At 37.7% G+C, this 72089-nt stretch overlaps 1 protein-coding gene across 2 annotated transcripts; it reads right to left on the reverse strand.

The window, feature by feature from the left end:
- Window positions 1-15198: 15198 nt before the first annotated feature.
- On the reverse strand, window positions 15199-47061 carry LOC113094066 (neurotrophin-7-like). 2 transcript variants are annotated; one of them, XM_026259715.1, is made up of 3 exons: window positions 46816-47061; window positions 20302-20414; window positions 15199-16605 (listed from the first exon to the last, which is right to left on the reverse strand). In XM_026259715.1, the coding sequence occupies exon 3, from the start codon at window positions 16592-16594 to the stop codon at window positions 15905-15907; it is 690 nt and encodes a 229-aa protein (XP_026115500.1). In that variant the 5' UTR covers window positions 16595-16605; window positions 20302-20414; window positions 46816-47061; the 3' UTR covers window positions 15199-15904. The 2 variants fall into 2 exon arrangements, with proteins under 2 accessions (XP_026115500.1, XP_026115499.1); XM_026259714.1 differs by having other exon boundaries at window positions 15199-16608.
- Window positions 47062-72089: the final 25028 nt, after the last annotated feature.

Raw genomic sequence — 72089 nt, forward strand, 5'->3', positions numbered from 1 at the left:
GGGATCTCCACCTTTCCAGCACACTTGATTCATTATGGCACCGTCTTCCCAATCTCCGGTTCCTGCATCATCTTCCTCACCTCACCTCCAGACGAATCGGGTTGTCCTCAACGGTCCTGTGCTTCCAAGGGCTCACACTAGAGTTCATGCTTCCTACATCTGATCTTCTCTCAGTAAAGACACATTATATTTGCTATTGAATCCTTGAATTTATCATTAAAGAACGATCTGACCAACATGGATTCAGCAAACACCACAGATTTAAACAAGTTTTTTGTCACGAAGCTTTTACAGAATGGATCATCAAGGAGAACCTAGCCGTTACGGGACAAGCAGTGCAAGTCTTGGTAGAACAGGTGTCCGAGCTCACCCAACAGCTTCAACATCTAGCTGAAGATCCGAGGAGAGAGAGCATTGCAAGGCAAGGGGGATTTTTATCTTTTGTACCACCCTGGTTCTAAGGACCTCAAACCTGATTCCTTATCTTGTATTTTTCATCCATCTGAACGCCCAGTTACTCCTGAATGCATTTTTTACCCGAGAAAGTAGTCATCTCCCCACTCATATGGGAGGTCGAATCGAAGGTCAAGATTGCCTTAGAAGGGGTAACACCTCCGCCCGGTTGCCCATCAAATCGATTATTTTTACCGGAGGAGTTACGGTTCGAGGTTATACAATGGGATCATTGCTCCAACATGGCCTGTCATCCAGGAGTTAACTGCACCAGCAGTTTAGTAAAGCAACAATTCTGGTGGCCATTAATGGCTCGCAACATTCACAGTTTTGTCTTGGCTTGCTCGGTTTGCGCCATTGGTAAGATGTCTAACCGACCTCCTGATGGGTTACTCCAACCGCTGTCTGTCCCTTCGTGATCCTGGTCCCACATAGCACTATATTTTGTCACTGCCCTCCCATCCTCTAATGGCATAATGGTTGTTTTGACTGTAGTGGACTAGTTCCCGAAGTCGACGCCATCGAATACATCGCCGGTCAAAAAGTTTGGCTTTCTACCAAGAACATTCCTCTCCATTCCACCTTTAATAAGTTAGCTCCCAAATTCATTGGCCCGTTCACTGTGACCAAGATTCTTAGTCCGGTGGCAGTCCGACTCAAACTACCTCTGGCGTACAGGAGATGCTTTGAATCCAAGATGGCGGCGCTTCCACACGCAGCGGCTTCTCTCTGTCCAGACAGAACGGTGTTTTCGTGTTTTTTGTCTTGTGAGTCACAGTGTCTACCTGTCTGTAAGTGCAAATACAGTCACGAGTTTCTGCTCAATGTCGGCAGAACCAAATTTTTACAGTTAAACTCCGCACACGCAGAACAGCTGCGGGATCTCTGTCTGCTACGGAGGCCTTCACCATCACCGACCCCCACTACTGCATCTCGCCCACAGCGGAGGTGCCACAAGCAGTGTGAGAGGAAGCAGAAGAGGGACCAAATGATAAGCATTACGTAAGTCCAGTTTTGTGAATATTGATGCTCCCTGCAGCCTCTCGAAGGCTGAAGACATCAATGGCAAAGGATAGGTATTCTTCACCGTGATGTTATTCAGCCCTCGGTAATCAATGCAAGGTCGCAGAGATCCATCCTTCTTACCCACAAAAAAGAACCCCGCCCCCGCTGGAGAAGAGGAAGGGCGGATGAACTCGGAAGCCAGTGAATCAGAAATATATTTCTCTATGGCCTCCCTTTCAGGAGTAGAAAGTGAATATAACTTGCCTTTAGGTGGAGTAGTACTTGGCATTAGATCTATGACGAAAGTCATAGGGACAATGGGGAGGAAGAGAAGCAGCCCGGGACTTACTAAACACTTCCTTCAGATAGAGGTATTCCTTGTGCACTTTAGACAAATCCACCGGCTCCTCCTGAAACACAGAACAAGACACAGACAAATGAGCAGACACAAGACAAGAGGCATGGCACTGATTACTCCAGGTGGAAACAGAGCCTTGACCCCAGTCAACCCTAGGGTTGTGTTTGATCAACCAGGGGTGCCCGAGAACGATGGGGCTGAGTGACAAGTGATAAAAAATTCCAGTGTCTCAGTGTGGTTACCTAATACCATCATTGCGATGGGATCCTAGGTGTCCGTGATGGTGGGTAATGTCTGACCATTGAGAGCGTGAACTGCAATGGGTTTGTGGAGTGAAGTAATGGGGATGCGGAGGTGACTGGCCAAAGAAAAATCCATGAAATTACCCTCCTCTCCAGAATCCACCAGGGCCTGGCAATCGTAAGAGATGGTTGCCCATTGCAATCTTCCTGGAAGGAGAGTAGCGGACGAGGATTTCCCCAATGCTGCTCCACCCGACAGTAGCCTCCTCCCTACTGCCGGGCTTGATCTTTTAGTGGACAGAGATTGATGAAATGCTCCACTGTGCCGCAGTAAAGACACAGTTCCTCCGTTCGTCGACGCTCTCTCTCCTGCTGGGAAAGCCGAGCTCTACCCACCTGCATGGGCTCGGGATCGCTGGGTGGGCTGACTGTGTCTTCAGCGAGGAAGCCCAATGGCTCGAGTTGTCTCCTGGCCTGGGAGCGCTGTTCCACCTGAGAGCGCTGTTCCAACATCGAGTCGACCCGTAAAGCTAGCTCCATCAGTCCGTTTAAGTTCTTGGGAAGATCCAATGTATAAATTTCACATTGGACATGGTCAGCCAGCCCATTCAGGAATCTGTCCTAATGCGTCTCCTCGTTCCAGTGGCACTCGGCAGCCAGGGAGCGAAATTGTATCATGTAGTCAGAAACAGAATGCATTCCTTGGTGGAGATCAGAGAGTTTGCCTTGCAGCCCACAACCGCACGGTCAAACACCTGTCTCATCTCCTCCTGGAGTGCCTGGAACGAGGAACAGCAAGGATCGTTATTCTCCCAAACCGCCGTCCCCCAAAGAGTCGCACGGCCCGACAGCAGGTTTAAAACCATTTAGTCAGGTAAGCTCGACACAGCTCAGGCTCACCTGCATATCTCTCAGGCGTTGGTATCCTGGGCTTGTCCTGGTTGCTGACGTTGGTAGTGTTGAGGGGAACAGGCCGTGGGGTGGGCGCCTGTTCCAGGAATCTGGAACGAAGAGCCAAGACCAGGACACACATGGACATAGTAGCCTATAGTAGTTAAGGTCGGTGATGTTTCTTGCCTTATCTAAACTCTTCAGCTGCTGATTGCCCGTAAACAAGACTCATATCTTCATTATCGCTCTGCTCCTTGCCCTTTTGTCGGGGTCGTGGTGCTGTCCGAGCGAGCTTAATTTGTCTCGGATTTAGTCTGAATGATTTTGGTTTCAAACGCTGGTAATATGAAGGTGTTGCTTTTCTGCACGGTAATCTTCATGCTTGGACTATGGGATTTACCGACAAAAACGGAAGAAAAAGCGATTCATTTGTCGCCTCTCCATATGCTTCTGCCATCCAAATGTACGGACATTATTTTTATATTCCAGTCTGTTAGTAATTCCGTGTTAATGGACACAAGGACAAAGAACTCACTCATCTTTACTCTCATCCCTAAGATCTCTCTATCGGACTCTCGAAATGATCAATGTAGTACAACATCAAAAAATGTAAGGCAGCGATATCTGATAATGTTGCTGCTTTTGTTGGCCGGTATTAATCCAAATCCTGGTCCAGTGGGAGTTGTTTTAACTCCTTTAGATTTTTCAAATAGAACAGGCCTTGGCATTGTACATCTAAATGTTCGTAGCCTGTTGCCAAAATTAGATCAAGTACTAATATGGGCCAAGACGACTAAAGCAGATGTTTTGGTTATCTCTGAGACGTGGCTTAAAAAATCAATCTCAAGCCATGATATAGCTTTAGATGGGTATAATGTGTTTCGAGTTGATCGTAAAAGTAAAGGGGGTGGAGTTGCAATGTACATAAAATCAAACTATCATGCAACTGTTCTTAAATCAGTCTCTCTCCCTAAACAGTTTGACTTATTGGCTATCGACCTGGAATATGGAAAGGATTGTCATCTATGTATAGTAGTTTGTTATAGACCACCAGCAGCTATCAGCAACTGTCAGCTGTCCTAACTGACCTACTTTCTAAATATCTTTTATTATTGGGTGACTTGAATTGGAACTGGCTGACCTCAAATTCAGATCAGTTCAAAGCATATTGTGATTCTGTGAACTTTACTCAACTCATTGATTCACCAACATGGCCAAATCATAAGAACTCAAGCAAGTCCACTTTATTAGATCTTATACTAACAAATAAACCCCATAAATACACCTATTCAGGGGTTTTCCCTGATGATGTCAGTGATCATTGCACTATAGCGGTTATAAGAAATTGTAAATTTCCCAAAGTAAAACCTAGAATTATTATAAAAAGGAACTTTAAATTGTTTGATATTCAGGGGTTTCTGCATGAGTTGTTTACATCTGACTGGGACAGACTGTTTTAATTACCCGATGTGTCCATTGCATGGCAGTATTTTCACACTTTGTTCTTGAAGATTGTGAATAGACGTGCACCTGTTAGAATTTTTAGAGTAAAAGGCCGCGAAAATCCATGGTTTTCAAATGAATTATCTGAACTCCTTCATGAAAGAAATTTGGCTTGGGCCATTGCGAGGAATTCAGATACAGAAAGAGACTGGGTAGCATTTAGAGTATAGACGGTTTCAACGGCAACAACATAAACAAACGTTACTGCACATGAGCGCTTTTGCGGACCTAACTTAACTTCCGGTAGACTCTAAATAGAATCAATAACAACAGCCAAGTCCCTCTAGAGTAGATATTTTTGTTAACAAACAAAATATGTTTGCTGCTTGGATCAGGCGGACTCAATGAAAATGCAAATTAATTATTTGCCAACAGGAGATGTTTTAAAGCATAGACATAAAGCGCGAGAAATAGAGGTTTCCCCAGTAACAGCTGTAAACAAAGCAGAGCTGGTACGCTCATATGCTGCTATCAGGCATATAACATGCAAGTCTTCCTTCAGAAATACAGCGATATAAAAACACCTGTGCCTCGTTTTGATATTTAAACATATAAATGTTAGAAATTATTATTATTAAACGTGCAGTAAGTAACATTACTCATGTTTATTCAATGAAGCCTTTTTGAAAAAAGATCAGTTTAAAAATTGTGGTGAGTCTCCAAAAATAAATAAATGTATGGTAAACACATTCCACAGCACAACCACCTGAGACCAACTTCAGTCTACTCATCACCTTGCCTTTAACTGCGTTTGTAGAAGGCACCGCAGCCAGACCGATATACACAACACAGACCGGAAGTTAACTTAGGTCCAGGCGCGTGCGCCCGATGAAACCGTCACCGTGCACAGCTCTTGTATGCAGATCTAAATCTAACTATTATCTAAAAGAATCCTCACAAAATCTGAATAATCCTATAAAATTTTGTAAACCCATCAAATCACTTTCTCCCTCCACGTTATCGAATGATTTTCCGAACCAAATTTTAGTAAAAGATAGTCTCATTAATAATAAGATGGATATGGTAATTATTTTTAATAAGCACTTTATTTCTTAAAGTTCTATTTTCAAAGAAATCCCTATGAGCGTTATACCAAATCCATCTTTTCTGAGAGAAGATAGTCCGACCTTTAATTTTTCTCCAATTTCAAGAAGTGAGGTTTTAAAAGGTCTAATAAATTTAGACATCAAGAAGTCTGCAGGGCCTGATGAAATTGAGCCATATTTTTTTAATTAGCTGCCGAGATCATTGCTGGCCCATTAGCTTATATTTTTATTTTATCGTTGGAACAGAATATTATTCCTTATGTTTGGAAATCTGCTTTGGTTGTACCCCTGTTGAAAGGTGGTGATCCAACCATTTTAAATAATTATAGACCGTTTTCGAAGCTATCAGCTGTGGCTAAAATTTTAGAATCTATTGTTACCGAACAGCTAAAGGAATTTTTTATTAACAATAGCATTTTATCTAGGTTTCAGTCCGGTTTCAGAAAAAATCATAGTACAGTAACTGCTACTATGAAAGTTTTAAATGACATTACCTGCGCCCTAGATACTGGAAGATCTTGTACTGCAATGGTTATTGATTTAACCAAAGCTTTTGATACGGTCAATCATGGTATTCTTTTGTCGCGTTTACATTGTATCGGTCTTTCTGAAACGCATTAGGTTGGATTAGGAACTATTTAAAGAATAGGTGTCAAAGAGTGCAAATTAAGGGGTCTCTTTCTGATAAGCTCACCATTGAATCTGGTGTGCTACAGGGGTTCATTTTGGGTCCCCTGTTGTTAACATTAAATATTAACAATCTTGGTGATAATCTATCAGACGCAAGTATTCATTTATATGCCGACGATAACATTATTTACTGTTTTGCATCTTCTATTGACAATTGCATTTTAAAGTTGCAGAAAGCATTTGAATTAGTTCAGCATAACCTATTTTCTTTAAAATTAGTCCTGAATGATAAGAAAACTAAATACATGGTCTTTTCTAGGTAACACAAGTCTGATTCTTCTCCCACACCTCTTTACACTCTGCAAAGTAACATTATAGAACTAGTCTCCTCTTACAAATATCTAGGGTTTGTGTTGGAAGAGGACTTATCCTATATAGGACTTATTAAGTTACATGTTAAACAACTGTTATTTAAGTTAAGGTTGCAGCTGGGGTTTTATTTTCGGAATAGTGCATGTTTTTCACAGTCAGCCAGGAGAAAGTTGGTGGAATCTACCTTCTTACCTATCTTAGATTATGGAGATGTTTTTTTTTTACAGAAATACCACTAAAGCTCTCTTACAATCATTAGATTCTGTTTATCACTCTGCTCTAAGATTTATAACTTGCACAAAATATCACACTCATCATTGTGCACTGTATGAAATGGTAGGTTGGCCTTCACTTCATATAAGAAGGTACAAGCACTGGCTCATACTTGTGTATAAGGCACTAGTTGGCCAGCTTCCTCAATATATGAATAGTCTATTAACTTTTAATAGTCAAGGGTATAATCTAAGTTCAAGTAGATATATTCTTTTAAATGTTCCTTTAATGAAGACAGAGTTTGGAAAAACTGTTTTTATTTATAGCGCATCAGCTGCTTGGAATGAGATCCAAAGATCATTGAAACTTGATGTACTTATTTCAATTACTGAGTTCAAGTTATATCTCAATCAAACATTCAAATCTGTCTGTACTTACTCTTAACGTTTAATCGTGCTTTATTGCTCCAATTTCATTTATTGCTTAACTTGTTTTATGTAGTTATGTATATTGTGTGCTGCTACCTTGGCCAGGGCTCACTTGTAAATGAGATATATTTATCTCCATGTGATTATTTCCCTGGTTAAATAAAGGTTTAATAAAAAATACTGCATCAATCTGACAACAAGGCTGGGTGAAACACAGGTTTAAATAGCCCCAGTGATGAGTGCAGCAGGTGGCAGTGATCAGAGTGATAGGTAATCATTAACTGCGCCTCCAACACAACCACACACACAGAGAAGGTGAGACAGTGAATTCATGAACCGTGACACAGAAGAAATTTAAAAGCAATCCAAAAGCATGATTATATATTATATATTACAGATTATATAGACTTAAATATGTGATATAATGGTTTATATTGCTACATTAATGATTTCATTTAGATTATTTTAAAGAGCAAAGTATTAAAAACCTAAATGTGTAAATGAAGCTCTATAAAACTTTACCCATTCAGTAATCCTCATTCCCCATGAACACAAACAGTTTGAATTTGCCAACATTTAGTTTAAAATGCTTATTTTTTCTTATAGGGGCATTTTCCCAGACCGAGATTAAGTCTAGTCCCAGACTAAAATGGCAATTTAAATCAGATTAACAGAAATGTGTTTTCTCTGTCATGGTTTTAAAATGTCTAAGACTTAGTCTAGTCCAGAATTTAATAGGCTAATTTCCTGGAGGAAGACAAGAGCAACTCCAGGACTAAACTGAGGCTTAAATTAAACCTTCCAGGAGGCAGCTTTAACTTCATATTAATTTAATCTGGAAGACACATATATTACTTGGACTATATCAATGATGATCAGTGCTTTCCACCAGCCAGGCAAATTCTTGTAGACAGAAGTGACCCATTGCAACATTTTGATGAAATAAGTTTTCGAGATAATTTCTGCATGCATAAAGTAAATGCAGTGGAGATAATTTCACTCTTAGAACCCAGGCTTTCACCTGTGACCCAAAGAGGACAGCCTATTCCAGTTTGTCTCCAGGTGTAGTGTACTACTCCCATCATGGCTTGTGTTAGCACTGCTTAATCTACTGATTTCTATAAAGTGAAGCATCAGCTACAGTTTTTCCCCCGTTGTTTACCCCAGCGTTTACCCTCACGTGACTAGCTCCGCCCTTGTGCCATAGCTCATGACTGCAAGAGAAGATTACTCGTTATGAGGGGGAGGGGAGATTAACGTTTTTAATTAAAGATTACTAGGCCACATTCATTTAAAAAAAAAACAATTCGAATATAATAAACACTACAGTTTTCCATTAAAAAATAATTCTGATAATTTAGATTTCATGGTGACTTTAAATATTATAGAGAAATATAGAAAGAAAATAACAATAGGCCTAGATGCTTTACTTGTGTATCGATGTGTACGAATAGACTTTTATTATGTGTTTTTTTTTCTTTTTTTTTTGTCGTGTTGTCATTTATATTAAGATTATGTTTATTGCAGGCCAATAACAAATTCTAAATACATAATTTTATTAAAATATAAATATATAAAAAATTAATAAAACTAACTATAAATAATAATTTTGTTTGCTTTTATCCCACCGTAATGTCACCTTGCGTTTTTTTCTTTTTTTATATATATATTTATAGGCCTATTGTAACTATTATTAAATTGTTGTAAGATATGTTGTTTATAGAAAAAAAGCGAACACCAATGATGCTTCAGATTCTGCAAATTCTCAGCACTGACCAACAAAAAAACTGCTTGGTTTTAAAGTGACTTTGTGCGAGGTATGCTTCACGGCACGCATCGCTACACTACTGTAAAGACAATGGTGCCATTTCTGTCCCCGAAATTTCGCCAAAATGTTCACAGTCCTGCTAAACAAAGGACCACAACTCACTGACTGCTTTATTAATATGTAAGTTCATTTAGAGTCCCCAGGAATCTGAAGGTCAGTGTGACTAAAGAATATAAACATTCAGTAGGCTACATTTTAAAAACACATGATATCTCCCAAAAACATTGAGCACTCAAGGACCCACTGTTAAACCCTCACAGTCTTTCTATAGGTCCCACAGAAGTCTGCTTACTTCCTTTGAGAGCAATTATCCCAGAGGATGATGGGGCTGTATCCGGGCAACAGAAAAGCCTTATCCATATCCTGGCAACCGCAGTGAGAGAGAGAGAAAGAGAGAGAGAGAGGGGGAAGATGGAGGGCAAGAGTTGAGCTCCGTCCTTTGAGAGTCACGCCTTTATTTCTGTAACAGAAGAGTCTAGAATACACCGGGTGTAAATAGAGGTCAAGACATTTTGACCAATTCGCTGACTGATTACATAATCTCTATGTGCTACTTTGTGCAAGATAAAGTGAATTTGAATCCAGAATAGTTATATATTTTCTATGTTGCCTCTCCCTCTGAAAAAGAACGTTTGCAAGTGTCTCTAAAGAGGAGCTTGTCTCATGTGGGACAACAGAACGATGTGAGCAGATGTGCTATTAACCTCTAGAGACTGGATATAAGATAATCACATAATGATGTCCTGCTGTGTGTGTGTGTGTGTGTGTGATTTTGTGCCATCCTTTTTGAAGACAACATTTCTCCTGGGTGGCCCTCAGGGGTCCAATGTCTGTCTGCTACTGCTCCCTTCAGCATTAGTTTTAAACCAAATCGATCACAGCAGCAAATTTTAATTCCTAACATTTTGGTAATGGAAGCTAAACCTAATTTCAGTAACAAATCAGTAACATTATCTGTCCTGTATTACCAGTGAACTCTCATTAGGGGCCAACCAGCTTGAAAGTGAAGACCTTTATTTTGAGGATCAGATCAACAGATACAAGAAAATTCTGACTGGACAATTTTTAACAAACACTTCTCGCCTTTACAAGGAGAGTTCATCCACAAATACTGAAAATATTTACACATGAAAGTTAGACTGGAAGAATATAATCCCTACTATTATATAATTATATGAATGTAAATCATCTGTAAAGTAGATGAAGTGTCTGAAAACAGGTTCTGATGTTAATTTATCATTATGGGTCGATAGTTTCTTTTATTAACAGAGATGAACAAAAAAACACCCCAGTGACTGTTGAGATGGGCTATAGTTAAGTACTCTCAAAATAGTAAAGTTAAATGGACAGTATTTATGCCCAAATTAATTACGTTTCATTAGCTGGCATATTAGAGAAATTGGTACAAAGAAAGATTAATTTGTTGTATCAGGAATATGTTGTTTTTCACGAGCGGTCAATATGGTTTTCTGATCTATTTTTAAGTGTTATTACTATCAAATAACCAAATTAAAATTGTAATTGTTAACATTTAATAAATAATTAAATATTTTATTGTTTTAATTATACAAAAAATATGCTTAATAGATCTGAAAATGATGAGCAAAAAGGCTTTTTTTGTCTTTTTTGTTAAATATATATATATATATATTTTATTTTTTTAAATGGTTGGAAGTAATGTAATGCTGTGAGATTGATCTGCTGTTTCACATTTAGAGACTTCATATGTTTGACCACAAGATGGTGATCTTACACTATTAACATGCAATCATAGCCCAAACTCTGATCAACGAACACTGAGCAGCGAAATCAGTTTGCTTTCCTCATGATAAGCACTGTTAAACATTTCACGTCTAAACTGTTTCCGCTGGCATTCAAGACAATGGCACTTCTGATGATGGAAAGCTATAGGATATAGTCACGTATTATTATGTAACCAATTGTTTACCCAAACCTGTACACGACAGTAACAATCTAGTTAAAGTTACCAACGCTTGAGGCATCAAAAGATATTCTCATAGCAAAGACAAGTCTTGGCATGACATAATTCTAGTTTCACAATATTCACAGGAAAAGAAAATGAGACTGGCACATGTGTTTTCGGCAGTCTTTATGTTATCTAATACCTGCTATTGTTGTGCGTGACACTGAATCTCTGACACAGGGCCTCTCTCCGCGGCCTCTGCAGCTGCAACAGTCTTTCCAGTTCAGCCACCCACTATGTTTCTGCACCTTCCGCTTTATTTTGAACTCGCACGGTACGTTATCAATTACATCTGAGCTGCACTTCAGTGAATTTTCTTTTAATGGCTGTAATCCAGTTATAGTGACATTGACACCATAATTACTACATAAGAAACAGGAAAGGTACTTTGATTGTTCTTACAGTATACAGTACTTGTGTGCAAGAGGACTTTGTGCCAGCATGCCCTTAAGTTCAGAAGCTTTCTGTTTCACATGCAAATACTTATTCTTGGAAAAACACATTTTATAAATTGATAAAACTTATTGGTAACACTTTACAATAAGGTTCTTTCAGTTAATAAGGTGGGGTGATAATAAAAGCCTTTTGAAGTGAAGTGATGCATTTGTGTAAAAACAATATTCATATCTAAAACTTTATAAACTGTTAACTCTAGCTTTCACTGTCATATGTGGCGTTCCAGCCGATGAAGTATTTTAAAAATACATTTATTCAGTAAGAACACATTCATTTGATCAAACTGAAACTGAATGATCAAAGAAGTCTGCAAATAAATAAATAAATAAACAGCATATCAGATTTCTGAAGGATCATGGGAAATTGACGACTGGAGTAATGATGCTGAAAATTCAGCTTTACATCACAGAAATAAATTACATAGTTTAAAATATATTCATATAAGAATTGTTATTTTAAATTGTACAAAAAAAAATCACAATAGTAATGTGCTTTACTGTATTTTTAATAAATAAATGCAGCATTTGTGAGCAAATGTAATATACAGTATATATATATACATATCATGCCAACCCCAAACATTTGGACTATATAATTAAAAAGCATTGAATGATGAATAAATAACGTTTAACATTGAATAACATCAGTTCATTAATTAACTAACAATGTTGAATCAATTGATTGTGTTAATAAAGCATCGCTATTGCTTCACTTAACATAACTTACAGTTAGATGTCAGTGACGTAAGAAATGCAACAGCAGAAAAATTATGGAAAAACATTATGCTATGTACTGTATAAACCTTTTGGCATTTCAAGATTATATCTGAGACATTTAATCAAGCTCACTATTGGACTTTCCCACAATGCAGGTGATTTCATTTTTTTTTTTATAACCATTAGGGGACATTTGGTCACCCGCCCCCCACACACATATTCTCTCCCATGGTCTTCTGTCTTCGTCTGAACTCTTTAACCAGAATACATAAACACATTCTTGCACGGACAGAGGTTCAGTCAGGACACTTTCTCAGGAACCGCTGCCAGGAACTTCATTAATTCATGATGCCAGTACAAGATCCCAGATGCCGTGCAGCGTGCACCTCACCACCGGCAACACAGCTGCTTTGCTTTACACATGGTCTCCTTCATGGCTTTAGTTGCAGTTACTAATGCCGATCTGTCTTTCCCATTGTTTATCTTCTGGAGGCGATCCGAGAACCCAGAGCGAGATTCTAGTCTGAAATGTCTGCTAGATGTTCCAGGTCACCTCACACAGCTGATTGCACTATGAGTGCAAGTTTTGTTTCATTTATTTGAGATCTTTTATATGATCCAACATGGACTGGAAAGGAAAGAACACAAGGGATCACAACTAGTCCCTTAGTACCCGGTTCCAAACAACATATTCATCACTGAGCGGGAAACAGACAGGGAGATGCTTTTTGTTGATTGCCAACTGTACGTCAGTGGATGAACTTATGATGCACATCTGTTGACACTGAACAAGAAAAAAAGTTGTTGCTGTGCATTATAATGGCAACTCTCTTTCATTTTCATTGGATCAAATTCTGCAATAGATGAGATGTGTGTTTGTCTTGCTAGGTCAGCTTTAGAAAATGACTTTGCCAAAAGCTGAAATGCTTACATGGCATCTGTAATAGTTTTCCAAATGAAACATTAAACAGGGCTGCCAACTTTTGAGTTCAGTTTAGAGTGAGATTTTTTTGTTGTTGTGGTGTTTGGCTTTGTTATGGGGGAGGGTCTTATGGAGGGGCGTGGCTTGGTGTGGAAAAAAAAACACAAAATCCTTGCATTAGCAGAAGTGTATTAAGTATATATTGATTGTCAAAATATTTGGTATCTGTACAGAATTTCTTGGGAGATTTACATTACATTTAACTCTGCCAGATCATCTTAAATGCATTCCGACATTAGCCACCTTAAAAAAAAAAAGAACAATTATAATTGTGGTTATTTTAGGAACAATGTTGTTCTCATATTTAGTCTTTTGACTTTGCCCTTTCTATATACTTTTATTCATTTTTTATTATTTTCCATTGTATTACATTTTTATCCTTTTTCTTTCCCGTTCTTTTATTAATGTTGATGTTGATGTAAAACTGTATTTTTGTTGTACTAAAAAGCCCTACTAGGGACACGTGTTGTAAATTAGCTTTAGCTAAAAACATTATCATACATGCATCAGATGATTGTCAAAGTTTATCTATGTTATTTTTATCTGTCCCTGTCTAAATAAACGTAATAATAATAATAATAATAATAATTTTCACAAACATTTTACAGAAATAGGATTAACGTGATTAACATGTTCACAGATTAACATGTGCTCTATTGTAAGTGCTGGTGGCTTTTTATGATAAAGTTATGTAAAACAACTGCTCAGTGCTGCAAAACAAACAGCTCTGCTAATGAGAATACGGGGTTGTGGTGTGAGAGCGTGAGATTTAGGTCAATTTTGTGAGTCTCACGCTGAATGCTTGAGAGTTGGCAGCCTTGCATTAAATATTTCATTTTCCATACTCCATTAGTAGATTTGCATTACCAGTACTTCTGAAATGAATAGCGTTAACATTTTAGCACACCTGTTTAAACTTAACTGGGGTTTAAAGTAGAAGGCATTCTAGCATTCTTATTCATCTGAACTGTTTCTTAGCTAGCACAAACAGTTCTGTGTGACTTGGATTATGCTATCATTGCAATGCAACCAATTAGCTTTGGTAGGGACTAACGGCTAAAGCTAACAACAAAAGTGCATTGCAAGAATGTAGAGGAGACAATAATTTCTGTAATTGAATTCCTGGTTCAAACTAGACCCTTGTGAAAATGTATATTTTTAGTTGAACTTGAGTGTGTGTGTGTGTGTGTGTGTTCATGAGCATGCATTTGTGTGTTTGTGTTTTTCTTGAAACCCTATTAAATAGGACTTAAATACATCTTTATATGCAATTTCATATGTCTTTGAAATATGGTTAACATGAACTTTTATATGTGAGGTGTTGTAACCATAGTATAAGCAGAATAATTGACAACGGGGCCATTGTATTATTAGAAAATAATGTACACCTAAGGTAGTGATGTAGCTACAAAGTGAAGTACATTCTGACAGTGTTCCTGTAGCTTGAGCTAGCAATGGATCTAATTTGCATCGATAAAAGCATCAACTCTTACAACATCTTAAAAAATGTGTCCTACTTGTAAAACACTCCATCAGGGTGTGATTTTCAAACTTTGATCTTAAAAAGGTATAAAGTTTATGAAAACTAAAAATAAATAGCGGACTTGTCTCTGGAGCAATACCTCAAGGTACGAAAGCTATAAGGTACATCTTTGTATATTTATTTAACCCTAAATGCTACTTATACCTCAGATATCCCTTACTAAAGGAAAATATATTTACCAATATATTTCTTAAAATATATTGTGATATATTGTAATATATTATTTGCCCTTTTTATTTTCTAATATTTTATATATTTGAATACATTTAATTATATATTGATGATACATATAATATATTGCAAAATATACAAATGATTGCCACTTTCAATATATTGCAATATATTAGAAAAAATAAATATATATAAGAATATATGCCTAATATATTACATGATATTTTCCAACATATTGCAATATATTTTTGTTTCATAAGGGATAAGTACCTCAAATGTACATTTTGTTACTTTAAAGTATTTATATGTAACTAAAGTTTACATATTGGTAATTTTTTAAAGTGGGAGAGAAAGTGACTGAGAAATCATCCACAAAATGAAGATTAAATGCAGCTCTGTATGCAGTTCCAACACAGTCTCATAGTTGTTCGTAACTGGTAATTTGTTCACAACACAATCTCATTTCTACATCTTTGTACGATCTGTTTACTCCCCACTGATGGTTATGTTTATAGTTGGACCTTCATTCTTGCTTTTGTCGTATGAATGAATACAAAATAAAAACATAAAATAGTGATGTTTCCCATGATATCGGGTTGGTTATTCGCACTAAATTAACTGCTTTTGTGAAAAGTAAGTTTTAATGAGAATACTGAATGAAATTACAACAGATGCAGTCTTGCATTGACATACTGAAGTGAGGGGTTTAATAAATAAGAGGATCAACAACACAACAAAAGCTTGCTTTATGTATACTGTATATACACTCACACACACACACACACACACACACACACACACACACATATATTTATATATATATATATATATATATATAAATTTATATTCTGAATGTATAAACTATATAAATATGTCATGCAGTCCTCATAACTTAAACGACCAATAATTTACAGAGTGAGGTAGGGTAGGAGGGGACTGGGTTGCAATGTCATAAAGAGATCAGAAAAGGGGCGGAGTCTCAGATTACCGACTTTGGCAGTACGGTTATTATTATTGATGGGTGGGAGGGGCTTACGACAGGAGGCTGCAGTGGATTGGCTGAGACACCAGTCAATAAGTCAGTCAATGCCTCCATGAGTTGCGGCTAAGGACGCACACGCAGGCAGAGTTGATTCGGATGAACCTCCAGGCGATCTGGTTTTTATAGGTCGTTAGCGCCCGCACGTAGGTGTGCGTGTTGGTGCAATAAGAGTTCCAGTGCTTGTTGTCGATCCCACGACAGCGAGAGGTTCCAGCTTTAATGCCACTGGCTCCTTGACCTGTCCTGGGGGCACTGACTGGCTTCGACACGCGGCACGTGGTCTCGTAGAACAGCTGCTTCTTTACAATGTTGTTGATGCGAAAATGCGGCAGCACGGTGACTTCATTGCCCGCTAAGTCTGTGGCTTGGGTCAGGTTGCCAACCCAGTGCTCTTCGCTGTCACACACTGAGTACTCACCACGATTCAAGTGATCGTTGGCCTTCCGCCGGACACGTGGGCGCCTGGGGCTCCCTGTATCATTTTCTGTAGGTACCACGTCGCTGAATAGCACACGAGGTGAACGGTAACGGCGCTTGTTGAAGAGTTTGGGGTCCACATTGGGGATTGGGTCATCGTGGTGTGAGTCCTGCTTGAATTGGCCGCGAGGCCTGGGTGAGTGATGCGCTGCTGCATGCTGATTGGCTGGCCCCTGCGCCTGGGTGTGGCCTCCCATGATGAGTGCAGCCTGGACGCTGATCAGGATGAGGAGGACCAGCGTCAACGACCTCATGGGCACTCGTCCTGCTAGCAAAGAGACATTTAAGACAATCAACAACATGGAAATGTGCATCTTTCAAATTTTTTTAAACAGTTTGCTTTCTGTCAGTAAGGTGGCCTGGCTGTTTAAAATCACAGCAGGAATAGAGAACTGCTCATATGGAAGATATTACTGAGATATGCATGAAGAATCTGACATCTGTATGAGTTTCATGAAAGCTTTCGAAAACCTGTCCAGGACATATTTTACCCAAACATCTTAAGGGAAAAAAATACAAAGAAATTTAATAAAGATAATTAAAGGCATATTTCACCCAAAAATGAAGATGTGATGTTTATCTGCTTACCCCCAAGGCATCCAAGATGTAGGTGACTTTGTTTCCTCAGGAGAACACAAGTCAAACCGTTGCAGTCTATCACTCTTACAATGTAAGTGGATGGGAATCACAGCTAAAACATACACAAACAAAACTAAATTAAACCCTGCGGCTCGTGACAATACACTCATGTGTAAAGACACAAAACGATCGGTCTGTGCAAGAAACTGAACAGTATTTATAATGTTTTTTTTTTACCTCTGATTCATGCAATGTCCAAACTGTTAGAACTTTCCTGGGCACATTCTCAGCAGAGAACTGTTAGAACTCTTAACTGAGATTGTAGATAGATTGTCAATGGTCCATTTGAGAGATAAGTGGTGGTAATGCATGTATATGTCTGCGATCCGCCATAAAGCAAGAAGAAGAAGAAGCCTCGCTGCTGAGAATGTGCACAACAGGACGCGCTCAGGAGAGTTCTAACAGTTTGGACAATGCATGAATCAGAGGTAAAAAATAATATAAATACTGTTCAGTTTCTTGCACAGACCAATCGTTTTGTGTCTTTATACATCAATGTTTTATCACAAGCCGCAGAGTTTAATTTGTGTTTGTTTGTGTATTTTTTATTTTATTGTATGTTTTAGCCATGATTCCCATCCACTTACATTATAATAGTGATAGACTGCATTAGTTTGTGTTCTACTGAGGAAACAGAGTTACCTACATCTTGGATGCCCTGTGGGTAAGCAGATAAACATCACATATTCATTTTTGGTTGAACCATCCTTTTAAGCATTTTTTTTAAAACTTTGCAGCGAGAAGCCACCATTTTCTCAGAGTGCGAGAAGCAAGTGAAAGACATTATGGTTAGTAAAGATTAAAAATATAAAGTTATCATTCATTGTTTATGTCCGGGAGTATTTTGAGGTTCCATGAAAGGCGGAAATAAAAGAGCTTACATTGAAAATACGCGGACGCGCTTTTCGCCTCAGTCTTAACGGCCTCTTTTACTGAATGGAAGAAGTACTTTTAATATAACGTCCGTGAATGTCTTATAAGATTTTAAAATATCTGCACTTTTTGAGGTGATAATAGACGGTTTTGGTTACGGTTACACTCATGTTCATTTGTTATCTTATTTTTTTGCGGTTAAACTGAATGCAAGTTAGTTTCCTAAAGGAAACAGCGTTATGTAATAAAGAGTTGCATAATTATTTTGAGGCTGTTGAAGTGGTAATTATTAAAATTAATGTTTTGAATGTAATATTTCAGACTTGTTGAGCTTGTATCTTCATTGTGCCCACACCAGGAGTTAACTAACATTACACAGAGGCTAGTCTCGCGTAGCCAGATCTTCAGTCTGAAGGTCTGAAATTCATGGCAGCTTTCATTGGCCAAGGCCCGTCCATGAGGCCGTTTGACCGACATGTCAAACAACCAATCACAGTTTTGTTCACCGTCACGTTTTAAGGCATGGAAATGTCGCCACAATAACAGACCGCTGTGTAAAACTCTCTGACTTATTTTAAAGATTCTATGCCGCAAACTTTAAATATTTCAAATACTTTTGAAAATCCAGCGTTTAGCTGATCCTAATAAGTGCTTGCCGTCACAGTTGTAAACACGATGGCTTTCTTCTTTCGTGAGGGGTTTGGTGCCACAGTATATTTGTTTCAAGGCAGAACGTTAAAGAACGCAACACACACATCTCGTGGAAATCCTGTAGAATTCAACCAATCCGATGACGACTTCGATATTCTTGAAGTGTTTCCACTTTGTGTTCCATATGCATCAGATGTTTAGCCAACGGCTAAATAAGTATTTTATTATTATTATTATTATTTTTTACTAAGACTAAAATAATGTTTGTTTTGTAGATGTTGAAAGCCAGAGACAAGATACCTTACTTCTTTTGAGACCGATGTGAGTAATTTTTTTTAGAAAATAAATATTTCTGTTGTTACCTATCTGTTTACTTCACATTTTGATGCAACAACAGTGTGATTATATGTTCATATTTTATTGAAATCATTGATGCCCCTTTTTTCTTTGCAGAACTCAAACTAACTTTGGAGTTTAGGATACAGAAGCCTGCTTGAGTGAGGAGAAGGATATCTTCTTTGGAAGAGAGGGAAAGACAGTTTAAGGCAAGTGAACTTCATAATTTCATGGTATTTTTATTTTATATATATATATATATATATATATATATATATATATATATATATATATATATATATATATATATATATATATATTTTTTTTTTTTTACTGAGAGTAAAATAATGTTTGATTTGTAGATGTTGAAAGCCAGAGACATTGGCGAGCATCATTCTTTTGAGATTTATGTAAGTTATTTTTAGAGAATAAATGTTTCTGTTGTCTCCTGCCTGTTTAATTCACATTTTGATGAAACAACAGTGTGATTACGTGCTCATATTTCATGAAAACCATTGATGTCTGTGTTGTTCATTGCAGAACTCAAACCAACTTTGGAGTTGTCTGTTTTGAAGAGTCATCATTCTTGGTCTTCCCTCTTAAAAGGCATAGTTCAAGCAATGTCATTCCACCCAGCAGCTTTTAGAGTGTAATATATTCATATGATGGCAAAGCTGAATTTTCAGCATCATTACACCAGTCTTCAGTGTCACATGATCTTTCAGAAATCACTCTAATATACCGATTTGTTACTCAATAAATGTCTTATGATCAACACCTAAGCTTGGACAAAATTTATTTAAAACAGATGTTTCTAAGAATATAAGAGTCCAAACTAATTCCATGGGAAAAAGTAACTATTTTACAAAGTCAATTTTGTATAAATTTTTATGATTTGAATCATACGAACACATATGATTTATAGGGGCTCGTTGCACAACACTGTTTTGAGCAAATTATATTTTGTTTTATGTTACATCTGTGTGTAAATGACAAAAATGCAAATTTGTGTGAAAAAATGGTGACAACAGTGTGTTTTGTGTTCAGTCTATAGGCGTGTAGTGTGATATCCCCAACTACTGGGCCTGGCTTGAATCATACAGCACTTTAGTCATTTTTGTTGATCCTTGTGAATGGGAATCACTTCGACAACATTATTGGCTGTATTGTATAGTATGTCATGTAAACATATTTTTATAAGGAATGTCTACCATTAAACATAACCATCAATGGGGCAGATCATACAAAAACATATGATTTCTATAAACTCATATATTTTGCCAAAACATAAAATAGTGAAAAATATAAATTGTCTTGAAAGGTCTCTGCTGCTGTCAGTTTTGATCAATTTAATGCATGCTTGGTGAATAATATTATTTATTTAATAATAAAAGATACTGACTCAGGCATGTATTCCAGACCAGTGTGTGAGTGTATACAGTACACATCTCTGCTGACTGACCTGTGAAATGTTAAGAGTTGAAGTGAGGGCCCAGTGGGCTGCTAGAGCCAGAGTCCAGTGCAGGCTGACCCCCAAGCGCCTGCCATCAGGACTGGCCTGTGTGTCTGCTACTTCTGTAAAACACACACACATACCATGGCACTTTAGCTGCAACAACATTCAAGTATATGCATTCAATGGACTGAATGCAAATCTGCAGACACAAAAATAATAGACTCATAATAGACTCAACGTGTGATATTTGACACTTCATAATGAGACTTCTGCCCCCTCTAAACCACACACTAGAAAGTGTTTCATAAGAAACCATCCATCAGGCTGAGCTTTCTGATTTGTATAAAAAATGCCACATATTGAAGCTTTAATATAATTGGAAATAAACAAGGAATTCATTTAAAAGAGAGCCCTGTAACCAACAGACCTTATTATTGCATCACCAACAATAAATAAGATCTAAATTTGTTATGCAAACTAAACTGGATTATGATTTATATTACCTGCGCAGCTTATAAGCAAAACATCCTTTCCAAAAGCAATCCAAAGCAATTTCGTTCTAGTCCCTGCAAACAACCGCCTCTTCCATATTTACACCACAAATAAGAAACATTCGTACAAAATGTATTATGTCAAAAGGAGCCAAGTAAAGTCAGTATTTGTAAAAAAAAAATATTTAGAGACAGTCGCAGCACGATCCTGCTCACCCAGTGCCTATGATCACGTTTACTGTAAAATCCAGTATATTGTGAAACAGAAAGACAAGCCTGTTTCCAAACACTGCCACTCTATTTATAAGGTAGAGCCAATGCACAGGCGTAATGCCAAGTCTGTGCTGGCACAGTCTCAAAGGCCTCCTTGTAGGCAAATTAATAATGTTTATTGTGCAATAATAGTGGTATTGATCAAAATGCACTACTCTATGTCTATGCTCTCATGCAGTGTTCATAAGGGTGTGATGGTTGGACATGAAATGCAGTTTTCACAGTTTTACGCGTGGTCTTCAAATGCAACCCTTAACTTTCAGAGAATAGTGAGCAGATGGTCTGCAATCTGTACGCCGTGGCTTTCAGCTGATCACACATGATGTGTACTTAAAAAACTAAAACAGGCCATTTACTATTTTTTTTTTTAATAAAAAATAATTAAATAAAATAACCAATTAAATAAATAAATAAAAATAATAAATAATTATGCTAGTTTTTTATCCATAAAAATACCCAAGCATCTTCCAAAAATATAATATAATATAATATAATATAATATAATATAATATAATATAATATAATATAATATAATATAATATAATATAATATAATATAATGCCAAAAGCAATGTACTTTAAAATATTATTACAATTTAAAATGTTTTCTATTGTAAAATATAATTTATTGCTGTGATGGATTTTTTTTTTAAATGTTGAGATTATTTGTACTATTACAAAACCAAAATAATTGATATATTTAAATCAATACATTTTTAGGTTGAAATAAATTCAAATTTGAATTACATTTACATTACTGTTAAAAAAAAATCCTATTTGACTATATTTTTAAATGTAATTTATTCATATGATGTCAAAGTTGAATTTTCAGCATCATTCCTCACAGTGTCACATGGTCTACAGAAATCATTCTGATATGTTGACTTGCTACTCAAGAAACTTTTTTGTGTATTATTCTTATTATCAGTGCTGAAAATGTTTTGCATTTGTTTTTATATATATATATATATATATATATATATATATATATATATATATATATATATATATATATATTTTGTGGAAATTTCTTTCATGATTCTTTGATGAATAATACACATTTCTAAGTGTGCTATTCCCATTTCTCCTGACATAAAACAAACAAACAAACAAACAAACAAACAAAAACTGGCCCCAGACAGTCAAAGGGGGTTTGGGTCAAAAATAAAAAGGGATTGTATATAAAAAAAAAGAATATTGTCAGAGATATTAAAAAATAAATAAATAAATAAACATTCAATGACATTGCAAGACAATTTAAGTATCACAGTGCAGCCCCAAAAACTCATTAATTGTCATTTTAAATCTTTAACAATCTTTGACACTATCCTTCAAAACCACTAGGTTTTACCGGTTTGTCAGCAATATGTTTTTAATGAATTACAATATAATACATTTTTGTATGATAATTTATTATTTTATACAGCCTATTTGAATAAATACAGGTCAGAATAAGAATGTCATTACATTTGTACATAAATAAACATATCTGTTAAGCTGAATAATGATGGAGTATTATTTCACCTATATTTAGACATTTTCACAAAAGTTATTGAAAAATTAAGACAGTTTTATTGTGTGTTCTGATAACTCTTATTTTATCATGAACTTTCCCCCCCCTTGAAGATGTAATTGAAACTGTAAATAAAGCACAGATAGAAAAAGTGCTTTATTTGCATTCATCACTAGAGGGCAAACCTGCATGAACATTTTATCCTCACATCTGGGAGTAAATCCAAGCATTCATTGTCACAGCTCTGCACATGGAAGCAAATCATAGACTAAACTGCATGAATCTTGCTGTGTATATGTTTGGCTGCATATGTTTTGAAGCAGAGGATAAGATCTAAAACCGATGCCACACCCATTGTTGCCGTATGGAGCAGCTCTCACACGCATGAAACTGCACAGATACCACCTAACCCTAACCTAACCGTAACCCTAACCCTAACCCTAACCCTAACATAACATAACATAACATAACATACCATACCATACCATACCATACCATACCATACCATACAATAACCAAACCTAACCTAACCTAACACTGTGCTTTCACTTACACATTTGTCAGACACGCCTCCAATAATGTGTTGCCTGGCATCTGGATTACACCGTGAATGAACGCCAGCATTTTCATATCTATCTAAATCGTAAAACAAGACAATATCATGCAGTTTATAGTGTTGGGATAACCTTAACAATAATATAAGAGAGATAAGAGAAATCACTGCAAGGTTTTTACATCACACCTGTTAAGGAGTAATCCAGGTTCATTACAAGTGAAGCTCAACCAACAACATGTTGACTACCACAAAATTCATTTCTATTGGTTCCCCGTTTTTTTTTTTTTTTTTTTTTCTGGGTCATAGTGAGGCACTTAAAGTGAAGTGAAAAAGAAGTGTGCTTAAGTGTACTCAATGTGCAATGTGAACTTCAAATCTTAAAAGTGTATTCAAAAACTGTACTTGCAAATAATGTAACATTAATAAAATAAAAGGGCCACTAAATGCACTTATTTGCAAATTCATCATTAAAAATGATTACATACGATTAAAAAACTATTTAAATGACATATTGTAAAATTTAAATAAAAGATGACAGAAATGACAATAAAGTATATTTAGTACACGTTAACCACATTTTAGACAATATAAGTAATTATGAAATTACATATACATATCAAGCGAGTCGATTATGAATGAACTAATTGCATTCAACAAATGTGAAGTATAATACATTTTCATTTAATTGTAAATAACATGCAGTTGAGTGTCTGAAAACATTCAGTTCAGTAAATTATATTATTTTAAAGTATTATTTCCATAATTAGTGCTATATTTAAAAGTATGCTTAAGTGTAGTTAATGGGACCAGTCATTAATGTTAAAATATTGGAAAGCTATGGAGCTGCTGCTCTCTTGGACAGAAATCTCCATGAAGGGCCACAGCACTCCTCACCAGCACATGTGCGGCATGTATAAACACACACTCATCAAACTGATACACAAGCACTAGCCCTCTAGTCCTGTGGCTCTGAGTACACTTTGTTCACTTCTGAATGCTACATAAATTAGCTCCGAACTCCCTTTGGTGAAACCTTTATAAACACACAGTGCAGCGCAGCCACTGAGGGTCAAAATGGTTTACTGAAGACCTCCATCCTGCGCAGCACTTTTTCTTCACTCACAGACTTTTATAACATCTAACATTTATCACATGACTGTGAAACACAGGCTCGGATACAGGCTGGTACCTGAAACAGTCTCTGGCAGAAATTGATGATGACAAGAGGGTTTTTCTGAGAGACTACAGTGGTTTGAGGTTTGTGGTTGTAACCATTGTTTATTTTAATGGAAAAGAAACACAAGACATCATGGTCTACTTTCCAGAAGAGAGAGAGAGAAAAAAAGTGAAATCTGAGAGGGAAGCTGATCCGCAGATGGAAAAGTAGATATTTACTTTATTTTTACTGTAAATAAACCACACACACACAAGCACAAAAATAAAAATAAATACTCAAAATCCAAGCACATGTGGTTCTTTTTTATGCATGCTGTTTTAATAACCTCATAATTTATTAAGCAACTTCTTTGAATATTTGTATTGACTGTGAAGGCAAACTAAAGCTAATAGAAAAAAAAAAGAGAAATGTTAACTATTACTTTTAACTGTTAATGTCACTCTACACAGGAGCGAGGGACTAAGAGCAAGGAGATGCTGGAGAATTACCATCTAAGGCATGTCCTCACGCCACCTAACATCCAATGGGTGGGGGGTTGGGCACTCTGGAGGTCCCTCAGGACAGACACGAGATGGTGGGGCCCCCAGAGACCTCCACCATGGCAGATGCAAGGACTCGGGTGGTCCTGGTGGAGGAGGTAACTCGGACAGATTCCAAGGCCAAATCCCCATCCTCCACCTCGGCCTCTATGGCTGAAGCCCTAATACCCCCCCCCAAAAAATTACATGGGAAAATTGAAGATTTACAGCGCAGTACTCAGGGCCTGGAGCCCTCCCTGGGCTTAACGTAGAAACAGGATAGTGCTTGCATGGTGCTGACACTGGAGGAGCAGGTACAGCAAAGTGCTTTCGAGGAGCTGGAACTGGAGTGAGTTTTGGGCTGGAGGACACTTACAAGGGAAGTACACTAGGGCTGGAACTGAAACTTGGGCATCATGAACGCTTGGCTGGCTTGCCATATTAATGTTCGTCGGGCTTGCCATATGAACAGCCATTGAACTAAAGTGGGCCACGGATGGCAGACTTAAACTAGTGGCAGCCCGCAAACTTGACAGGGTTACGGCCGGTGGACTCAATGGCCGGATGGTTCTGGCTCAGGACCGGACACTCCCCAGACCCCTTCTCCCCAACATAGTCCGGTGAAGTCTGGGAGGTCCATGGGTCCGATGGTAGTTATGAAACTACATCCAACACTGTCACTGCAGAGAGTTTGTAGAACTCCCTGGCGTACTCGTAGAAGGGGAGGTCTAGGTGGGATAGGGCAAGGAAATGAGCAGCGATCTTCTTATGGTGGGGGGGGGGAAAGAAAAATGAGGAGAAGGGGTGATGCTTAATTTTTTCAGGTCGGCTGTTATGTTACTTTTCCCTTGGGGGCGAGGAAGGAACAAGGAGACGCTGGAAAATTACCATAAAAAGGAAACCTTTATTTCGCAGATGTCGAATCACACAACATACAAGAAGAGATGACATATATAACAGCCAGCAGAAAAAACTGGGAAACAGGTTTTAAATGCACTGAAACTAATGAGACACACCTGGGAACAATATGAACGAAACGGGAAACACGTGGACTCAAATAGAAACAATCAGGGAGCAGGAACAGGAAGATAACCAGATAAGGGCATGGGGACATAAATGTGGAGCACGTGGGGGGAAGAAAACACACACAGACACAGAACTAAATCTGACAGTTAAAGGGCCTAAAATATCCACTTTCCATGTCAAGTCGCCTTTAACATGAATTCCTGATTTCTTTCCCTCTCACTTAACTACATAATGGCATGTTTTCATATGAGTTAATTTATGACCAATGGCATGGGGAAAGCCATAAATGAGCCTCATAAAACAAGGCTCTAAAATCTATTTTGCGTAAATCAATCTCCATTAATGAGCAGCAATGCTGAAGCAGACGACACCAGCAACTAAAGCAAAGTCTGAGGTGTTGAAAAGTGTTGACCATGTTTATAATGAGAATAATGAGTGAATAATGACGCACCATCAGTGAGCGCAGGAGCGCGCTGAAGACATATACAGTGGATTCAATCGTTTTCCTCCAAAAAACATGTAGCCCTAGCCCAATCTCTGTGGGTAATGGTTTTTTAAATGATAACTATATATTCATTGAGTCTTAAATGCATAATGTGGACAGAGTATTTACGCTAATGTTGGCATTATTCTTTTATTAGCCTAAATTTCAGCTGCTAGTGTGAAGCAAATCCGGCGGAGGCTTTATCTTAATTTCATCATTGCCAAATACCCATCCTAATTTAAAATGTATTTTAATTTAATTTGTTAAAAATGACTTGTTTTTATTGGTGCGTTGGTCTATTTATAGGCTAAAGGAGCCAATGTCTATTTAGAGTGCTGAGATTTTAAGATGTCACAGAGGACTTATTTTATTTCTTTATTCCAACTTCCAAGTGGTCTAGTCTACGTTAGTTATGAATAAATTATGTTAAAACATGTATGAATGACTCATTCTTGACAAAAGGCAAAAAAGCTGTGTGCATGCGCACATTTAAATAATGTCGGGCTGTAAACGGGTTCAGGCTTTTAAAAAGCTGTCAATCAAAATGTACTTGTCGGGATCGGGCCGAAACCTTTCAGGCCTAACTTTTATGGCCTGATTACAGATCTACTTCAGTTCATTTGTTTCTACAAGTTTTTCTACGAGTTTGTGCTAATTAATTAAGTATTTTGACATCATACTTCTCACAATAATGTGTAAGTTACTATAAAACAAGATGATGCTGTTAGATAACAAGGCATTTAAAATGTATTTAGTTTAAAAACCTATAATACTGAGTTAATACATATTAAAAACATAAACCTACACATTATTACCTGTGAAAGTATATCCAGATTCTTCAAGAATTTAAATGTAAGTGTTTTTTATAACCATTTTTATAACAGCTGTGGAATCTACCTAATCCACTCTAATAGTTATTACTCATAACCCTTTGTGCGTTAGATGAGGATTTGATTAGTACAATCTACCATCAAACTACAATCATGGATAAAAAGAGTTAAAAAACTTCAAACATGGTGGATATGCGAGAGAAGGGGTTTGAGTGATAAATAGATCAAAATAACCTGATCAAAAAATATTTATTTAATTTTATCCATTTTATATTTCATGTGCAGCAACATTGTGAATTTTTTTCGTAAAATATGTAATTATGATGATGTCTCAAAGCTTGCATACTATTCTGCTACTTGCTCAAAAGTATGTACATTTTCTTAAAAAAAAAAAAAAAAAAGAGTACATACTTTTAGGGCAAAGTATAAGTAGGTGAATTGTTTGAATTGTGTGTTAATAGCATACAATATCCCACAATGCAATGCGCTCAACTTAATCTTCAATTTGCAGTGTGATGAATGAAATGCAACATAAATCCGCTACAATGTTATTTGTTTATTTATTAATTGTTTGAATTGATTGTATTGAAACTAACTTCATATCACACATTACATACATGTAATAAAATATTTCCAATATGATAACTGGGCACCATTATTTAAAGTGGTAAGGTCTTGTGACAAAAATTGAGATGTGTAGCATTTCATAATGTTTCCTTTTTCGCCTAATGATGATTATGATGATAATAACGATAAGGTAATTGTGACTTTATCTCACAATTCAGAATTATGACTCACAAATCTGACGTTTTTGTATGCATAAAATTTAAGTTAAAGCAAATGTTTTTAAAAATGACATAAAACATTCTACACTATTTGCACTCTGACATGAATTATGTAACATAGCATCTAGGGTAGAACAGATGCACTTTTTTTCTTACTGAATACATGTCAGTAGGTTTAGAAACCTGTTAAAATATTTGGTTGTGAGTGTCAACATTGTATTTTGGGTTATTTTGAGGTGCTGACAACACATCAGAGATAATGAAGCAGTGCTAAAGACAGATGGCCTCTTTTTATCAACAGATGACAAAAGGAGAGAGAGGAAGACAGAGGGATAATGGGGTGAATGAGAGAGAAAGAGAATGAGAAATGGCTGAGCATTTGTCTGACAGAACTCCTGTTGGCACAGAATATTGCCTCTCTCCTAACTGAATGCTGCTAGTGTGTGTAGCAACAGCAATATGTATTTTGCAATGCATATACAGTTTCACAAATACAATAAATGCATCTTACTCCTAAACTATGATAATGAACGTAAAATCGTCTGATTGGTGATATATAATTCTCTCTATCTTTTATAATCATCACAGCTGTTTTGAACTCAGTTTTCTCCTAGAACAGAGACTGATACACACCAGAATGACTTTTAGTTCACACAATAATCAAACTTCTGTCATTATTTACACACATTTATGTCGTTAATTCCTTTCTTTTGTGAAAAGAGAGAGATAAAAAGTAATAGATTTCTTTGTATAATGTAAGAGAATGGGGAGACAAAGACCAGCTGCGAAATATATTTGTAATACATTTTTATTCCAATTTTTTTCAAATGCCTGTTTTTCAACAGGTTAAGAATGAGTAAATACTAAAATGTGTGTGTGTGTGTGTGTGTGTGTGTTGCGTGTGCATAATAAAAAGCATCTGTGGACACACATAAATACTACAGAAACGTTGTGCCCTGACCTGTGTCTGCACCATGATTTGAGCCATCGATCACACATGGCACGAAGTAAATCTTTCACGGTTATCTTCGGGGAAGACACATGAAAATGAGACTTCCGCACACAGAGCTCTGGAGAAATGTGTCCAAAAGCTGCACTGAATTTGAGGAGTGATTGTATTTACTTCTGTTGAAGAGTTGAAGAATAACATTACAGCCTCCAGATGGAATACCAACATTATTATGTTAATGACGAGTTGCACAAACACATATGGCCACAGATACATACAGTACATACACATGGATGTCTGTGCGTCATAAATTTGGCGGAAGACAAAACCACCATTGGGACAGCTGTGAAATTGTATTTTAAACACAGCTGCTGTTTTGTAGACAGTACAACAGTGGACAGGAAGTAGCGTGACATCTGTTTAAGATGTGCGAGCATAGTGGTAACAATTAACCTTTCTACTCTATCAAAATTTACCTGCAAAATCTATACACATTGACTAACAAAAATTATGAAGTTGCCTTTTATTTATTATTTTGACAGGGAAATGAAAGAAATTCCTAAATTAAAACATGGAATCAAAGTGAATGTTTGTTATTTTAAGCTAATTTTAAAAGTGATATTGGCAGATTTTGTATGCGGCACATTCTTTGGCTCGGTTACATGATGTGATGGTTGTACAGGCTGTTATCTTTGTCAGCGCTCTCAGGCATGAGAAATCACTTGAGGTGAGCTCGCCAATAGCTCACAGGGCAGCCAAATGTTTCCCAAACAAACCTGAAGACTTCCTGGATAGGCTGACAGCTAAGATCATTTAGAGCCTTTCCTCCAAACAATTTAAACAGATGGAGGCGAGTGGACAAGGGCTGTAAGTGAGCATTGTACAACATTTGTGTCCCCTAAGTCTTGGTCAGTATTTAGCACTGCTTTAAGAATTATGTAATCATTTCTCGACTAAATCTAAAACATCAGGACTGCTGCAATATGCAGCTCCCACTATGAACAGTTGATTTGATATGGCTTTGAGCGTTGTGTTTAGTGCCAACGCTGAATTATGGGAACATTAGTTCATTTGTTTTCACATTGTGCTGCAAGCCAAAACGTCCCATTGCTTTTTGAGAAATTAGAAGAGTTTCCGCTTTTGCTGTGAGCTACGTATTACTGAATACATTTGGTTGCTAAGGAAAAAATAACATTTAGTAAAAACAACAACAAAAAAACTTATGTGTTCATACATAAGTACTATGTAAGTAATTAATGAAATAACACTGAAGTAGCAAATGCTGGTGTTTCTTCCAAAAAAAAAAAAAAAAAAAAAAAAAAAAACACCAATTGCACAATTCAGTCCTTGAATTGAACCATTTTTCCTTATTGGAGCTGCATAATGAAGGTTGAAGCATTGCACAGGTGCTGTGTGCAATTTTGTTCAACTTTAAAATATGTTCTAATATCCTAGCTTAATATGCAGAAACATCTTTAAATAAGCCATTGGTAAGCTGACTATCTAAAAAGTTGAAAAAAAAATATGTGCTCTGTTTGCTTGAATATCCCAACCTGGGGTTTGCTTCCCAAAAGTATCTTTAGCCAACTATGGTAGCAATTTCCGTTGTTGCGAACACAGTTCAACAATTCTGCATTTCCTGAAAATTAACTTTAGCAAACTTGTGTGACTGGAACTACAGCTCTTGACCTGTGGCTAGAAACACAGCTTATGTTAGTATGACATGTAGACTTAAATAGATCATGCTTTTGGACACAATAAGCATGCAAACATGCAAAACATTCTCTACATTTCTTTTCTTCACGTGATTTATGATAGTTGAAATACTGGTAATGTTACGATTCAGTATCTGAGTGAATAAATTTAGATTACAAACATACAAGTGCATCTCAATAAATTATAATGTCATGGAAAAGTTCATTTATTTATAATGACTCATAACTCTAATTGTTAAACTCATGTATTAAATAAATTCAGTGCACACAGACTGAAGTAGTATACGTCTGTTTTTTTTTTAATTGTGATGATTTTGGCTCACATTTAACAAAAGTTCAAAAGTTCAAAATTACTGAAATAAATGAACTATTCCATGACATTCAAATTTATTGAGATGCACCTTTAAGCACAGAAAACAGTTGAAAACAGGAAACTATATAATGGCTCCTATATTTATGTTTAGTTATGTAACTTTAATGGCATAAAAAAGACCTATACATTGCCATTAACGTAAAATTACTAAACCTAAACATAGGAGCCTGATAAAAATGTTAAAATGCTTTAAAATAAATTTCAGATGGCACTTCGATGCTTAATTTCCAACAATAAATAATAACAATAATTTTTAAGAAAACATTCTATATCTTTCATCACATTAAGTGACAGCTTAACCACCTGCGTGTGTCTGGAGTAGGATTGTCTATTTATCAGCCAATAGCAAATAAAGGGAGCATTCCGTATGCTCCAACCTGTCCTCCAACCAATACGCTTGTATAGTTCGTTTGTCCAAATCCCTGAAATACGACCCATCAGAGCGTATACTACAATTGCGCCCCTATCGGCAAAAGGTCATTTTCATAGTAATGTTTTGCACTCTTTTATTTGCCCTCTGGTTTGCGTTTCATGCAGCTCAGTTGGTAGATTATTGCGTTATACCTTGCTATGTAATCATGCTATCATGGGTTCAATCCCAGGGAACGTACGTACGTGCGTGCACTCAAGTTTATGTTGACTGCAAGATTCTAAGTTAGGGTACAAGCTAATTGACATTCAGTTACTTGCTAGCGTAGCATTCTATCATCCTGGGTAACACATACTATCACCAGTTAATACTATTTTTCCCAGGGGGCAAGGAACTCGACCGGAAGTTGAAGTCGGGTGGGGGCTGCCATCTTTTAGCAGAACTTCACTTGCGTTAGCATTCCCATTGACTGGCATTCATTTTGGCGTCACTTTGACAGCGAATAACTTTACATCTGAGGCATTTAAAGACTCCGTTTGTCCATTATTTATTTCTAAAGATACACGACAATGTATAAAGGGCTCCATTACCTTCTATGTCACATTATGGCCCCGTATAAACAGTTTTTGTAAAAAATAGGCTAACGATTGCGTCATAACCACTCGTCTCTCTGTCACATTACCGTACAGACAGGAGGAGAAGCTCGCAGGCAATTAACTTAATATGGCGTACTGGCGTTACATTTTAAAATACTATACAAAATAATTAATCAGAATACTTACTCCTGCTCACTCACGACAAAGAACTCCCCGCTCAAGCTCGCCGTCTCTGCAGGATTAACGATGGCAGTTTGCACGCACAGCCACTTAGAAGATTTACATCTGTCAGACAGGTTGATGACGTCGTCAAGCTTCGTTTGAGCTAAAAATGGGCTTCACTTGTCTCAATTGAGTTCCAACGGGGTCGCTGTGTCCATTTCTTTTACTGTCTATGATTTTTCCACAGTAGAATCTGCATTTGAAAGCCTGGTCAGTCACTACTGCTGGTCTATTTGTGTGGCTAGCTAGTTATTTTGCCTACACTCTGACTCTGCTTTATGAAAAAGCTTCTTATGTTCCCTTTCTTCTTCTTGGGTGTCATCTACAAAGTACAATAAGGGGCAAAAAACCCCCGGAATATTAAAATATTTTAACCCTGGCCTTTGTATGTGGCAGAGAGACAGCCCTGGTAATTTACCGTCGGCGTCGTCAACATGCGCGCACGCACGCACGCACACACACACACACACCACCCGCTCGCTGCTAGTGCAAACACAAAAGTAGTCCCGGCCCGCGCGTGTAGCCTGTCGGCTACCCCGCCGCCAATCAAACTACAGCGTTTCTTGTACTATCGTCGTCCTGGCCGTTAGAATCGATCCAAATAACAGTGCAAAGAAATCAAATAGCAGTTCAAAGGAGCTTGCTAAATATTGGTGGGGACAAATTAGTCATCTCAAAATATTGATAGGGACTAGTACCTAGCGTCTCCCCGAAACATGGGAAATACTGTGAGATCGGTGTAAAACGCCCATACATTGCATTTAAATAAACATGCGTTTTGATTGGTAATGACATTACACGTCAATTCATGACGACAGACGCAATGGGATACTGTCATTATTTTTAAGCCTGGTAGAGAGCGCTGAACTTTAAAACTTAAATATAGGTCGTAATAAATGCTTGCACAAACGACCTATATGGTGTTTTTTTTTGTTGGAGAACAGGCTCATATATGCATATATATATATATACTGTATATATTTGGTAATTAATAAATACAACATAATTTTTAATTGTGGTTATCCCAGTGCTCTGATAAACAATTAAGTGAAAATGTGGTGACTGGTTCTTTAACATTGTTAGCTACTATTACATAAAATTCTTCAAAATAAACGGTACGGTTCACAAAACTATTCCTTTTGTCCCACTATGTCTGCCACATATCTCATTTCAAATGGAAATTAAGTCTCTGGTGCCTAAGTTAAACATTTACCATGGTGTGTAGGTCGTAGTAAGGTATATACGGGTCGTTTGTGCAAATAACTTTTCTTTTTAAGGTAAGAAGATTCTACTGCCTTGTAGAGCAGAAAGTCCTCTGAAATGAACAAAACTGACTATCCCTATTCACCAAAGCTCTGAGAGGAAGCTGTAATTAGCAAAGTGTGAACAGTAGCAGCTGAATTAAACTCATAATGATAGACATATTAAGCCCAAGGCAAATGTTTTATTAATTTGTTTCAGGAGATTTTGGCATGTCTTGTTAGGAAGCTGTTATGTTGCTAATTGAAGTCTGAGTGAGGTTGAGATTGTAAAGTGGCATGAGGAAGTAGGAATCGTTTTTCATTGACAGCTCAATGAATATCACATTGAGTGCAATTATGCAAAGAAGATGAGCTAATACAGCTGGATTTAAAATATTATTCAAATTGTGGCTGATTGTGAACTCTAAACTATCTTTTAACATGCTACAAGAAATTCAGTCTGACTTCAATTTCAGCACTAATCTCAAATGAATGGTATTTAGTTTCAAGCGTGATTTGTACAAGTGTTTGGTGGTGTTTGTACAAGTACCTTATTACGACCTATATTTACGTTTTAAAGTTCAGCGCCCTCTAGCGGGAGTAAAAATGATGACAGTATTGTGTTGCGTCTGATGTCATGAAATGACGTATAATTGTCATTACCTATTAAAATGTGCATTTATTTAAATGCAATGTGTGGACTTTTTACACCGATCTCACAGTAATCTGTACATATTTTACAAGGTGGCTTATTCGTTCGAATGACCACACCTAACCCCACTCTAAACCTATCCCTCACAGAAATCATGCAAAATCATGATTTTTAGAGCATATACATTTTATGAGCATGAATTCCAAATTAGCAGTATTTGCTTTAGTGAAATCTCAGCTCACAAAGCAACAAGCGTTTGCTATTAATGAACCTACACTGTGGCCTAAACACTCACACTAAAGGAATTCTGTAAAAATGGGTTACACCTGTTAATAATGTCATATGTTTGCACTTTCTCGGATGCAGCAGACTAGCAATAGCCAGTGATAATGATGCAGCAATGATGTCATCGCTTTTAGTTCCTGGTTAAACTGGGTTTCAGATGGTTTGTGAATAAGATGCAGGTTCAAAACCATGTGCAAATGTGATACAACTGTGAGTTCTCTCCATTGAGCTGCCAGTCCAAAATTTCCTGATCCTTCAACCTACCGTTGCTAGAGATTTCTGGCTCGTGTTCTTTGGGAACACATTTGTTTGTCTCTTCTGTCTCATGTGGCCAATAATTTTTCAATGGCCTGTGAATTTCAGAAGTCTGATGGCATTTAAAGCTCTCCTAATGAACTCTCCCAAACTGTCATTGCCAGTCAGGCCTCGAGAGATATAAAGCTGACTAGGAATCATGCTTTCTTTTTTTCACTGTTCAGTGTTCATAATTGTTCCACTGTTTTCTCAATTCCCAAATGATTGTTGGTGGGAAAACCTTGAACGTCCGACTAACGTCTTTTCCATAACCCTGGAGCTTTACAACCTTGACATTCAACAATTTCAGCTTGACACATGGCTATTTTTTTTGTTAAGGCTATGCCATATTTTCCCCTCAGTTTGTGAGAATTTGATTGGAATTAGAGACGGGCTTGCCAAGCAAAAATTCTTGTCATTACGCTGTTGGGAAAGAGCTGTGCTCGTTCTTCATGACTTAGTCTCAATGGGTTTAACATCTTTCATTGTGACCATTCCTGTTCAAAACAGTTGCTTTAAACTTGACCTTCGGCTGTCTGCACTCATCGTTACATAATTTACCATAGTTGACAGCCAAGAAATATATATGGCTTCATGAACAGCCCTCAACCAGACAGCTGACAGAAAGATTTGTGGATTTGGTCAACAAACTGAGTTTTAAACAGTCTTCTAGGCTACTTGAATGTGAATGGTGTCTTAGTACTACACTGCAAATAGTTATTTTTTCTCACAAAGTGAGAATACTTGATAAACACATATGATGCTTTTGAGAGAAAAATCTGGGATCTCCTTGGTGAAAAATAAGTATACTTTAACATACTTTAAAAAAGAGTACTTATTACGTATTACATCAGTGTTTTCTCACACTTAACTGCATGTTAATTGCAATTAAATATTAATTTATTCGTTTAAATGTATATTAAATGCAATTAGTTGATTTTGCTACATCTTTACTTGGCATTGTGTAATTACTATTGTAATAGTTGAAATATTAAAATGAAGAATATAAATAAAAAGGGTTTTCACGACACAGTTTTCATCAATCCGGAAGTCAGCCATTTTGGAGGCACTGAACACAAACAATGCCACTGAACGCAAATTTGCTAATTATTGCTGCCGAAAAATGGTCGAGTTTTGGTCTGTACTAATCGGTCGCATAGGTTAAAAAACATTTTCGAGTTCTGTCAAAAGTTAAAGAGAAGAGAGCAAAAAAGGGATTAAAAAAGGAGTTTTTGGTTGAGAAAGGTACAGTTACAGCACTTGTGTAAATGAAGCATCGACTATGCCTTAAATGTTGACGTAGTTAACTGTGGCTACATTCACACTGTTAGTCCAAATACGATTATCTTTGTATCCGAATGGAATCTGATCTAAAATGATGTCCACACTGTATATCACAACTGTTCAGATATGATTTGTGTGTCCATGCAGCTCTTTGGCAATACGGGAATGACGTTGCGTTGATGGAGGTGTTTACATTTGCGATAGATATGTTGTTTTATTGGAATTTTACAACGTGGAAATGTGTTGCCGATGCGCTGGACTACTTCGTCTTGAGCTGCAGAACTGTAGGAGGCTGGTATGTAACGTTACAGCTTTTTTTTCCGCATTGCGCTGGTTTCAAAAATAATAATTGTCTGCTCGTCCGGTGTTCTGTCCATTTGTCCTACGCTGTCAGATTTTCCTACCTCCCATTCAAACAGTGGGTAGTACAATTCGACAACGAAAAATGCTACCCCTAATGATACACCTACCACAACCCTAAACCTACCCTTACAGTACTGCAAATACAGTAATCATGTGTTATATTTGCGGTTGTAGCTAGAAGGGATACAGTTACAGGAAACAAACAATAAATATTATTTTCAACCAATTATATTGCGTTTTTATTAAAGTCTACATCTACCCCAACCCTAAAACTACCGTAATGCAGATACATTAAATATCATTGTTAAGCACGAGAAAAAGGACGCGGTATTGATGTGCGCATGCGCAATAAACCTTGGTGGGAAAATCTGACGGGTAGGATAAAATGTCAGGACACCGGCACTCTGCAAGAACAAAACCTTGTTTCGGCAGCCACTTTAAGCATGTTCCCTATAACATAATTATTCTATAATACTACGTATTCAACAGCTGCTCGGGTCCACATTTTAAGCCTGCTGGAGCACATTAAGCAGCAGCAGGACCAGCTGGTGTCCAAGGTCAATCACCTGAGCAGCAGGTTGCTCAAGAACCAGAGTATCCTGAATGCATTCAGCTGCCCATCGAATCACTGGAAGCGGTGGATAAGCTTTATGAAAAAATTCATTTACACATGTATATGGTTGATGAGCTGATGCTTTAACTCTAGGCTACCTCTCTAAACCACAAACGCCTTCTTTAATCACTTTTTTTGCTCTCTTCTCTTTAACTATTGACAGAACTCGAAATGTTTTTAACCAATGCGACCGAGTAGTACAGACCAAAACTCGACCATTTTTCAGCAGCAATAATCAGTCAAATTTGCGAGTCCGTTCAGTGGCATTGTTTACGTTCTGTGCCGACTTCCGGATTGATGACGCGTCGTGAAAACCCTCTATGGTTAAAGTGTACTGCTTAATGAACTCACAAGCATTTATGGTGAACTAAAATATAACATCATTTATATTGAAGCTTGTCAATTGCATTTAAATACAATTGAAATCACACATTTATAACGACACAGTTGCAATTTACAGTAGTAGATTTAAACTATATTAACTCTAAATGTAATATCTAAATAGTACACTATATATTATCAAGTGCTTCATATGTATTTTAATCAACACAATGAGTGTACTCATTTAAAAGATGACAAAAGATTATTAAATTATTTTAATGTTATCTCTATACAGGAGCATTTTGCAAACTTAAAATAATTTTTTTTTTGAAGCAAAAGTAGCTCATAAAACTGCAATTTATCCAGCACAAAAAGTACTTTTTTCCCATAGTGTAGTGTTGCAAAATGCTACATTGTTGTTTTTGCTTTATTGTTTTGCATGTGCAACTCTGCAGCTGAATAAATAGAGTGCATAATTAAATATCCAAAGCTGTCTTCTCTGCTCCATTTGTATGTAGCTTTGGTAAAATTAATTCATGCTTTAGTGAATTGGTTTGTTTGAATGCTTTGTGTAATTAATTTACTTTCCCTGTGCTGTTGGTTAAGAAATATTTAGACTAGAAATTAGATTAGATGTTTAGAAATGTCCATATGTTTTTGATTTGATTAAATGCATTTTCTGTTTAGACTCCTTCAAGTCTGATTTGCTCATATGACAAGAAAATTCCTTTATATAGTAAAAAAGAACAAGAAAAAAAAAATGGTCCTGAATTTTACTTTAAAATAGTTTTCACGTAGAAATTACTAGTAAATGTAATGAATGATTACAAGAAAATGACTAGTAACACATTGGAAGCAAGAAATCTTGAAGTGGAAAGGCTGAAATAGTGTTTTCTTGTAAAACACACTCCAATTATCTGTTTTATTGACAACTACAGAAAATATTGTTTTACAGTGTGCTCCAAAAAGTGAAACAAAATACAAGAGTCAAATTCTCCTTAATTGCATGTGTTAAACTTACTATACATTTCCAAGTCATTATACAAACATACTGTCTGCCTGCCATGATTAACCAATGAGAATCAAGAATTACAGAGCACCACAATAACATCAAACAAGCAAACAAGATTTGATGTTCAGGCTGTAATTAAAGATTAATGGAGCTTCGGAAAGTAAAAAAAAATAAAATAAAAAAAATAAAAGCAAATATAAGCTATAGATCTGCGTTCCTGTATATGTTATAAATCAGAAACCTGGTGTGTGAGATTTAATAATATTTGAGCATAGATAATGCAAAGATAACACCGCTGCAAAGAGGAGAACACAAAATTAGGCTTTTTGGAATGAGGAAATATTCCAGCTAGTGGAAACTTGGTAGTGAGCGTGACTAACACCATTCATTCAGATCTTAACAAAACCAAAGTTCATCGTTACATCATCTGTTTGCAGGATTTATCATCAAACATCTCTTCCAATTATGTGGAGGTGAAAGCATGTAAGATGGCTTCAGATCACTGTCTACAGGTTGTTACTAATGAGTGTTTATGGCTGCAGGAAATGGACTCTAAAGCCATACAAGCATTCATGCTGAGCAGCTTGTGAGTGCCAACAGAATGACTCAGGCTAGAAGTTCACGCAGACACGACTGGCTAGACACGCTCTGGAGAGGTGCGTGATAATTCTTCTTAGGCCACACACAGCGTAAATGTGAGAGGTTGTAGGAGATCCCATAGATCTCAAGGCTGTAAATCCAATGTGTAATTCTTTTTGTGAGATGCTACCAAGAAGTCACACATAATGCTTTATATAAGCACACTGACAGACACTAGGAAGAAAGTCTACCAGCTGAATGCACACACTGATGAAAGCAATCACAAATCCTAAGAGAGAAAGCACACTTGCAACGTCTGAGATGGATGCAGTTTGCAGAGTGCCGTTAGGTGTTTTTTGAGCTACAAGCATTTTGAACCTTTGAACATTTAGAAAATCATGGATTATTTAATGTCTTATAGACGATACAAACACACTAAAGTAGATATTTTATTTTATTTTAAGTCATGAAATTTGTGATTAGTCGTTTACATCACATCTCAAATTATGTTTTTTTTTAAATAATAATCTGATGTGGAAAAATCAGTTTTTCTTTTTTTTCAGTTCTTTATATTGTTAAGTGTAAATAGTGTATACTAAACACCCCCCCCCCCGCCCCCAATAACAGAGCTTTTAAAAAGTGTCAATTGTGGCAGAAATGATGTTGAATTTGTGTATTTTTTTTAAATTAATAGAGTTAATTTTTTTTACACAAACAAATGTTTTATGCTCATTTTGTTTGGATTATCATATGTGAACCTGGAGCACAAAACCAGTCTTAAGTCGCTGTGGTATATTTTTTGCAATAGCCAAAAATACATTGTATGGGTCAAAATGATCAATTTTTCTTTTATGCCAAAAATCATTAGGATATTAAATAAAGATCATGGAATATGTAGATATTTTGTAAATTTCCTACTGTAAAAATAAATAAAATATGTGTAATCATTATTAATATGCAATTCTGAGGACTTAATTTTAAATTTATATAATTAAAATATATATATATAAATTTCCCTAATGTAAGAAAAAGAAAAGCTGAAATCTGTTAGTTCTAATTAATTTCAATCTCTGTGATCTAAAATTTTCCAAAATTGAAGTCACACTCAATTACTGATCTTTTGGATGCAAAAGATGCATGATTTATCCATTTTATTAAACTGCTGTACAACTGTTCAGTCAATTTGTGACTTAATTTCCAATGTTCCAGTTTTGTCTGCAATTTCCCATTTGATAAAACCAGTGGTGTATAAAGTACCTGAAAAGCATACTCAAGTAAAAGTACTGATATCTCACCAGAAAAGGACTTTGGTAGAAATTGATGTCACCATTTAAAATATTACCTGAGTAAAAGTCTTAAAGTATGTGATATTTATTATACTTAAGTACAAAAAGTATTTTTTTAAATCTTAAATGTACGGTGGCCGAGAGGGGTCAACGCTACAACTTAAGAAAACACATGCAAATTGAAAAAAACATCAGCAAATGAAGAAAACATCTTCATCAGTTTGACAACACAAGTGTTGCAAATCATCACAACACATGCATATAACGAAACGCGCTGCAAAATATTGTCCGATCCTAATAAACCATTAATCAATTTAATAATTTAACACATCCATTGCTCAGAGCAATGCACATCATCGATATTGCACATCATTACAACAACACTTACCATATTATCGCGGACTCGAATTGAGTGGGAAATGAAATCATGCACAGTTGTGCATGGCGCGCGCTTGTTCGCACATGAGCAAAGGTGTTTTTAGGAGTCTAAACTTGCAAATGCCAGACTCAGATTCGTTACATTACACCACTGGATAAAACACATTTCTAAAATCATTCGAATGTACATTTTGTACATGATTATGATGGAATATTTGTACTTAAAAAAAAAAAAATTGCCCATTTAAAATGAAGTGGTGAAAGTGATTAAACATGGTCAAAAAGAAATTGTGATAAAAACAACGTCCATGGACACATTATGCAACAACCACCAATGTACACAGTGAAAGCGAGCCATACATTAATCTACACAGTAAATATTCTCACAGCTGTCTGGATCATCTTTTGATCTAAAACATGAAATTACTTGTCTACTTCCCCACCTGCAGTAGCAAAAGACAAAGTAGGAACATAAAGTCAGGGCCCACGAGGGGAAGGTGGTTGCGGCAAGTTCAAAGCCTGCTGATCATTTGTGTCTGTTCTGTGTATGTTTTGGAGACAACCTCATGTAGAAGCAAGCACAGCAAAACATGTCATATGTCTATGAAATCAAAACACATAATACAGTGAGTATCATGCTCTGCGGTTGAGCTGAAATTAGGGCATATCACATCTGTTAAGCAAACTTCTCCCAATTGTTATTTTAGTGGCGATTGTTGATCTAAAATGAGTCATTAGTTATTTGTGTACATAAGTCTACAACCTCAGCTCAAGGATTGGATGAAGCATGCTCGCTTATTAGCTGAACGAAAGGGAAGATTCAGATCTGTGAGATGCGTAGACTTAACCTTGAACATGCAGTAAGAAAAATAATGTTTGCAAACCATAAAAGGACATAAAGTATGAACAGTGCACAAAGGTCTAAAAGCCTGAGACCACATCAAAATATCTGGGATTTAAATGAAAAGTTAAACATGGACATAAACAAAGTTGTAGATTAAAACTTTAAAACAAAGAAATCTTGTGATGCAAAACAAATAGGAAATATTTCAGAATCTGTACTATTTCTACAGTTGTGTTCAAAATTATTCAACCCCCTTGACTTGCAAGACAATTTGCTGTGGAGGATAACATTTTATGAAATAAATTCAACAAAGGCATCAGTAAAGTATTAGAGAAAGTTTGTTAATACACTTTTGAGTGATTCTGAGAATGGAACATTGATGAATCATGATAAAATTCGAATTGGCTCTTAACATTCATGTTCAAAATTATTCAACCCCCTTTGTGCAGAATCTTTTATTATTTAAAATCACCAATAAACGCTGTCCGTAAGTGTTTAGAAGCTTCTGTCACTTCTCTACTACAGTTTTGGCTCATTCCACACCTGAAAAAGCTTTCAGATCACTGATAATCTTTGGATTTCACATTGCCACTGCTTTCTTCAAATTTAACCAGATATTTGAAATGAGAATTAAGCCTGGAGACTGAACAGATCACTCAACTACATTCTATGACTGATCCCTGAACCAAGCAGAAGTAGATTTGAATGTGTACTTTGGGATGACTGGCCTGCAGGAAAGTCCATTGATCATCAGCTTCAGTCTTTGCACCAAAGACATCACAATTATTGTCAAAATGGCCTGACACTTTAAAGAATCCATGATGTCCTTCATACCGTCATGATTTCCACTTCCTTCTACAGTAAAGAAACCCCATAACAGGACTGATCCACCTCCAAGTTTGAGGATGGAGATGGTGTTCTTCTGCTTATTAGCCAAAAAGTTCCAGTTTGGTCACATCACTCCATAAAACATTCCTCCAGAGCTCCACAGGTCTACACAGATGAATTTTATCAAGTTCAAGTTGGCTTTTTGTTCTTCTTGATCAGGGGTGGTATTTATCAAGATGTCTCAGCATGAAGGCAATACTTGTCTAGTGTTCTTCTGACACACTGCTTTGGTTTTCCTCCTTTCATCGGGTCATCTTGCAAGTCTTTGGCTGTACATTGCAGGTTTTTTCTCAGTTGCTCTGATTAAACATTTTATGATATTGTGCGTTTTTTTCCACACCCTCAAAGGTTTTCTGGTAAAACACACTTTAAGCTAAGATATAAGGCTGAGAGCTGTGTCTCTAGGATTTTTCAATGTCTTGGAAATCTTCATATAGCCTTAGCCTTTCTAAAGTACTACGATATTTCTTCTCTTTTGCTTTTGTGAGATCTCTGTTGATATTTTTGCTACTCAACTTCAACACATGCATGGGCTGTAACAGTTCAAGCTAATTCTGTTTTTAATAGAGTTTCTAAAGGCTTAATTGTGTTTTGAGACTGTTTTATTCCCCACCATGCAAATAAGTGGTTTAAAAACAGCAATGTTGAATAGGGGTTGAATAATTATGACATAGCAGTATTAATAAAAAATCTTATAACTCAAATATATTACATTATATATTGACAATATCACTTTTAATATAGATAGATGCTAGTTTTATTATATCCTGGATCTTCAGAAAAGCTTGTATTTGTAAAGTACTGCAGTCTCTAGGGGGTTTAATAATTTTGAACACAACTGTATGTCACTAATCAAATATTTGTGAAGGGCATGTGAACCCTTTTTACATACCTGTTCTCATGGCAAATACGTACCTGGGGGCACGTTTTCGCAAGACACGAAATACGTGCCAATAAGTACATTTCACTGCAGTTTCCAAAAATGAACACTAGAGGTAGTAAACTTCTGAAACCTTTTATTAATTGTCACACAAATTTAAAGAGTTTTGATTAATAAAGTGTCATTTTCGCACAATAACTTGAAGAATATCATGTTATGACTTCAAAACAATATTAATATGCTGGGAGATTTCAAAACTGATAGTCCCTAATGTGTACCAGAAGCAACGTAATAAAAACAAAGCAATACGTTCCTAGATAAACATAATAAAAACGTGTCAGGGTTCATGTACTGAAGCCTTGTTTTTAGCGCTACTCAGTGGACATTTCTCTTTGAAACTGCTGTGAAACGGTAGGTAAATCCGTAGGTAAATCTGGTGTTGCAGAAATGTACCCAGAGGTATGTATTTCCCATGAGACTGGGTTACTTTTTACACAGACAAATACATGTTCATAATTCTTAAGAATAAATTATGAATAAAATGAAATGCCACCCTACACTATATCAAAACTATAGTTGCCCATTAAGCATCTTCCGTTTTCTTACATTCACAATTTTCAAACAGTTTCAGTCAGCAAAGCAATTGTATGTAAATCAATCCATCAAATCAGTCATTTTGATATTTCATCATTACACAATTCATCATTAATAGCACTGATGCGTGAAAATCATAAAATGGGTGGCGAAAACAATTCTCGCTGAATTCGATTCAACGTTTCATTGAAATTTCTGTGCTGATGTATAATTTTGGTCACACTTTAGTTTGGGGACCGATTCCCACTATTAATTAACTATTAACTATGACTTTTGACTAAATTAACTACTAATTTGCTACTTATTAATAGTAAGGTAAAATATGGTCAGTCAGAACAAGGCAATAATATGTGTTTTATAAATAGTAATAAACAGCCAATATACTAGCAATATGCATAAAAAAACTAGTTAATAATGAAAATTGATCCCTAAATTAAGTGTAACCATCATTTTAAATATAGAAAGTTACAAGTATTTTCACTATACTCAAATTTTTTTAACCCCACTGTAAGTTGGAAAACAAAAATATGAGCTCAGTTATGATACAGAAAAAACAACAACAACCAATTCAAATGAAAACCATAGCTTGACAAAGAATTTTATGATGTATTTGGAACAGAGGAATAATATCCTAAAAACATTTAGATTGAAATTGCATCAGGGTTTTAAACTGGAAATATATTTTTAGACTGAGTTTATAGGCTTCTTGCGAATGTTTCCAAGGTTCATGAATACATTCAAGCATCTGTCTGGGCATGTAAACAATCCTCTTCTCCGTACAAAGATTTTTTTTTTTTTTTTTACATTTGAACATTATTGCATGATCTAACTGTACTCAGAGAAAGCACTTGGGTTAAATGACTCTGTCAAACTATAAATGATGGCATTGCAATAATCTACCAAAAATGAATGTAATAACCTATACCAACAGTCATGCATGTCAAGCACATGTTTTTGTTATTTATTAGCATTTCTGTACTGACTTTGATAGATTTCAGCATCGTACCTCATTTTAAAATCATTCTATTAATTTATCACTCAAATGTTGCGTGAATCACCATGGGAACAATTTTCAAGCTCATGTGTGGCCATAGGGGCATTACATCTTGCTCTCTGTCAAAAGTCAGTCTTCTCTGCACAAACAAACACGGCTTATCCCAAACAGAAGCACTCCAAAGCAAGCTTAAATACTCATAAAACTGTCTTGGCAGTGCGTACAAGAGCCCCACGGCTGTCCTAACTCTGAAATCCATCAGAAGATACTATATGTTCTAGATAATTTCAGCCAGGTGCCAGTGAGAGTCAAACAGGACCCCAGAGTGCATGTTTGTGTCGGGTTTCCAGGCTGAAAACAGCTATTGGTATGCAGAAGTATTTTAGGTAACACTTTAGTATAGGGACCAGTTCTTGCTATTAACTTGGCTGTTAGAATGTCTATTATTAACATATTGGCTGTTTATTAGTACTTAATAAAGCACCTATTGTACACATAAAGCACATATTCCACAACCCCAATTCTACGCAATATCCAATATCTATCTTAATAACCATTAACAAGAAGCAAATTAGGACTTTATTAAGGCAAAAGTCATAGTTAATGGTTTGTTAATAGCGAGAATTGGACCTCAAAATAAAATGTGATTGTATTTTGTCTGTGAATATGGGATGCTGGGTGAGTAAAACTAGATACACCTCATCTATTTGTTTGGCCAGATGGTTAATGTGCTCTTATTAAGCCGTATAGTTAATAGGTCATTTTATATATTCACGGCCAATAACGGGACTAAGCTATAGGTTCGAGTCATCGGCCTGGGTAACTTAAACACCCAGGGGAGTTGCTGGCAGTGGCCCACCTGCCTCATTAGAAACCCTCATTACCTCTCATTACCACAGCGGCACGCTACGCTACGTGAGCACAGATCTACAGAGAGAAACCTTTAATTCAGGCTCAATGGGAAACATGACCCTGCTCATGAATAATAATAGCCGACATCATTGTATGGAAGGAAAATAGCACTGTCCATCTGCCTCAGGACAAGAGAGCATCTGGGAATTCGAAAGGCTTCACTCACTCAGTGTCAAGTAAACGTTGGGCTCTATCCAAACCCACTTCAAGAGGGCCATCTACCTGCAATTGGACCTAGACACCCAGGGCAAGCCTATATGTATACAGTTCTGGGGGAATTTCAAAAGATACGTTACACAGTACATAATCACAGTATTTTTGTGCAGGCTTCAAGAGGGACTTTATCTTTTGCAGATGTTCACTGAATTGCCCAACCTGTTGTGGATGGTATTCATTACCTTATGTGTTAACAAAAAAATTAATGAATTGTATACCGGTATTCCAACTTTACTGATTTATTACATAATTCTGCCAAATATTCATAAAATTCCTCTGCTTGCTAAGCAGGTCTGTGTTAATTTCTTCCTCCCGTTTGTGTGTTCAGACTTCAACAGCGGTCCCAAAGCCGGCTGACATGCTAACCACAGCTCCTTCCCAGATGAAAATGATAAAAATCTGTAACGTGTTCCATGTCTCGGAGAGGAATGAAGCAACGATAGCGGGACCCTCCGGTTGCGTAACATGAGTGGTTTGATGGATAGATGGAAATAAAAAGTGAAAGGAGGAGTGAGCAAGAGGTTAGAGGTTTTAGGGGTCTCTAAATTAGGAAAGCATACTTCTCCAAAGTCGAGGGGTCTCAAGCACCTAGCAGACCTCTTAGTTTTTCTCTTCATGCTTCAATTTCATGTCATTTCACACCCCAGAACGCTTGAGTTTTCATAATACCACATGTTATTCTTATCCAAACCACACAATTTGGTTTGGAATTCATTCATTCTACCTCTCTCTCTCTCCCTCTTTTAAATCCCTTAACTTTTTGAGGTTTATGAAGTCAGCTCCACTTCTGTCGGTCCTCTCCCCTCCAGATACCATTTAGTATATCACTCAAGTTATTTTTTTTTCAATGCATGCATTACTTTTCTTTTCAGTAGCACCTTGAGTCTTCCTGTCATAGGATACAGGCTTATTTAAAAGCTTCTCTTTTGCTTGGTGACAGGTAGCAAGCATTCACGAGCATTCCTCGAATCTCATAATTCAAAACATCAGCACCCAGTGCTGCTTACCTCACAGATGCTCTCCTCTCAAGTTAGGGAAATGTCAAAAACCCAAGTTGATGGTATTCCAGCTCTCAAGCTCTACACAGGCTTATCCCAAATGCAAAATCAGCGTTACACAATGCAAGTATCCAGGTCCTGTGCCATCCACTCCAGCCCTGCTCCCACACTCTCTTAAGGGAAATTGATTGTTCTGAAAAAGTTGGAGTCCCACAGCTACTCCCCTGACCTCCACTACAGGAGCCAACAGGTCCTAGTGCCTCCCCTTTCCCTCCCTCCTTTCTCTCTTCACGTCTATAGGCTGCAGAAGCTGTTGCGTAGCGCTGAGAGTAACAGGAAAGTGGAGCTTTGTTTAGACCGTGTTCACGAGATGATTCACTGCCGTGATTTGCTTGGCCCGTATCAGCCATTCAGATCTTGACATTTCCCCAGTCCTGTTAGTCATCGTTGGAATCACTTTACCTCATTAGTTGTTTCAAACTCTCTCTTTTTTTTTTTTTTTTGTGAGTCATTTAGTCACAATCCAGTTTGCTCACTCTTGGATATTTGCATAATAAAATATGAGGCAGTTGTGTTGCAGATGCAGAAAATCAGAGGCAGAATAAAGGATTGACAGAAATGAAGTTTCTTTTTTTAGTACAACTCCCATGAACGAAACCACAAAGGAGAATAAAAAGCAGATGGAACTGCTTTGATCTGGGCTCCAACTAAAGTTCAGAGGCCCTGAATTGAATTGAATTTAAAGAAGAATTAGACTCACAGGAATTGCAGTTGACCGATTGCACTAAGTGAGTATGACATGAGGAGTTTTCTCATAGCGATCAAAAACCTGGTATTAATCATTTTGATGGAAATTCCCACATAGAAATGAACATCTCTTCAAATTAAAGATCATCCAGCGTTTCCATTGTTTTATTCATGTCCCTGTTGGGTTTTGAACTTAAAAGCATATATATAATGCAATTTGATGCCCAACACACCCAGATTTGAACTGGGCCAGTCCGCTCATATATCATAACAGAGGGGTCTCGTCTCATTTTTACCAATGTGTCTTTCTTTTAGCTCTCTTATTTTAGTGAAAACAACGTTCAGATATTCAACTGACGCCTCAAATGGAAAGTTGCGCTAACGAACCAAGAAGTTTTCTTTTTCTTTTGGGATTTACTGCAGTATAGTATTACATTTAAATTGCCCTAGCTAGCTGCTAATATTTAACACTACAACCCTGTTAAAACCTCGCTCAAGTGATTTGCTTGTCCTTGCTGGCCACCAAGCTTGTTTCTACTGTTCAGACTGGTCTGGTTTGATCAAGTGGTGTTTAATGCTCTTTTTAATTGGTCAGGCTGGGAAACCAGTTGTACCAGCTGAATACCAGCTTTGGCAGCTTGGGAAACCAGCTAATGTAATACCATATAAGTCTTACACTGTGTTTAGATCGGATGCGAGCAGCATGATGCAATGCAACAAAATCAGACTACCCATTGGTATCAGTGATACTGTCTACACTAGATGTGGTGGGAAGCAAAAAGTCACAGACTGAAAACTGATGTCCCTTTCTATTTATAATGTACTTCACTCACTTGCACTACTTCCAAAAACAGATGCGTTTGTAACTTCTGATTTGACACATACAGTGTAGAGAGCCTCAAGCCATTGTGATGTGGCTCAGCATGACAATGGTCATGTCTGTTGTAGACATGGTGTATGTTCTATTGAAAACGATACTGTTTTAGTTATATTCAGTTAAATATTAACAAATCTACAATAGCAAGCACTTAAAGAAACAGTTGGAGGTACATAGTCACATGCTTTATGCAGACTCTGACATGCTTTGCTTTTCTATAGTAATGTAGGAGAACTGTTATTGTTCTGGTTTATAGACCTAAGCATTCAAAGACGAGCCAGTTGCATTGTCAGGGGCTGTCCTTACAAGACCAATGTTTTAGTGGTGTTGATTTGGAATGTGACCCGGTAGCCACCCAGACCCCTTGACCCTTCAGACTGGTTGCTGGTTGGAGAGGTGTCAGTTTTGCTGAAGCCATAACTGTGTGCAGTGCACCAGCTGGGGTTGACGACTTCCAGTCAGGATTGCTTTCAGATTAGGGGCAATGATATTGTACTGAACTTTGATAACCCAAATTCTTTACTCGTCCAGGCATTACCAAGGTCTGTCTCCATGGTAATGGACCCAAAATAACAAAAAACACACTATTTATTTTAGCAAGCATTCTTGAACTAAACTGACACTCCCATGTGACTGACGTTTTTGGTAATCTAATATCTTCAAACTAGAACATTTGGATGGTTTTTTCTTTTTTCCATATTTTGTTTGGTTACATTTATGCATTCTGCAAATGCTTTTTAATGCAGAGTAACTCCAGTTGACTTAAATGTGTACGAGCATCATCTGATGCATTCCATGGGAGTCAAACCCTCAGTGTTGCTAGCACCATTTTTTACTGTTTGAACTAAAGGAAATTAACTGTAATTAACCACTTAAGAAGTCTGCTTCAGACGTTTTTCTGGGTACAGTTCATGTGAAAGTATGAGTCACAGTTGTTATAAATACATTATGTTCTAAAAATGTACCACTACAATTATATTTTATTTGCACCTTTACATTATAGTATAATACATTTCTCACAGCAGAATGTCTCTGAATAAATAGCCCCCAGAGGGCAACTCAAGTTCTTAAAATCTTATGCAATACCGTGGTTTGGACCCAAAAGTACAAAGTGAAATGAGACCAGTGGGACTAGCAGAGGGGGTGGAATTGAACTTGGATAAATCAATCAAACCAAGGGTTGTGGTTAATGTATGTAGTTGGACGGGTTTTCCCAAATGATGTGGGCGATTCATGTTAAAGTTTTCAGGGTATGTGAACCTGAATGCACCTTTTTTCATTATGTAGTCGAGCATACAAATTTGACAACCAGTCATATTTACTTTCAAGCCTGGAGTTCTTTCTAGGGGGTATATCCTAGCAAGTCACTGATTGAAGTCAAATACTATAACTCCTGTAGGGCCATGAGGTGGAGTCACTGGATGAGGTTGGAGCGGTTTGTAACGTCAGTGGGGCGTGGAGGCACAAGCCCTCTGATTCAAGGAGCACTGCAGAGGGAGAGGCCCAAGGTGTTTTCATGTTTATGGCTTCCATGTGCTGGCTCTGTGCCCCGAGAGCTGAAGGCAATGAAAGGAAGATTCTGAGAAAAAGACGAGTTTTTGATGAAGATCTTTCATGCTATATCAGATCTCCTGCAGTTCTTTCTCAGCTCTGATGTCAGGCTCGGAATTTTGATTGATTGTGAAAAAGAAAAAGAAAAAAAAAACTTCTATGTGAATGAACAAACTACACTTTGGTGCACCATTAAGTAAGTATTGACTGATTGATTGATTCATTTGAACGGCAAGTGTCACCCAGAATAAACTAGTAGAAAAACAAAGCAGATAGGCCCTACTGAAAACAAATAAAATAAAATAAAATAAAATTAACATATTTTTAGAAAATGCCAAATGTGCAAATTAGGGCTTCAAAATGTGTAATGTGATATGATATGATATGACTGATTCAACTATATGAGTATGTTTTTTAAGCACTAACAATAATTCTGTGGTTCAATGTGACCTTACTGTACCTTTAAAGTGTAATTTCTCATCACTTTTCAGAGGAATCAGCAAATGGTTTATACAATATGGGATAGCAGAACAATTTCAACACTGAAAACGCACACATATCAACTGTAAGTAAAACAGCAACAAAACAGCCAAACAGGAAACTGACATGTGTAGCAAGATAATTAGCAGGGCATTTATCTCATATTCCAGTCGTGGGCTATACTGTGCAATTGAGCAAGGCCTCCTACACGCATGGCTGGGTCAAGAGCTGACATATCGCTGCCTCCTCTTCACTCATTGACTCCTCATCTTCTTCATCCCACCACTCTGCGCTTCAGAAGCTCGCTATTGTCCCGCCAAGGCCGGCAGCAGAGAACAAACACCCTCCTCCACACATCCATCCAGCTCTTCATATTTGCCTGCTCTCCAGACACTGCCGGATAGAAGGATTAAGCAAAATAAATGATATAACAAAGAACATAACAATCCTATTCATCTTCTCCAAAGAGAAACAGATTTAGTATAAACACACCTTTCAATAAAGACTTTCCATGATATCTGAAGTTTTTAATCAATGGCATTAACTGTATTTTTATATTGTACCCAGGGTTTTTTTGTGTTTTTTTTTTTTTTTTTTTTTACAGTCTGTTTCACTGGTCCATTTATTTATTTATTGTTAATAAATTAAGAAAACATTTAAGGTTGAAGGCTTATAACTGTTCACAAAATATATATTTTTTAATTCCCTATAAAAAAATAAAAAAAGAATGGAAAAAATAAGCTTCTGTCACTGTTGTGATATGTGACGTCTAGAAAAAAAAAGTTTTTTTTTTTTTTTTTTTTTTTTAAGGTAACCACAAACGATTTCAGCGGAAATGAAACTAGGTGGGTTCTTGGTTTCTCTGGAGACAATACAGTATAAGAATGAAGTTAGTTTATTCAAGTAGGCAGTACTTTACAATTATGAATCCTAATAATTCCTAATCCTTATAATTATGAAGCCAATTATGAATCCTCATTGTTTTAAATGATTGTGATTGTGATTGAGAATCACAGTAGTTATTAGCAGTTATTAGATGATAAGCTCTGCGTCACATACAGGGGTTTTGGTATATTTAACTGCTTCAGAACAGACAAGCCGAGTCAAAGTGACAGCAATTAGATGCATTCCTCAAATGCCGAGTCATCCCACAAGTCCTGCAGGGCAAATGGGAGTTCTCATTCAATACTGTGTGTAGTGCAATCACTGATTTACCCACTACATGATGTCTTCTCGTCACCTGGATAGCTTTTTTTTTTTTTCTCACATAGTTTAAAAATTAAACGTAAAAAGCCTTTTTTAGTCAGACAGACAATGCAGAATTTTTTAGTGACTAAAAATAAATGGTTAATTTTACTATAAAAAATATTGTGTGAAAAAGTGCTCTGTTAAACTGCAGGGAACACATTAAAATGCAAAAGTGATTAATTCTCAACTTTCCAAGTGTCCATAGATGAATAAATTTGAATACTGCACACAAGATACAAGAAACACAAGACATGCTAACATCACTTATAGGGTGATCTGAATCAGGAGAAGAGTCAAATACAGGAGAGTAGTTGAGAGTGATTTTAAAAATAAAAAGTTTAATGTGGAAAAATCCACATTCCAAAATAATGTCAATATTGACGTAAATTAAATATATATATATATATATATATATATATATATATATATATATATATATATATATAAACTTTGCAGTGCACATCTACTTTTGTTTCCATTTATAAGTTTGGAAGATTAACGCAAAATAAATTGTATGACTTTTTGTTACACTGACATTATTCAATATATATAACGATCAATGAATTCATCTTTGATATTAATGTTCAAGATTCAAGACTTTCTTTTCATGTTCAGATTTTTCAGTGCACATATATTGCTTCCATTCCATTTCCATTCATAAAATTATATTTTGATCCCCGATTGTCTCTCAGCAAAGATTTCTCCATGAAACAGATTATTTTCCCTTTATGTTCCACCAGCAGGCAATCATAAATGAGTACTCCAGCTGTTTGTGTGTAAAAATATGTTGGAAAAAAGTTTAGAAGAAATTTTAATGGTATTTTCCATTCCATGAGCCTGTTTGCATTTGAGTGATTGTTTTTAAGGTGCAATCTTAAGGGTCTCGTTCTCGCTTAGTTATTTAGAAGTGACAATAACAGCTGCAAACAAAGCAACATTTATTTTTTCAAAGTATGTGTTTTATGGGCAGCGTGCAGTCTAACATGCTTCAACAACTTCATGAAAACCATTAAAGTGAGATTTATCTGAAGCTTTGTTTACTTTGCCACACCTGCTATTAGGAAATTCCAGAGGAAATCCTGATGGTGTATCTTGCATCTAATTTAGACTGCTCATTTATTTCATTCACATGACCAACACAGCCAACCTAGATAGCAGATAGCACACGTACATCTCCAGTAAATCTGATAAAGAGCACTTCATCTTGACAACATCTACTGTTTACCTGTGAAAACTGTACTTGCGGATAATGTAATATTAATTAAATAAATGGTCATTTAAAGGTACAGGTTGTAGGACCTGCCACTAGAGGGCGCACTACTTAAACAATAACAATCGCGTGGTTTGATGACGCTAAGGAAGAGCGTGGGATGATGGGATTTGTTGTCTTCTACCCAAACGCAATCAAACGGAAAGATAAATCATGTAATTAATGGATGAAGTAAAGTTTTATAAATGTTGTGTTTGATGTCATAATTTTATTATATTGAATTAAACCCGAGAAATGGAAGGCTTACAACTAAATACATAGCAAACGCGAGTTCAACAATTTGCGCGAGTAGATCAATGCAATGCAAAGATGCGATCAGACGTGTCCTTCCGTGGGTCTAGAGACGTGATGCCCTCGTTTGGCGTGTATGCCCCACAATACTAATCTTGTTGATTGTTATAATAGCATACGTTTTCTGGAAAGATACAAATCAAAACAACTCACCTGTCGAGTAAAACACAAATGAGACTGGGATCTCTTTCTAGTAAACGCAACACCGATATTGATCCTTGCTCTTTTTCTCCTCTTGTCCCAAACTCTTCTTGGTTTATTTGGTTGACCCATACACTTACGTTTACGGCAGCTATCCTTGTCGACAGAACCAGTGGCAGATGGTAAACAGTAATTATGTTCCATAAATAAGTAACACAATCCACCATAAAACGTGCAAGAAGAAGTAAATAAGGAACTGCTTGAAGCTGTGACGACTGAGTGAAGGAGAGGCTGGAAAACAAGTGCAAGTATGAACAGGATTTAATGAAGACAAAAACAAAACAAACTAGAACACAAACAATGCTGGGAAGACGATAATCCAAGATGGTGTAGGGCAGTGAGTAATCCAGATAGTGGTGGTGAGTTGGCAGCAGGAGAGGATGGCACAGGAACTGCGGGGAATTGAGACGAAGGTAAGTGGTGATGCTTGTGATGGTTGCGATGAGTGGATGAGGTTCAGGGGAAAGACACAGACATCCAGACGCAGAACAACACAAAAGCAAAGCACAGTTAACGACATGAAACAACGCTCTAACAAACACAAGACGTGAGACAAGCCATTATATAGAGGGAGAGTAATGAGTGACAGCTGCTGATGATGACAATTAACGGAGACGCCCACAAGCTAATCACACGCGAAACACACAGACTTCACCACAAAGTGCAAAACCCAGAGATCACGGTTTACCGGGCGGGCGAAGGGATCAAAAAGATGATAAAGTAAAATCAAAGCAACCGAAAAAAGTGCCCACCGAGCCTGCCTGGAATTGAGTCTTTTGGCAGTTCTAATGTACTCTAAATTCTTATGATCGGTCCAAACAATGAAATATACCCCTGAGCCTTCCAGCCAGTGATGCCACTCCTCTAAAGCTAATTTGATGGCCAACAATTCTCTGTTACCAATGTTGTTCTTTATCGTAATGTTGTTCAGCTCTTGGTAGTCAATACAAGGTCGCAGAGAACCATCCTTCTTACCCACAAAAAGGAATCCCGCCCCCACTGGAGAAGAGGAAGGGCAGATGAACCCAGATGCCAAGGAATCAGAAATGTATTTCTCCATGGCCTCCCTCTTTGGAATAGAAAGAGAGTATAGTTTGCCTTTAGGGGGAGACTTACCTGGAACTAAGTCTATGGTACAGTTGTAGGGACAATGCATAGGAAGAGAAGCAGCATGGGACTTACTGAACACCTCCTTCAGGTCCAGATACTCTGCGGGCATGTTTGATAATACCATGTTCTCCTTCTGAAAGACAGAGACAGGGACAACAGGACAAGACTCATGACAACTTTCACTCCACAATGTGACAGTGTTGGAACCCCAATCCACTCATGGATTATGTTTAATTAACCAGGGGTGACCTAAGACAATGGGAGCTACGGGCGAGTCCATGAGAAAAAAAGGATATGGTTTCTCAATGATTGCCTGAAGTGAGCAGAGTGATGGGTTCAGTATAATGGGTGACGTGAGGCAGTTCCTGGCTGTTGAGTGCGGTAACATGGATGGGAAGAGACACAGGCAGGACAGGAATGTTCAGGTGATGTGCAAGGAGTGAGTCGATGAAATTACCTTCGGCTCCAGAGTCCAGAAGGGCGTGACAGTTGTGAGTGTGATCCTCCCACCACAGTTTGACTGGAAGGAGAGTCGATGATGTTGTTGAGGACTTCCCAGCAGAGAGCCCACCCGATAGTAGCATAATTTTTAATGCCGGGCTTGCTCTTTTACCGGGCAGGAATAGATGGAATGTCTTGAGCCTCTCTCCCTCTGTGATAGCCGAGCTTTACCCACCTGCATGGGTTCATGGTCGTCGACGGGACCGACCGTGTTCCCATTTCCGGAGAGATTTTTTTTTTTTTACCTTTATTTAATCAGAAAAAGCTCTCTGAGATTAAAAATCTCTTTCACAGGAGTGTCCTGACCAATATGTGCAGCAGTACAATCAATTCCATCACAGATAAACATCACACAAACAGATTAAAAACACTTAAAAGCAGTTGCATATAGTTAGATCAACTTCCATTTGTTGGATAACTGATTTAAAATGGTCTAGAGTCAGCAGATTTTCTCATTTCAATTTAGATTGGAGGAAATTCCAATCAAACGGCGCTGCATACATAAAATTCTTCTTACCTAGCTCAGTTCGGGTAAAAGGAGTATAAAAGAGTATAAAAGTTTTGCGAACGAAGAAAATGATTCTTGATAATTTTTTGTTGCATAAGACAACAAAGATAAGGCAACAATCTCAAGATGGCTTTGTAAATAATTAAGTTACAGTGCGTTTTTCTTTTGGTAGACAGAGAAGGCCAACTTAGAAGCTAAGGAGGAGAAGTTAGGGATAAAGCAGTGGTAATACCCCGCCAACACCAAAAAGGCCTGTACCTACGACGGGCCCAACAGTGTTTGAGGCGATCGTCCTCGTGCTGCTCCCTAGAGAAACCCCCAGCCCCAGTCACCTGCTGAAACAAGTCAAAATAGAGGTTAGGAGGAGGACGGGGTAAATCACTATCCCTGGGGCTGTCGGAGGCGAGCAGCATGGGATGTTGCTGGGCCTTCCTGCTGGGCTTCCTGGTTGGGCAGTTCCCGGCCGGGCTGGCAGGCTGGGTGATGGCGCAGCAACTTCTCTGGTGTCGCCGTGCACACAGGTTGTGGGGAGTATTGTCTTGGTTTCGGCCCGCGGGGGTAATATTGAGGTATTGACCAGGCTGACCTCGCTGCTGGAGTCCAGAAGGGCGAGGAATGGGCAGCCGTTTATTTTCACTTCAGCCCGTGTGGCATTTTCGGTGTGCACAGCGCAGCCCGGCAGCCAAGGTCATCCAGGGGAGCTTCCGTGGGCATGGGCTCATCCTGTGGGAACCACCGGCCTGCTTACCGGACACTGGGTGCCCTCTGGCGTGCGCCGCTCCTGGACCACCCTTCGAGGAAATGGCGGTCCTCTCTCCCCTATCTCCCGGTGTTGGGTGGCCTCCGCCAGCTCTATGGCTTCAACAAGTTTGTCCACGTTGGCCGGGTTCCACATGCCGGTGGTATGACGTAGTGGACAGGGAAGAACACATAGGAGGCGGTCGACCACAATGCGCTCCGCTACCTGGTTTATGGTGGGACCCCCAGCCAGCAACCAGTGTTGAGCCAGTCAGGAGAGACTAGCGGCTTGAGCCCGGGCCGGCTGCCATGGGTCGAAGGGCCACTCATTAAATAGCTGGGCAGTGCTGATCGGAGACAACCCCATCCGTCCCAGGATCTCCTTCCGTAGGTCCTCGTAGGAGGTACTTAGTTCTGGGGGAAGCTTAAAGTATGCTCACAGAGCCTCTCCCGTGAGCAGGGGTGCAATGATGCGTGCCCATTCTTCCATTCTTGGCTATGGTCTCAAACATCTCTAGGTACATCGTCAAATCATCGTGGGCAGTCATCCTGAGCAGCAGCTGGGTTGCTTGGACACGGGGGTCAGGTAGCGGAGTTCACGGGGCTGTGGCAAGGCAGAGCGGAGCACGGCCAACTCACGTTCGTTTTCCCCCTGCTGGGAGGCCATGTGCTCCATAATCTGCTGCTGGCGGATGCTGAGATATTTCAGTAGCTCTTCCATCGTCAGGGGAGGAGCGCCACCTGGGAAACCAGAGAAGACACGTGAGGTAGTGATCGTAGTGGGGGGGGGGGGGGGGTGATGGGGGACAAAAAAAGTCATCTAAACCAGTCCAAACGTAGCACGCGGTGTGGGGAAGGGTCGTTGGTGTCCTCTTCACTGTCCTGCCCGCATTCTCCACCAGTGTGGCGGGTTGAAGTAGGATATGACTCGAGGATGAAGGTAAGTTCCCCGAAGGGTGGATTTTATTGATAAGAGGAAAAGGTGAAAGGCGTTGCTGTGTGGCAGTTTTGGTAATTGGTGCCCATCATCTTTACTTGTCGGTGAGCTAGTGCAGTGTGGGTCCGAGCTCTCCCGTGGCATTGGGTCTGGTGCTCTCTATGGGCAAAGGAAAAGACAAAGTTAGCCGAGTCTTGTGGAGACATCTCTCACCTCTGTGCCTGCTTGCGGGGTTTATAAAGGCAGCGTCTGATGGAGCACAGGTGTGGCCACTCAGCCCGTGATGAGCAGGTGCGGGTGTGCCTGCTCCGTTCCCAAGGCGATGCTGATGACAGCTCGGGACACGTGTTACAGTATATTTCAGTTTACCCTTATATACCTTTTCATTCATCAGTGCACGTCAACTATATTTCAAAGTCAATAGATGTATGAAAATGGATTTAAATATGTACTCCGAGAGCTCTCAGTCCTTCCATTGAAGCTGTGTGAACGGTATACTGTCCATGTTCAGAAAGGTAATAAAAACATCATCAAAGTAGTCCATGTGACATCAGAGGGTCAGTTAGAATTTTTTGAAGCATCGAAAATACATTTTGGTCCAAAAATAGCAAAAACTATGACTTTATTCAGCATTGTCTTCTCTTCCGTGTCTGTTGTGAGAGAGAGTTCAAAACAAAGCAGTTTGTGATATCCGTTTCGCGAATGAATCATTCGATGTAACTGGATCTTTTTGAACCAGTTCACCAAATCGAACTGAGTCATTTTAAACGGTTTGCGTCTCCAATATGCATTAATCCACAAATGACTTAAGCTGTTAACTTTTTTAATGTGGCTGACACTCCCACTGAGTTCAAACAAACCAGTATCACAGAGTAATTCATTTACTCTAACAGTACACTGACTGAACTGCTGTGAAGATAGAACTGAAGATGAACACAGAGCCGAGCCAGATAAGAGACAATAGACTGACTTGTTCATGATTAGAGTAGTCGGGTATCTCCGAAACGTGGAGAATCTCTGCTTTACATCACAAGCATTCAGATTGGATTAGCGGTTCAAAAGTCCAATTCATGTGTGGCTAAACCTCAGTACAAAATGTTCTGTCCCTACTGCACAAATACCCAGCATTGTCTGAATTAGTGACATAATTTCAGCCATCTCACCAAAGAACAGAAACCTAACTGGATGAAAACAAACAAGAGATGCTAGCATTGTGGTTGAGCTCATCATGCAGCACATGACAAGCTGTAAGGTATGTAAGGGCAAACATCTCGAGGCACTACATGAATTAAAACAAAGACCAGTCAATGAGAACACTTCTTGTCAGCAATGCCAATGTGGTCCTGTACTTATACCCACTATAAGGTTTCAGTCAAGTACTACAATAGGTCACAAAAGTAATTCTTTGGAATGGCGCAGATGCCCTTGAAACATTTACAATTTTGGATTATAGCTCAGAACGCACCATTCTTGTGCAAGCAACTGCTCAAAAACTGAAGCTACTTGGCAAACCAGAAAAACTTGCTCCAACATCTGTTAGACAGGAAATAAGAATCATGAATGGTACTTAAGTCTCCTTCACCCTCTCTCCAGCCTGTCAACCTCATAGTGTCTTTAAGATACACAGGGCATTTGCAGCAGACCAATTGGGGCTCGTCGAACACACATGCCTTAGCTGCCACATTACAGCATAAATGCAGACACCTCAGAGGGCTGCCAATCCCTTCCTTTGATAGTAATCAGCACCTCCTTCTATTAAGCTCTGACTATCCCTGCTTAGTTACCCCAGCTGAGCCTGTACACTTGGGACCTAATGGTGGACCAGCAACAGTAAAAACACAACTAGGCTGGACATTTCAGTGGCCTGCTAAGCTTGTGCAACATTAACTTCTGAACCAGCAATGTCTCGAAATGTGTTCCTCTTTCAATAAACTGTTCAGAAATGTTGAAATGCTTTGGCAATTTGATGTATTGCCCTTCAGGAGTGAGAAACTTGCAAGCAGATCCAAACAAGTACAAGAGGCCATCGACCTATTATATGCAAAGACAAACTGATTCGATATCAGTGGAACCCAATGCTATGCCTCGCCTCTCTTAAGTCAAGTCAAGTCACCTTTATAGTGCCTTTAACAAAACAGATTGTGACAAAGCAACTGAACAGCATTAAATAGGAAAATAGTGTGTTAATAATGCAAAAAGGCAGTTCTTCACTGAATTCAGTGATGCCATCATCCACCTCAGTTCAGTTTAAATAGTATCTGTGCACTCAAGTGGACATATGGCTGGAAATGTAGTGTCCCCAACTAAGCAAGCCAGAGGCGACACCTAACTGATATAATAAAAACCTCTGGTTTTTCCGAATTTAGCAGTAAAAAAAACAACTCCTCAAATATAGATTCTGATTTAAACTCCGCTGTAAATGTTTTTTCTCTGATGTGTCTGATTCTCTATGTGAAAACTTTCTGTCTTTCTGTGTTGATAAGACAAAATTGTCAAGACCTCAGTTTCTGCAGATGGTCCAAATAGGTGATCTGGATGTAGGCATTTTAAGGTCTCATGTTACTCTGTGTGCTAAAAACCTTGGCTTTTTAATTGACTCAGGACTTTGATAAACAGATTAATTCTCTCATAAAATCATGGTTTTTCCATTTACGTTGCTTTGCAAATGTTAAAACTTTTCTCTCCCTCAAGAATTTCTAAACAGTTGTCCACACATTCATTACCACACATCTGGACTAGTGTAATTCAATTTATTATGGAGCTAATAGTTAATCTATTGGACGTTTATAGTTTAGTTTAGAATGCTTCCGCTAGGCTTTGATCACATTACTCACATCTTGATGTCTCTGCACTCGCTACCAGTTAAATTTAGAATAGAGTTAAAATTTTTAGTTTTCGTTTACAAATGTTTACATGGCTAAGCTTCAGGTTACCTTTCTGTTTTAGTATTCTCTCATAACCCAACTAGGTCACATATGTCTGGTGATCTTGAATTAATCTCTGTGTTTAGGACTAAGCTTAAACATAGAGGGGAAAGAGCCTTTGCAAAGGTTGACCCCCATACTATGGAACAGCTTACCAGTGTCAATTTGAATGGTATCATCTCTTTCTATAGCCCCTTTCACACTGCCATTCCGGCAAATACAGGGGTAAAGTGTTCCTGTAATTGTTCCCTGGTCGCTAGATTTGGCACTTTCACACTGCCAGTGATGACCCGGTATACAGTATTGTTCAAAATAATAGCAGTACAATGTGACTAACCAGAATAATCAAGGTTTTTCGTATATTTTTTTATTGCTACGTGGCAAACAAGTTACCAGTAGGTTCAGTAGATTCTCAGAAAACAAATGAGACCCAGCATTCATGATATGCACGCTCTTAAGGCTGTGCAATTGGGCAATTAGTTGAATTAGTTGAAAGGGGTGTGTTCAAAAAAATAGCAGTGTGGCATTCAATCACTGAGGTCATCAATTTAGTGAAGAAACAGGTGTGAATCAGGTGGCCCCTATTTAAGGATGAAGCCAACACTTGTTGAACATGCATTTGAAAGCTGAGGAAAATGGGTCGTTCAAGACATTGTTCAGAAGAACAGCGTACTTTGATTAAAAAGTTGATTAGAGAGGGGAAAACCTATAAAGAGGTGCAAAAAATGATAGGCTGTTCAGCTAAAATGATCTCCAATGCCTTAAAATGGAGAGCAAAACCAGAGAGACGTGGAAGAAAACGGAAGACAACCATCAAAATGGATAGAAGAATAACCAGAATGGCAAAGGCTCAGCCAATGATCACCTCCAGGATGATCAAAGACAGTCTGGAGTTACCTGTAAGTACTGTGACAGTTAGAAGACGTCTGTGTGAAGCTAATCTATTTTCAAGAATCCCCCGCAAAGTCCCTCTGTTAAAAAAAAGGCATGTGCAGAAGAGGTTACAATTTGCCAAAGAACACATCAACTGGCCTAAAGAGAAATGGAGGAACATTTTGTGGACTGATGAGAGTAAAATTGTTCTTTTTGGGTCCAAGGGCCACAGGCAGTTTGTGAGACGACCCTCAAACTCTGAATTCAAGCCACAGTACACAGTGAAGACAGTGAAGCATGGAGGTGCAAGCATCATGATATGGGCATGTTTCTCCTACTATGGTGTTGGGCCTATTTATCGCATACCAGGGATCATGGATCAGTTTGCATATGTTAAAATACTTGAAGAGGTCATGTTGCCCTATGCTGAAGAGGACATGCCCTTGAAATGGTTGTTTCAACAAGACAATGACCCAAAACACACTAGTAAACGGGCAAAGTCTTGGTTCCAAACCAACAAAATTAATGTTATGGAGTGGCCAGCCCAATCTCCAGACCTTAATCCAATTGAGAACTTGTGGGGTGATATCAAAAATGCTGTTTCTGAAGCAAAACCAAGAAATGTGAATGAATTGTGGAATGTTGTTAAAGAATCATGGAGTGGAATAACAGCTGAGAGGTGCCACACGTTGGTTGACTCCATGCCACACAGATGTCAAGCAGTTTTAAAAAACTGTGGTCATACAACTAAATATTAGTTTAGTGATTCACAGGATTGCTAAATCCCAGAAAAAAAAAATGTTTGTACAAAATAGTTTTGAGTTTGTACAGTCAAAGGTAGACACTGCTATTTTTTTGAACACACCCCTTTCAACTAATTGCCCAATTGCACAGCCTTAAGAGCGTGCATATCATGAATGCTGGGTCTCGTTTGTTTTCTGACAATCTACTGAACCTACTGGTAACTTGTTTGCCACGTAGCAATAAAAAATATACTAAAAACCTTGATTATTCTGGTTAGTCACATTGTACTGCTATTATTTTGAACAATACTGTATGTGCGTGCTTTCACACACAGCCCTTGAAGATCCCGTAACGACACGTGACATCAGCGCGTGACGTGTAATGTACGAGTTGACAACGCTTGGCACGTTATACTTTAACTGAAGCAAGCAAACAATCTCTGAGTCAGCGCGGAAAGTGAGGAACTAACTGATCTCTGCTTCATTACAGTTTGCACACATGTTTTCGTCGCTAATGTTGATCTTCCTTCAAAACAGCCGGTAAAAGAGTCGCGCGATAACGCGCGTCATCACTTCGATACGGAATTAGATCTGGCTTTTGTTCACACAGCGCTCGTTCCGGATCGATTACTGCAATGTTACTATGTCCCCGACCCGGGTTCGATTCGGTAATCAATTCCGGGACGTGGTTGCTTTCACACAGAAGGCGACCAGGCAATGTTACGGGAATATTGCGGGTCCGACGTGCAGTGTGAAAGGGGCTTATGTTTAAATCAAAGCTTACATGTACTGTATATCTTCTCTTTTATCTATGGCATTTAACAAAAAATGAATGAATTTTACTGTGTATTTTACTTTGCTGTTTGAAGTTCTCTTATTCTAATGTACAGCACTTTGGTCAGCCTTGTGGTTATTTTTATATGTGCTTTATAACTAACTAACTAACTAATCACCAGTTATCTGCGTCTAGATTGGAACTGTGTTTAGATGACTACATTACTTGTAGGAAGACTCTAATGGCGCTTTTCCACTTCGTGCTACTACTCGGCACGGCATGGCTCAGTATGGTAAGGCAGAGCTCGGCTCGGTAACATTGATAACATTGGCAACAGAGTTTGACAGTACAGTGGGCCTCATTTGAGTTGGTGGGAGACTAGAACCAGAAAACCTGAGAAGAGATGATGCCAACCCCTCAGAGGACCTAAGATGACACTAACCCTGAAACACACAGAACTAACAAATACTGCTACTTACTATGCAATCAAATAATTGCTGAAGACTTTGTCTTGTATTATTTTTCTGAAAATTCCTGTCATGCGCACTTAAACTGACAGTCACCAAACTTAATTTTCTGTAAAGTTGCTTTGCAATGATTTGTAACTTTGTAACTTGAATTGAATTGAATATGAGAAATTGTATTCAAAATTGTGTGTGTTTATGTATATGAAAGACAAATATAATATGTACAAATTAAATAAAATATACAGTAAGTTTAACATGTATGCTTTTTTTTTTAATAATCTTTTGTTGTTTGATTAACGTTAACGAAATGGACTGTCTACACCTAATTGTGAGAAATAGGAGATAAAGCCATATATTCATTGTGTGGTCTATTTATTTATTTATTTATTTTAGTTACGGGTATTTTAACATTTTAATTTTTCTTTTTTAATTTGATCATTTTTGAGAACTTTATCTTGTTCTTCTCACAATTAGGTGGAGACAGTCCACCTAGCACTAGCATGCTGATGTTTTAATGTAATGAAGGATTATGATCATTCTGCTGAATCACATATCATTGTCTTGGCTGAACATCATGTAGTTGTTGGTCTTTTTATGTGAGTAGGCCTCACCCCTTCCCTTTACAGTTCAGATAGAAGGAAACTGGGATAGGTTCTGAACAATAGAAACACACAAATTACATTACCATTTTTTACCATCCACAAAATAGTTACATTCATTAAATAATATTTTGTTTTGTCCTCACAAAAATGTGTTAATTTGGTTGCTCCTCCTAAACTTTTCTGGCCACAGTATAATTTGCAGCATCACAAAGAAAACATAAGCCCTAACTTGTTATCTGGGTCACAGATAACAGATCAGATTATTTAGAGAACGTGAGGAGACGAGTTTGAATTCAGAATGGACTGCTGCTATACTTTTGAGCTGATTTGAAACAGATCGTAGAGCTCCGCTTGTGAAAACAGCCATATGAAGGTTCACAGCTGGAATGTCTTTAGATCTGGAAAAGCTTATGCAAGGAGGTGTAGGGTTAAACACACACACACACACACACACACACACACACACAGAGAGAGAGAGAGAGAGAGAGAGAGAGAGAGAGAGAGAGAGAGAGAGAGAGAGAGAGAGTGTAGGTGAGAGACAGAAGTTCAGCAAAGTTATTGGTCCCTTGAAGAAGAAAAAAAGAGAGAAGAAAGAGAGAGAAACATTTAAGGAATAATAGGAAAAATGTGTTGAGACTGTCAGAAACCGTTTGACTATAAAATGTGGTTTTAAAAATGAAAGAGATGAATCATCATGTCTCCAACAATGCAGTGAACATTAATACAAATCTCTTCTCAAATTGAACATAATTAAAATGATAATCTGTTCACACCAAACATGATGCTAAACATTTGTGCCTGATAAGCAATCTGCAGAAATTGCTGGAGACTCATAGAGAGCGAAAGGCTTGAAAGAAACAACTTCAGAAGACTTTTCATTTTAATACGCTGTGACTGCTATTAACCCAAATTGATGATTGTGGCGGATCAGCCAAGGAAATAATAAGGGCTGGGCAACTATTATTATTACGTTTTTTTTTAAATCACTATTAATCGCTTGATTTTCATTGTTATGCATTCAAAAATGAATTTAAAGGTAGTGTATTGTGCACTTTTTTCATTTAAAAGTACTGCTATATGAACTTGTTTATGCACTTATAACCAAATGCAATGACGTTTTTATAGAACATATATTTTATAGTTTGTTACAGAAAAACAAGTTATGCTCAGAGTCCAGAGCCTCGATCATAAAAGGCACCTTAGAAACCTGCACAATCCAGGGACCAAACGCAGCAGAGTGCAGTATGGGACAATACTTAATGGGCGAGTGCGGGCGGGTAGAGACTTGTGTGTGTGTGTAATGCGGGAGAATAAGGGTGTACTCACATTAGGCAATCTTAATTGTGCCGGAGTGCATTTGACCCCCAAAGCCCAGCTTGTTTGACTAGTGTGATTGCTCCATGCCATTCTCAGGCACAGTTTATTCAGCTGGCCCTGGCTCGGTTGGAAGAGGTGGGCCAGAGCGTGGTTCAGTTGGGCTCGTGTGCGGTACGCATGTAGTGCTTAAAAATTCTGAGCAGCAAAAGTGATAGATCTGAAAAGCATTATATTGTGAGAGGGCCGTCCCCATGTATTGGTGCAACCCAAATGACTCAAAATAATAAACCACAAAATTAACAAAACGATGTACTCCAATGTACTAAGAGAGAGTGCTTCTCTGCCGTCTCCAGTTTTCTCAGAAACTTCCTATTTCACACTTATTAAATGCTCTCATTGGTTGAGATGCGTGAGGATGCTTATCTCAAGCTGATCAACATCCCATCCCTCCTGTGAACCATGGTTTGTCTGTCTGTGTATTCAGAGCCAGTGAGCAATGGACTTTCATAAAAATAAAAAAACTGAGTGAGTGAATGAGATGGAAATATTGGCTTTTGTAAGACTGGTTAAGTGTTGGCTGATGCAGTTGGAAGGGAGATGTAACCTGATCTTCCATCTAATGTAGTTATTTTAGACAGTTGAACTTAATACGAGTTAATCTTGAGTCATCATTTGGCCAGGTTAATATAAAGAGATGGTCCTCTTGACCCCATTAAACAGTAAGACTTGTCACACGTCTTACATTCTTGGATGAGTTTTGGCTTCCACGAACAACTCTGGGCAGGATGTACAAGGATAGTCTGTTTGACCTCATCCTTTGCTCTCACTCTGAGTTAGACTGACCAGCACTTCTTAATGTATTAAGGTTGGTAAGATTACTATGGAGGTCTGGGCTTGGCCTTCTGGAGCTCTGGAGAAGTGAAATTGCTCACCATGTTGCTCTCTTTTCATCTGGTTGTCAAGACAGATGTCTGGATCAATGAGGCTCTCAATACCTGGCACAGGATTTCTTGTGGTCGACTCAACCTTCAAAATCCCTGGACTGTGTTTAAAAGAAGTTTGTGATGGTTGTAGCTGTGCAGCCACTGTCTGGACCTCAACCACATATTTAGCCAAAGTGCAACATCTCTGTCACTGATAGAGAAGACACATTGAGCCACTTCCTGGCTTTGGAAAGATTGATTTAATACTCTTGAGTTCTTCCCTGAAGACACTGATATCACAGCAGAGTGATATAGAAGATTATGATTCCCCAAATAACCTTTCAGGGAACAGTTCTCAATTATTATTATTTTATTTTTCTTATCGTAAAGAAAATGTTTAATGATCTAAAGAATAATTTTCCACTATAAAGACCATTTTGTGCAATGAAAAAGTTAAATGGATGTTAAAGGTTCATCATGGAACAATCAGTGCCAATAAATAACCTTTATTTTTAAGAGTGTATTGCACCAGGTAGTTCTGCACCTGCTTGGATCCCTACAGTACTCTGGAGCTAGAAACTGTAAACCGCTTAGGATATAGTGAGCTGTGCTGGCACCTGTAGTGATCCCTCAACCTTAACCTGAGAAGTGTTTGACATCTTTGTTGACCATTGATAAGGTTTGTGCTATCTTTAAAATTATCTCAGATTGGCCTTGCAGATGGTCATAATTTGATGGAATACCTTTTAATGGCTGTCCATTGTTTCTTTAATCCTACCATGTTTAAAAACAAACTTGGGTTTCAGTGTTGGTTGGTTGGAGTTTCCTCCCCTACAATGCAGTCCAACTTGGTGGGCTACCCAAATGTAGACAGGAAGGCCTAAAAAAATATTAAACAACAAAGGTTTCCTTACAAATATCATAGTGTGCAAAGGGACATTAAACTCGAGACTGAGCAGTGATCCAGTTAACCAAGAGAAATTATATAAGGGAACCGACAAGAACAAATTGAGCTGTTGCAACGCCTGTGAGATACAAATGTGAGCTACAAATTAGAACAGGAATAAATCAATTCTCACACGAGAACTGCATAATCTCACATTATTTCCAGTATCAATTATTGCCAGTGTTTGGTTGTGAAACATAATTTGTAGACAAAGCAGAGTTGTTTGCGATTCCTCCTATTAAAAAGCTTAGAAATGTGTGACCCACTGTCGCTGGTGTGGACTCAACAGCAACTAGATGGTACCCCAGACAGTCATGCAGTGTGAGAATAGCAGTGATCTCAAACAATTTTATTAGCTAAATCAAAGGTCTTCAACCCTGCTCCTCGTTACTCACTAGTTTTTTCAATTCAAGTTTGTTTGTATAGCGCTTTTTACAAAACAAATCGTTACAAAGCAACTTTACAGAAAATTAATTATTAAAATAATAATAATAATACAAGACGTAGTCAGCTAGACGATGAACTATCAATATTATTAAGTTATTACATGATTCAGTCACACATTTAGCAATAATTGTTAGTTCTGTTTGTTGACTCAGGGTAAGCATCATCTGAGGTCCTCTGAGGGTCAGCATCATCTCTTCTCAGGTGTTCTGGATCCAGACTGGAGCTTGTGTAAATCCTAGTTACCACGGGATGTAAATCCCGTGGCGAAACATAGAAACAAAATACAGACATCATTAGCATACCTGCTGATCCAACAAAGTAAAATTAGTTTAACCCAAGCTAATGAATAAAAATGCACCTTTGATCAGATGCAACTACACTCACAATTTAAAAGATACATTATTTGAATGCTTGGCGAAAGAGATGTGTTTTTAATCTAGATTTAAACAGAGAGAGTGTGTCTGAACCCCGAACATTATCAGGAAGGCTATTCCAGAGTTTGGGAGCCAAATGTGAGAAAGCTCTACCTCCTTTAGTGGACTTTGCTATCCTAGGAACGACCAAAAGTCCAGCGTTTTGTGACCTTAGGGAGCGTGATGGGTTGTAACGTGGTAGAAGGCTAGTTAGGTACGCTGGAGCTAAACCATTTAGGGCCTTATAGGTAAGTAATGACAATTTTTAACTGATACGTAACTTAATAGGTAGCCAGTGCAGAGACTGTAAAATTGGGGTAATATGATAATATTTTCTTGACCTCGTAAGGACTCTAGCTGCTGCATTTTGGACTACCTGTAGCTTGTTTATTGACGAAGCAGGACAACCACCTAGAAGTGCATTACAATAGTCCAGTCTAGAGGTCATGAATGCATGAACTAGCTTTTCTGCATCAGAAACAGATAACATGTTTCGTAGCTTGGCAATGTTTCTAAGATGGAAGAATGCAGTTTTTGTTACATTGGAAATATGATTTTCAAAAGACAAATTGCTGTCTAATATAACACCCACATTTCTGACTGTAGAGGAAGTAACAGTACATCCGTCTAGTTGCAGATTGTAATCTACAAGATTCTGTGTAGTGTTTTTTGGTCCAATAATTAGTATCTCTGTCTTATCCAAATTTAATTGGAGAAAATTGTGTGTCATCCAATCTTTTACATTTTTAACACACTCTGTTAGCTTAGATAATTGGGAAGTTTCATCTGGTCTCATTGAGATATATAGCTGAGTATCATCAGCATAACAGTGGAAGCTAATTCCGTATTTTCTAATAACATTACCAAGGGGCAACATATATATTGAATTTAGAAGGGGACCTAGGACGGATCCTTGTGGCACTCCATATTTTACTGATGATAAATGAGATGACTCCCTATTTAAGTAAACAAAATGGTAGCGATCGGACAGGTAGGATCTAAACCATCTTAGAGCCTGCCCTTGAATACCTGTGTAGTTTTGTAATCGATCTATGAGTATGTCATGATCTATGGTGTCGAACGCAGCACTAAGATCAAGTAAGACTAGAAATGAGATGCAGCCTTGGTCTGACGCAAGGAGCAGGTCATATGTAATTTTAACAAGTGCAGTTTCTGTGCTATGGTGGGGCCTAAAACCTGACTGAAATTCTTCATACAGATCATTTTTATGCAGGAAGGAGTTCAATTGAGCAGACACAACTTTTTCTAAAATTTTAGACATAAATGGAAGATTTGAAATAGGCCTATAATTTGCCAGTACACTAGGATCTAGTTTTGGTTTCTTAATAAGAGGCTTGATAACCGCCAGCTTGAATGGTTTTGGGACGTGTCCTAAAGATAACGACGAGTTTATGATATTGAGAAGCGGTTCTTCGGCTACAGGTAACAGCTCTTTCAGTAATTTAGTGGGTACATGATCTAATAAACATGTTGTTGGTTTAGATACATTGATAAGTTTATTTAGCTCTTCCTGTCCTATGGCTGTAAAGCACTGCAGTTTATCTTTGGGTGCGATGGATGAAACTGAAGTGTTAGATGTTGTTGAATCTACATTCGCTATTGTATTTCTAATGTTATCTATTTTATCAGTGAAGAAATTCATAAAGTCATTACTATTTAACGTTGGTGGAATATTTGAATCAGGTGGCGTCTGGTAATTTGTTAACTTAGCCCATGTTCAAAATAAAAACCTTGGATTGTTTTGGTTATTTTCAATGAGTTTGTGTATATGCTCTGCCCTAGCAGTTTTTAGAGCCTGTCTATAGCTGGACATACTGTAGTTTTTAGAGCCTGTCTATAGCTGGACATACTGTTTTTCCATGCAATTCTAAAAACTTCTAAGTTAGTTTTTCTCCATTTGTGTTCAAGACTACGAGTTACTTTCTTGAGAGAGTGAGTATTACTGTTATACCATGGTACAGTACGTTTTTCTCTAACTTTTTTCAATTTGATCGGGGCAACAGCTTCTAATGTATTAGAGAAAATAGTGCCCATGTTGTCAGTAATTTCGTCTAATTCATGTGTATTTTTGGGTACACATAGCAGTTGAGATAGATCAGGCAGGTTATTTGCGAATCTTTCTTTGGTGGCTGGAACAATAGTTCTGCCCAGACGGTAACGCTGAGACATATAGTTAATATCAGTTATACGCAGCATGCATGATACAAGGAAATGGTCTGTAATATCATCATTTTGAGGTACAATATCTATAGCAGTAAGATCAATTCCAATAATAATTAAATAATTAAAATTAAATCTAGTGTATGATTAAAACGATGAGCGGGCCCGGTGACATTTTGCTTGACTCCAAAGGAGTTTATTAGTTCAGTAAACGCAAGTCCTAATGTATCATTTGCATTATCAACGTGAATATTAAAATCTCCCATGATTAGCGCCTTATCAACTGTAACTAGAAGGTCTGAGAGGAAATCTGCAAATTCTTTTAGGAATTCTGTATACGGCCCTGGTGGTCTATACACAGTAGCCAGAGCAAGAGATACATTAGATTTATTTTGCATGTCTGACAGAGTAACATTTAGCAGAAGTATTTCAAAAGAGTTAAACCTGTATCCTGTTTTCTGGGTAACATTGAGAATATCACTATATATTGTTGCAACACCTCCTCCACGACCAGTCTGACGGGGCTCATGCTTATAACAGTAGTTTGGTGGAGTAGACTCATTTAGACCAAAATAATCATTTGGTTTTAGCCAGGTTTCAGTCAAGCAGAGTACATCAAAACTATTATCTGTGATCATTTCATTTACAATAACTGCTTTTGGTGTGAGTGATCTAATATTTATGGGCCCAAACTTTAAAAATTCCTCTATCAAATCTGGTGGCCATTTCAGAGCCATAACGTGCTGCAGATGTGTGCAGTGTAAAATAGTATAAGCATTAATGGCAGGGAAATCACCTTGAAAGCAGCCAATTATTAAGTGTTTCTTGAAGGTAAATACAATGAGGAATGATCATGTGACTTTTTACGTATGCCATATGACCTGGAATTTTTTTTTTTTCAAATTATTCCTTTTTCACATTGTCTGATAAACCACTTCATGTGTGTGTTAAAATATTTTTCCCATAAATGGGTGTTTTTACAAAATTGATGTGTGTCCAATTAGGTGTATTTTAAGTTCTCTATTTCAATTTGCACAATTTAAAGGGTAATGGAAATGCGCCTATTTTCCCTGTAAAGCTTATTTTTCCATCCAGCTTTATCACAACTGACTAAGAGTTTTCAAGCAATCCTGAGGACTTTGATTAGCCGGTACAGGCATATTCAATTAGGATTGGAGCTACAGTAGAGTGGGTCTCCAGGAGCAGGGTTGACAATTTTTAATGTGTGGGTATTAAAGAAACAGCAGATCATAGTCAACCCACTTCTTTTATTATTGAACTGATATTTTTGTTGGACAGAGATGAAATGAAAAAATTTAAATGATTACGCAACCTTACTCCACCCTTAGTAAATGCCCAGGAATTCTATGTGGCATTGTGCTATACCAGCGCTTCAGGGAATAGGGTGAGTCATTCTGTCATGAAGAAGTTTTGACTTATTCTGCTGTATGTGATTTTCCCTGAGGGTAAGAGAACTGAACCAGGTAAACACTTCAAAAAACATCCTATTGACAAACACTCACAGAAGAAGTCTCCATCCAAAATGCTCAGTCTGTAAAATAGCCTAAAGGGTAGACAAGGAGTCTTGCCCAGATCTTGTCATGGAGCAAAACTTCCTATTAAGAGATTTTACGTCTTCTTCATTTACATTCATGAATTTACCAGACACTTTTATCCAAAGCATCTTACAGTGCATTCAGGATATACTTCTTTTAACAGTATATGTGCTTTTCCTGGGATTTGAACCCACAACCTTTTGCACTGCTAACACAATGCTCTACCACTGAGCCCCTTCCCATTGAGGACCTTCACAAATTTAGTTCAACCACTTTTGAACAATAATTGGATTCCATTCCTTTTGTCAGCAATGACATTGAAGTGTGAATTATATAGTGATTTTCCAGATTAAATACTTAAGCTCTGTTAATAGAGTATATGTTTGTGTATGTGCTCTAGTAATTACCATTGACAGGGAGAGTTTGTAAAATGACTTTACAACACAATTAAAGTGGAAGTCATGTCAAGATTTACTTTGGCACGATGTTTGCTGAAATCTCAGGAAATTTCTTGTTTTGTCTATCCATTTGAGGCACCGAGAATGGTCAGCATTTTAAAATTAATAGCCCAGGTTGTTTAAAATGGAAGCACAGCACCTGGTTACACAACACAATTGATGATGCACAGGGCAAAATATACCACAGTGTTTAGTATCA

This window comes from Carassius auratus, unplaced genomic scaffold, assembly GCF_003368295.1.
Source record: "Carassius auratus strain Wakin unplaced genomic scaffold, ASM336829v1 scaf_tig00215236, whole genome shotgun sequence".
NCBI lineage: Eukaryota > Metazoa > Chordata > Actinopteri > Cypriniformes > Cyprinidae > Carassius > Carassius auratus.

Coding starts and splice junctions, on each gene's coding strand:
- LOC113094066 (XM_026259715.1), bottom strand. CDS start 16,594: ATGAGGTCGTTGACGCTGGTCCTCCTCATCCTGATCAGCGTCCAGGCT.